Source organism: Zingiber officinale, chromosome 8B (assembly GCF_018446385.1).
Source record: "Zingiber officinale cultivar Zhangliang chromosome 8B, Zo_v1.1, whole genome shotgun sequence".
Lineage (NCBI taxonomy): Eukaryota > Viridiplantae > Streptophyta > Magnoliopsida > Zingiberales > Zingiberaceae > Zingiber > Zingiber officinale.
The window spans coordinates 35,763,090-35,835,178 of NC_056001.1; the positions used below are offsets into that span (position 1 = coordinate 35,763,090).

A 72,089-nucleotide genomic window follows, 5' to 3' on the forward strand; every position below is an offset into this window, starting at 1 on the left:
TTATTAGAACTGTTCAGATTCATGCAATCAGTAGAAGGTAAGAAACAGTTTCAGTTATGAGCTTGTATATTGTCTTCTTTTGTTCAGATGATATTATCACTTACCTATCTACTTCCATTACAATTCTGTTTGATACATATGCTACCCGTTTTGTGTTTTTCGCCGTACGATTTTCTGTATTAAGTCTAAGGTGAGGTGGTTGGTATGAAGAGAAGTGGCTCCAAGTTCCCAACCTACAGGAGAAGATTCAAACAAGTCGTCAAGGTTATTTTAGCTTACTCTCTTGAGCAAGAAGGAACTACCAAGAGAGGAAGGTTTTACGGAGCACATCCAAGTAGATCTTCAGTTTCTGTAAGTACTCTGTGATAGTTTTGATGTTATCAATCAAATCAAGTTAGGTCCTATTATATTTACGAAAAATGATATGCACAAGGAAAAAAACTCAATGAAAACCTCAAGGATAGACACATAAAGTGATAGAGCCCACAAAAAGTGAAATGGTGGGTCATGACTTTATGTGTCTATCCTTGAGGTTTCATTGAGTTTTTTTCCTTGTGCATATCATTGCTTTTTTTAACCCTTGTATCTAAGTGTGCAGGAACTTAAGAGCACATGAAGTCGAGCGAAAAACGTAGCTAGCGAGAAAGACGGCACAAGAGAGAGTCGACGGGCTCGGTACGTTCGAGGGACGAGGTGTTGTGGAAGAGTACGCTGACGGACGAGAAGGAGTCGCATGATGTTTTTGAGAGACAAGAAGTCGGAGCGGAAGGTTTCTGGTCAGGGCGCTCGGATCACCTGGGCGCCTCACCCAAAGGGCTATGTCAACCCAGTCCGGGCACCTGTACCAGAAACTTTATCGAAACGCGTGCTGTCGCGACCCGGTACGACGAAGATAAAATTTCATCCCCTCCAGGTGTCTCAATCAGGGATATAAATACAGTCCTAATCCAAAAAACTAAAAAAAACACTTGTAATCGATTCTAATTCAGTTTAGCTTTGTAGTTGTGAGATTTGACTACTGTAAGAGGTTTCTCCGCCCATAGGAGATTTTAGTGAGCTTTGATTTCTTTGGATTTGTAATTCGCTGATTGCAAATCAAGTAATTCTTTGTGTGCCTCTTCTTTCTTTAATTAGTTTGTATTACTTTTTATGCAAGTGTGAATAAAGTTGTAAAGTTCGAGAAAGGTTCATTTTTATTTTCAGGCTATTTACCCCCTCTAGCCGGTCGTCAAGGGTCCAACAAGTGACATCAGAGCCAAGTTCGCTTCAGAAGGGGGGACCGCTAATCAAAGTACAAAAGATGGTCGGACCAAGCATCTATCCACCTAAGTTTGAGGGGGAATTCGCGATTTGAAAAAGAAAAATAGAGATATTTAACAAAACGGAATTTGAAATATGATTTTGTAGCACCAAAGGACAAAGAAGAGTATCAATAGATCGAGAAGGAGCAAGCAGACTTTGTAGCAGATGGATGAGTTGAATTCCATCTACTGAGTATACTATCTCCGCAAGAAGTCAACAGAATCGGCGCCTACGAATCAGCAAAGGAGCTTTGGGAGAAGTTCCTTGAGCTACATAAAGGTACGCCCGAAGCTAAACTCGCGAAACGGGACCTGCTCTGGAACTAGATCAATAACCTCCGATTAGAAGAAGGCGAAACCGTTGTCTCCTTCACTAGGGATCAAGGAGTTCATTACCGAATTCACAAATCTCGAAGAAAAAGTAAACAATCAAGATTTGCTAAGGTACGCGCTTAACGCCTTTCCTATGATTTCTGAATGAGTATCTTTAGTAGATGTTTATTACATTATGAAACAAGATGCGTAGATCTGAAGAATGAGCCCAAGCACAAACATTGCCTTAAAGACAAAAATAGATGAACAGGAATCCAAAATGACAAAACAACGTTCATAATAAGGAAATTTAAAAAGTTATTTAAAACTAATAAATCTAATCAAGTGCAGGATAAAAGAAAAATAAGATGCTACTACTGCAATGAAAAAAGACACGTAAAAGATAACTGCCCTAAATTGAATAGCAAGGATAAAAGATCAGTCCAGAAAATCATCGAAATCTAAAGTCAACGTGGGACGAAATGTCATCCGAATCAGAGATCGAATCCCTCGTCGGACTTACGATAGTGGCAAGTCACTAAGAAGATGAAGATGAAGCAAGATTGTCCGAAATGAACATCGAGAGCATCAATGAAGGGGGAGTGATATCAGAAGAAAGCAACACTTCATGGAGAGCTTCAGATTATGGGATCGACAAGGTAAGTCAGATATGATCACCCAAACCTGGTCCGGGCATCCGGACCAAAAACTTTATCGAAACGCGCACTACCGATCATGTGCGACGGAGATAAAACTTCATCTCCTACAAGTGCTTGAAACCTTTTCAGACATTCCGATCAGGGCTATAAATACAACCATGATCCAAGAAGTTAAAAAAAACACTTGTAATCGATTCTAATTCTGCTTAGTTTTGTAGTTGTGAGATTTGATTGTTGTAAGAAGCTTCTCCACCCAAAGAAGATTTTAATGAGTTTTTATTTTGGATTAGCAATCTACTGATTGTAAACTAAGTAACTTTTTTTACCTTTTTTTTTTAAAAAAATTAGTTTGTATTACTTTTGATGCGAGTGTTAATAAAGTTGTAAAGTTCACAGACATTTTAATTTATTTTCAGATTATTCATCCCTTTAGCCGGCTACCCAGGTCCAATGAGAGCTTCTTCAATTGAGATTGCCCAAACTGAACTTTAGTGATTTTTTTTCATCTCCTTTTTTTTAAAAGTTCTTTTTGTGATTATTTGTAGTGGTAAAGTTATTCGTTCATAGGGTCGGTCATTGAACAAATTCGATAACGCCTGAATCAAAATCTATTGACCTAGGTTTGAAAATTTATCAGATTCTTTATCTTGCATTTTTAAGTAAACAATGCACTTGATTGTGATCATCATGGTGTTACTTCGGTGTGTTAGTAAATGGTCCCTAAACATGTACGATGGAATACATGACTCCTATTTATAAAATAGGTGGAAATCATTCATCTTCACCAATGCATATTTAGGAACCATCCTCTAGACCGCAAAAAATAGTCCAGAGGATCTATCCTCTTTCCTTCTCTCTTTTCTCTCCCTCTCTTGCGCCTCTCTCCGCAAGAATAAGCATACCTTGGAATTTAGATGAAAATAGAAGGAAAAGAAATAATATTACTTAATTTTTTTACATGGTTAAACTGTTGCTATCTTCATAGGATGTCCATTCGAATAGATCGGATGAATTCACATCAAATTAAAACAAAGATATCAAAAAATTTTAATTCAAATCTGATTTGAATCCGAACCAACTTAAAAATTATTAATGAATTTCGATAACTGGACCAATTTCAATAATTTGATCAATCTAAATAATCTGACTAACTTGATCGGTTTAAATATTTAAATTTAAAATTTTAATTTTGTAAACTATGTCAAAAATGAATATGATTCGACAACCGAGTCAACGTGAAAAATAGCAAGCCAATCTTAAATTTTAAAATTTTAAATTCTAAATCCTAGAATCCTATGTTAAGTCAATTCAGGTTAACTCAGGTTAATCCGAATTCAATCCGGATCTGAATTTTTTTTCCAAATTAGATTTGGGTCCCATCCGATTTAATTCGAACCTTAAAATCCTCACTCCTAGTCTGAAAAATTTTAAATCGACACGTTGGATTGACAAGTTAGATTTATTTTTAACACTCTTAATTTCTGACATCTAATCTCTTCTCCTTCCAAAATAAAATAAAACAAGAAAGACTTCCATTTCTCCTTCTTCGGCTGTTCCAAAATAAACATGAAAGACTTCATTAATGAGCTGATACATTGTAGAAGCTTAACTCCTTCTCACTTTGCCCCGATTAAGTTTTAACATTGTGAGAGTATTTTTTTCTTTTTTTAAAAATCTAAATTCTTTTTTTTATAGAAGAAAAATATTATACATGATAAAATGAGATATACAATAGAACTATTCATAACATATCCAATCTAATTAGATGTGAGCTGAAAATAATATTTTGATGAATATTAAAAAAAATTCAGATTAGTATTTATTTATTTATATTTGGTTGCTTGTCCCATACAGCTAGTCCGCGTTTTCGAGTTGGCACTGGCATTCAATAATTTTATGGGCCGAAATTTCGGGTCAAAGAAGCGTTAATTAGGCCGCGATTGCCTGCAGTTAGTCAAAAAAAAAAAAAAAAAAAAAAAAATCTAATCCTTAATTACAATCCCGTGAATCCAACTCATTGCCCATCAAAGAGTATGCATTGGTTCTAACATTAATATATATCATCTCTTTAAATATATATATATCCATTATATTAATATCTCTTTTTTATTAACACACTCAAATTCATTTTAATATTAACCTTCATTATATTAAATAAATAAATATATTAATTATGTTCAAAGAATATAACTCTCATCCATATTAAAATACCTAGACATTAACTCTAATGTGTGTGATAAAGGCGTGTATAGTTTGTTGGCTAAAACTGTTATATATATATATATATATATATATATATAAAGAGAAAGTAGGGGTGTCCACGGAATAAAATAAAAACCAGGGGTTCCTAAAAAATATTTCTTCATATACCGGAGAGAACAATACCCGACGTGGACGTGAGGCAAATGGCGCCGAAGCGTAGCTGGGCCCACACGGACTTCAGCATATCTACCCAATAATTAACAAGGTATGCTTTTTAGTATTAGCGAAACATTTCCTACAAAAGGAATTCGGACAGGTCGCTCGCTTCGTACCACTACGCGGAAAGCCAGCGAAGGGTTCGCGTTGGTGGGGAAGAAGTGTAAGAAGCGGCTGCTTCCACTTCGATTTACTCCCTTTCGATTCCTTGATTCCTCAAGCAATCCTTCTCGTTTTGCTTCTTTCTCCTTCCCTCTCTTGATCTAATCGAGATTTTCGTGGATTCGAGCTGTTTAAGGTAATGCGGCTCGCGTTTTGAGGTTTGTTTGAAGCCGCGATCTTGAGCAGGTGGAGTCGTGACTCGTCTTGGAGGCGGCTGCGGAACGGACGGAGATGGTGCCTCTGGCAGTTCTGTTGAGGAGGGAGACTTCGAGCGAGAAGATGGAGAGGCCGGACGTGTTGCATGGTCAGGCCAGCCAGAGTAAGAAAGGGGAGGACTTTACCCTCATTAAGACAGCTCTCCAACGCGATCCGGGTGATTCTGACGCCACATTCTCGGTCTTTGCGGTACGAGATCGTTTTTACTTACTTTTGTTTCGGATTCTGAACTATTCCATTGGAGGCTACTGTGAGCTTGTCGGTTCTTTGAAATTGTTCTTGACTTAAAGGGTTTGCTTGTATAAAAAATGGCATTTTGCAATATATATGCCGGATAAAATTATGTATTTTTTGTAAAATATTTTAAAGCTTTTGTTCGTATCTCAAATGAGAATTTGTTAGTGTTTGGTTGGAGACTTGTTTTTTTGTTTTTGATCCCAAATTTTGTGTTCATTTGAGGCCTCTCGATCTCTTAATTTCCTTTTCAACTGTCAGTTCTTCTTGTGCATAGATAAATGAAATGAAGTTTCTCTCAGGATATGTTCCCTAGTGTTTTGACGCCTTCTCATCTTCCTTGGATATATATCTATATGTATTTTTAAGAAAATAAACACAGAAGGAATTATTTCCATTGAATGGAATACTTCTAGGATACGTTTAAAATGCTCTTATTTGGTAGCTTCAGGACAATTCAGCTTGAATTTTCAGAATTGACCCAAATACCATTGTGTGTCTTCATCGACTGATTATACGGTAGGAGAGTCTGCCAACTGCTGATCATGTGTGGTCAAGTGGCAGTCTGATAATCTACTAATCAGTGCTAAGTCATCCAAAGAAAATAAGTCAAAGAGAAAAAAAACAATTGGATGCCTTAATTAGTTAAGGATTGACATCGAAGGTGTATATAGTGTGGAAGCATATTGCTGAATTGTAGGTTAGTGTATTACAAACAATATTTTCTGTCAGGTCCAAATTTGGTAACTAGTATTAGTTCATTGTCCGTTATTTTTCCAATTGGTTTTGGGACAATTCAATCTGTTTATTCTTTTATGGAAAATCTTTTTTTGACAGTGTTACAATTTCTGTATCCTGAAGCATTCGTTGCTTTGTTCCAAGTGTTTAGATATTAGTTTAATGTCTCCTACTAGTGAGGCCCATAGGATAGTAAGGTGAGAAACTTTGACAAACAAGATAATTGTAATCTGAATGCCACTTGGTCAGGAGACTCAAGGTAGTACTTGGACAACAGTCATCTTCAATTCCTTATATCCTCTTGTTGGAATCAAGAAGAGTTACTTCTGTGCAAATTATCTGCCAGAAGCAACTCTTCAAATCCTTTCTGCACTGATTGGAATCAAGAAGAGTTACTTCTGTGCAATTTACCTTCCAGAAGCAACTTTTAGTTGGTTATGCAGGTAAGTAAACTTGTTCAAAGGGAACAAAACTGTCCCTGCAGATATTCCAAATTTTGGAGCAACAATGCTAATCTATAAAATCCAGATCCATAATGCAAGCTACACAAAACTGAATACTATTAGTTATCACATCTTGGCAGGTTTCGACAGCATTGTTGCAATGTAAAGAACTTAATCAAGTCATTTATGTGATCTACTGATGATCTATGACAATGAGATAATAAAGACCGCTTGAGTTTATTAACTACATATGATCTGAAGACAGTCAGATCAATACGTACATGTAGCATTACTATTTTATATGAAATATTTAACAATGTTGATAAAGAGGTTCCAATAAAAACTACTAAAATAGTAGCTTTGTCATTATGTGGCTTTGCAAAGATCTACTGTTTGCTAGCACATTCAATTGCTCTGTTTTAGCAAACACATTTTCTAACTCCAATATTCTGTGATCTTGCAGAATATTTATTAACATGATAATTCTGTTTACTTTTCAGCTATTTGACGGTCATAATGGTTCTGGAGCTGCTATATACACAAAAGAAAAACTTTTGGATAATATATTGGGTGCAATTCCTTCAGATCTTAATAGGGATGAGTGGTTAGCTGCTCTACCACGAGCTTTGGTCGCAGGATTTGTAAAAACAGATAAACAATTTCAAAATATAGGTACGAATGCACTGTTGCATGCCAACAATTTGGCTTGCAGGGACATGATTTGAGTTCTGACATTCTTTTCTTGCATGACAATTGTTTTTTCATTTATCCTGAAACTTATGAAAGTAGTTGACTCTTACTTTCTTTTCTTGCACTTTGCTGACACATATTTCTCGTTGACTCATGCTTTTTGGCCGATACTGCATTTGTAATTAATAACCATGGCATTCAATTGTGTTCTAGTTACTCACAGATCTGATTGTTCATTATGCTTGATTTATCCTCACTTTGCTATTTTGCATAGCCTAATTTAGCAAGTAGTTGCAATTATTTGAAGTTTCTATGCTACTACATCAGTGACTGGAATCATTCAATTATTAGAAGAAGATATATCAGACTACCGATGATCATTTTCAGAATTTTATGCTTCTCATTGTATTAGTATTTCAATGATTTTCAAGCTTGGTGCAGTGAAAATAGTATTTATAGTCAGTTACATACATTATATTGCCTATGTACAAATGCTAGCCTCAGATCACATTAAGAAGTATCATGCATGGTGCATTTCTGAAACATTAAAGTTTGTTCATCGTTGTTGCAAAGTTTGCTACTTATATCCAGAATTTCAACAGATCATTCCAGAACATTAAACTATTAGATTACTTTAATCTTAATTTACTTTGAGCCTGCTTTTTCTGTTTTCTTTTGAATCCTTGTGATATTCTATTTTCTGTATAAATCTCAATTTCAGTAAACTGTCTTTTGGTTGTTTTTCAGCTCTTACTTCAGGAACTACTGTCACATTTGTCATAATAGACGGATGGGTAGTAACTGTAGCATCAGTTGGTGATTCAAGATGCATTCTTGAATCTGCCGAAGGTTCTGTGCTTTATTTATCAGCAGATCACCGTCTAGAAGTCAATGCAGAGGAGTATGTTTCTTCTCTTGATGATCTTGTTGCTAAAAAATCCACCTTGTGCTGAATGTGTGATAGTTGATTCTTTTGAAGGGTTGATCGCATAATAGCAAGTGGAGGCGAGGTTGGGAGATTGAATATAGTTGGAGGCGCAGAGGTTTGTTTATTCCAGACCATTTTGCCTTTTTTATTTATTTATTTATTTTCATGTTCAAAGTTGACAAAAGTAATGTATACTGATTTTTAATAGAAAAAAGGTTTAGATATTTGTATCATGTAGCTTTATGCTTGTTCATCAATTAAAAGTGAACTTTACTCTGGCAGCAAGATACCCCTTACCTATTCTTTCTCGATTTGTTATAATAAAATTAGCATTTTTGGTGGTCTCAATTAAAAGGAAAACAAGAAAAAGCTCTGTTAACAAGAATATGCTGCCAGACCTAAATTTGGCTCCATAGGGTTTAAATTTGTCTTGGTAGATACAAGGAAAGCAATATTTGTACTGCTTGGTGTGGGTGATACACGGAGTTGGCATGGATAGGACCGGTAAAACATGTAACTTGTGCTCGTGCTTAGAAACTTAATTTTCTTTATAAAGCAATAGTTGGTTTCAGTTTTGGTAGATGAGTAGAAGTGGTATGTAAGCCCATGCTGACTGGCTCCAAGTGAAATTCTAAACTATGGAAGGAACATTAAACATATCCTCCTCATTTCTTGTTTCTGCATTATCAAATAACAGGAGAATAATCAAATTATCATGTTGTCACATTGAATTATAATTCTAATAGCTGCATGAGTACTCCAATTAAAGACCTATTTTTAGTTTCTCTATAGTCATGCTTTATTCTGGTTTGCTGCAACTTTTGAAACTATGATGTTCTTTTTATCTTAGTTATGACATTATACTCACATATTTCCTTTTCTTTTCTAGATCGGTCCTCTCAGGTGTTGGCCAGGTGGTTTATGTTTATCGAGATCGATTGGTGATAAGGATGTAGGTGAACTTATTGTTCCTGTACCTCATGTTAAGCAAGTGAAGGTATGCAATGATTTAAAGGGGATTATCTATGCTAGCATTATGGTCATTTGAAGCTAATTATACAAATAACATCGTCTTTTCTTTGAGTTGTTGCTTATTAAGTATCAGACTGTTGGTGGCTTAGATCAAAAAGGAAGGGATTGTTTAATCTCAACCCAAATCTAACATATTTAATAAATGAGTCAAAATGTATGATTCACATAAACGGCTGATCCGTTTACAATGGTTTAATTAAACAGCTTAGACCGCTTATAAATGACTCATGTGACATGACCTCTATAATTAAACAGGTCATAAATGGATTGAATGACACAACCCATTTAAAAAATTTAAATTACAAATAGCATGCGAACTATTTTTAATTATATAAAAAATTAAAATATAATACATACGATTGCTATACTATATATTCTATTATATTATATATTTACACACTTGTATAGATTCCTATTAAATAACTAATGAACTATATATATATTTATAAATGAGTCACAAATGAGATGAACCATTTATGATCTTACCTGATCAGTTTTTTGGTGGGTCATAAATGGTTTAACCAATTTAAGACCCAAAACTCACAAAATTGTGGGCCAGGTTGAGTCATGTAAATGGCTCCGGCCAACTTTTATTTTCTCTAGCTGAACCTGTTTGGAAATGGATCTTGTAACTAAGGATGGAATTGATGATTTGCAGTTGTATCTTTTTGCATTTTACATGGTGAAATGTTGGAAAAGTAAATTGCATAACTTTAACAGGATACTCAATGTTTGAATGACCAAGTGTAACTTGGCTCTTTGTATTCTGGAGAAATCCACCATGAACAAATGGTTTCATGATTGCTGCAGCTCTCAAATGCTGGAGATCGACTTATTATCGCAAGTGATGGTGTTTGGGATGCTTTGACTCCTCAAATGGCATTGAATTGCTCGCGTGGCCTGCCGGCAGATGTCGCAGCCCATCAAATTGTCAAGGTACTTAGTGGCTTGCCTATTTTTTAGTTGTGGCACAAGCATACCCTTGACTCCTTTTGTCAATATTTGATATCCTCTTTTGCAGGAAGCCGTGCAAGTGGAAGGACTCAAAGATGATACTACTTGCATTGTGATCGATATATTACCACCAGAGAAAATAACTCCTACTGCACCACCAACCAAGAAACAAGGAATGCGTGTACTCAAACAAATGTTCAGGCGGAAGTCTTCCGAGTTATCATCTAATTCTGATAGGAACTTTGTGGAGCCAGATGTTGTGGAGGAAATATTCGAAGGAGAGTCTGCACTGCTCTCCCAAAGGTCAAAAATTTTGGCTAAATTTCAATAACTCTTTTGCGAACAATTCTTCAGTTACTATGGCAACTTATCAAATCTTATAAGAAAAAAAATTTTAATCAAGCAAATTAGCTTGTCATGAGTCCCATGAGATTTAGCGTTTCTTGTGACACAATGAATACTTTTCAAATGAAATGCAGGTTGAACGCAGCGTATCCAATCCACAACCTGTTCAAGCTTTACATATGTGCAATATGCCAGATCAAGATGAAACCTGATGAGAGCTTTTCTGTCAATGGAAATTCACATCAGTCTGGAAGACTGCAACCCTGGGATGGTCCATTTATTTGCCGAAGTTGTCAAGAGAAAAAGGAAGCAATGGAAGGAAGACGACCTTCAAGAGGTAAATGAAACCAATGGATCAATTTGTTCACAAAGTTCACATAGTTCCAAATACTAAACACTAACATTTTTATATACAATTCCCTTGACTATCCAGATTCTTCTTTTCGAAAAAGTTCAGGAAGTGAGTAGGCCTGTGAAATATCATTAGTTTAGAACTGAAGAATTCATGCACATGAAGCGACAGTGAGGATATATTTCCTGCATTCACTGGCCATCATCAAGCTATGCTCTTGCAGAGATAAGAATGGAAGGTTTTTAATCCTTGAACTAAAAAACTGTATTTAGTTGAGCATCTCCTCACAAATTATAGAAGACTTAAACAAACTGATCTTTCTGCTTAAAATCTCTTCAAAGTTCCTGACCCAATTATTTCTAGATTTGTACATAACATTAAGAGAAAATTAGAGTGATCACTCGCATTTCTACCAATTTATATATACACTGGGCGATTGTAGAACTTCCCTCCTAATTGCTTATTGTCACATAAGATTATGCTCTCATCAAATGATTGGAGAAATTGATTAATTGGGTGTATTACTGTTTAATGTGATACTAATCTATGATATGTTCTTGGAATACTATCAGCTTCAATTTATTACTGTTCTGGTCTCTTTTTTTAGGAATATTTTTTTATCACTATTTACTCAAGTGGATTGTTTATTTTAATTCCGACTTTTAATGAAATGTTATTTCCCGGCATTTTGTGGCCGATGCAAATGATTAACGTGTTCTTCATGCCACCCAATTGGTTTCATTTTTGTTAAAAAAAAATCGATGAAAATTCATTGACAGTAAATCTCAATGTTTTCTTGAATGATTTACCATTTGATTTTGGTTTGAAATCTTAATACATAGTTAAATATCTGCTTAGTCTAAGTCATAGGTCAATGTGTTGTTTGATTTATGTAAAATTTGTTAATTATATACTGCTTGTTTCTTCTCGCTCTTGTTGTACTTCAATCACGTTTGCATGTAAGAGCAGCTTGTCATTGAAGTCGTGGGGTCGAAGGTCGTCAATTATACTCGGGGATAAAATTCTGGTCTGTTGCGTTAAAAATTTTTTCAACTCCCAGTCATCTATCCTGCCCAACATTAGTCGTGATTTACTCCCTCTGAAATCTTGTGAGACCGAGATTAGAGAGTCGCTAGGATGACAGTTACACCTTTTATCACGTTTGCATGTAAGAACAAGTTCCACAGACTTGTTTTATAATTATAAACACAGGCATGCCCCTCGGGGCTAAAGGACAGGGCAGTTAACTCATACAGCAAGAATTTGATTCTCACGTTGGGCACATCATAACGTCCGCGGTACTCAGAACTACTTATAGATCTACTTCACTTTTTAAATTTATCTTGGGGCCAATATATGAGACTCAATCGTCCACTTTTAGAATTAATTATCTTGGGGCCAATATATGAGACTCAATCGTCCACTTTTAGAATTAATTATCTTGGGGCCAATATATGAGACTCAATCGTCCACTTTTAGAATTAATTGAGCGAAGACTCATATACCTAAATTAACCAAAAAAAAAAAAAAAAAATTATAAACACGGTCTTTCTTGTTTGAGCCTTTCATTCAGTCTATAGAAGCTTAAAAGTTAGGGATGAGCCCAGGACATAGTGCAAGTAGCGGGTGTATGATATTTTTAATGTAATGGACAAGGATCGATTTTCAGAAACTGACGACTTGAGTTTTATCTCACCATGTACCTAATGTCTGTGTACCTATATTTATCTCCCTCTATATCCGTAGAGTTGCCGTTAATAGACTTAGGGTATAGCGCAGGCTAGGGGTGTAATCGAGTCGAGCCGAGCGGAACTCTTGGATGTTTGAGTTTGGTTCGTTTATAATCGAGCCGAGCTCGAGCTTTATTTAACGAATATATTCATGGCTCACAAGCTTATTCGAGCTTTTATCGAACCTAAACGAACTTAATAAATATAAATTATAAATTTAAATATTTATTAAAAATTAAATTATATATTTTAAAAAAATTATAATATTCTTGTTAAAATTTATAATTTTATTCTAATAAATAAATTTAATATATTTATCTATATTTTTTATAAGTAGAGTATAAAATCTATAAATTCAATATCAAAACTATTATTTTTTTATTTAAAAGTTGATTTATGAGCTTAACGAACATGTTCACGAGCTAACGAGTCGAATATTGTGAAGCTTGAGCTTGGTTTGTTTATCTTAACGAGCCTCATTAAACGAGCTCAAACAAACTTTTATCGAATCGAGTTTCGAATAACTCATGAGTGGCTTGGCTCATTTACATCCTTAGCGCAGGCGATGGGTGTATAATATCTATGGCGTAATGGACAGGAATCGATTCTCAGAAATTGATGACATGGAGTTTACCTCACTATGTATCTAATACTTGTGTACTTATATTTATCTCTCTCCATATCCATAGAGTTGACATTTGAAAATCGTTATAACAGATTTATCTTTAAAAGTTAAGGGACACTTCTATATTCCTGGGGATACTGGGGCTGTTAAGATAGATCTTTCAAAGTAGCATAAATCTCTGTCGAGTGGCATCAGAGAAGTACTTGTTTCCTTCCTCTTCCAAGTCCCAGTATTGGTTGGGGTTTGGCGCCACGTAGCCGAACTCGGTGGTAGAATTGTCACACAGTTCGAATCCTCCAGGATTTGTTTCCTAGGAATTAAATTCCTCCCAACTAAGAGACTGTTTGATATCATGGTTTATCATCCTCCCGTGGCCCTTGACAGAAACCGTGGAAAGATAAAGGGTTATCACTTTTTACCCCGACAATATTAATATTGATTGGGGTTCATGATAATAGACATTTCTGAAGCCCAGGAGGAAATGGTCAGACTCTATCGTCTAGTACAATCAGTCTAATGAAAATTATGTAAGACTTTATGTTTTACAATGACATTTAACATTAAAATGAGAAATAATTTATAAAATTATATATACACACACAATTTTATATATAAAAAAAAACTATCTAAGTTTTCAGCTTCCCTCCTCACTCTTTCCCTACAACAGCATTCACATCTTGAACATCAAGTTAGAAGTCACTGTATCATCATATTTATCAGGATTGACAAAAAAGAAAAAAAAACTTGGTGTGAATGAATGAATAAGTTGTCTATGAACATATGCAAGTTTCTGTTGCTGCATTACAATGTGATTCCTCTCCATCAACTAGTCTTAGAAGATGCTAATTTGATACCAATTTATATTATTCCCTCTAATTTTTCACATTATACAAGCTGCTGGAGTCCTATGAACTCCTACTACCACCCTGACAACTATATGAAAAATGAGAACTCCCATCAGATTTTTTTTTCCCGAGACAATCGATCTGCAAACACTAGATTCTTACCCGGTCATGGTAACATGATCAGTGGAATCCTTTGCTATCTTTTCCGAGCAAACAATGAATACACAGCCACTAAGTCTACATAGCATATTCATACAAAATACGAAGCAGCTCAACTTGAAACTTCTGTCCAACACTAAAATTCATGGTGCGGTGAATAAGATACCATCTTTGTTGCCTTCGGAATGCACAGTCAAACCTCAACCGAGGTGGCAATTGGGTCTCAACTGATCCTGCACAATTCTAGAACCTGAAACCTATTGTACACCTTGGGATTTAGGTTGCTAACTTCCACTGTGATTCGAGGAAATGGCACCGTCTTTGAGTTGCTGTAGCAAACCTTGCAACGTCCTCTGCAGTGCATCAGCAACTAGCCTCAACCTACCTTGGCTGGTGTCGGCTGCTGAATTGCCATTAGCATATTCCGCTGCTTTGGCCATCCTATGCTGGCAATTTTCCCAGTCCTCGAGTCGCAACCAGCATGCTCTACCCCCGTGGCTTCCTTCCATTCCACGGAAGGAAAAATGGGCATTCTCACCAAATGAGTATCGTAGTCTAACAGAGACACAATACGGTAGCCAAGCAGCTCCACCAGCAGCATTCATGTGAGGTATATTAGTGGGGTCAAGTACGAAAGTAAGAGCAAAATCTACCAGATTACGCATGCGGTCGTGATGTATGTTACTTTTTGCACAAGAGGACTCCACATTGTTGTCTGAAATAGACCCCGAATGATTCTCCAAGCATAACTCTATGCGCGACCTTTGGGCAGTAGCTATGTCTCCACCATGGGCTTGTGATAGTCCTTTCTTCCAAGAAATTAGCTTTAGGAATTCTTTAAGAACTGAAATAGGCAGCGTAAGGAGTGTGATGAAGGAAGCAACTCTAGAAGCATCATACGGCTCAGATGCAACCCTCCTGCTGAAGTAGTCACATATCTCGTTGATTTCTCCTTGAGCCAGTTCTTCTTGAGCATTACTTTGATTCTGCTGCTGCTGATGATGGTGAAATCGTTTCACACTCAGAACTTGCAGAAGTAGTTGAACTCTGTGCACACTGACAGCAAAGACGTAGCCTCTACATGGAAAGAAATAAATCCATTAAGTTAATGAAGTCAACTTGGAATGCCAGCTTAAATTGCAAAACGATTCAAACAAATAAGTTCGATCAATGTTTGCTACTTGATTGAATTTCTCAAAATATTTTCCTACTTAGATGTATGATGCAGTTAACCTACCAATCTTTTGGTCTCAAACCCATGAGGAGGACCGAGGGCTACATTAGCCCTCACAAACAATGTAACCTATAAAAAAAACTTGTCACTGAACCCAAATCGTTGGGAAACACAGACTTGTTTTTATTATCATGGAAACAAATAGCAAACAGAAATAACATTCACAACAGCCTAAAAGTTGTAGCATATGTCAAAGGAACTAGATTTCTTACCCGACAAAAAAACGCAAGGCAGGCTGCTCTTGATCTAAATTCAGAAGAGCCCCTTCATTGTCCTTTAAAATTGAGCCTAGAATTTCTTTCAAGAGATCAGGCAACTGTGCAAACAACCACAAAACACCAAGATATTTGAGGATGCCACGTAACACCTTCTTTAAAGCCGCAAGAGGAACCCAACCACCACCATAGCCTCCATCATCACCAAGCCCAATAAAAGCTGTGTTAAGCTCTCCTTTCACATGAACTGGGAAACCAGTACCTGGAGGTATTCTCAAAGGTACCCCAGATATACCAGGAGCCAAACCTGAAGAGGCTAGCATGGCGCTGCTGACTCTAGTAATGCTACCCCCTACTTGATTTCCAACAGCAGAACTTGGTCTTGAAATACCAGCACCAGTTGCAATAGTAGCACGGTTAGCATTAGGTGTTAGCTGTTGCAAAACTAAATTTGCATTTGAATTGCTTGAACCCAGCTGCATACCACCCTGTGATGCACCGGAAAAATTGGGCTCCAAAGCATTCAAGCCTTGAGCAACATGTTCCATAATGAATGGTCGAAACTGTGGGCATGGTAATGATCCACCGACTGCAGGTCCTCCTTTAGGAGGTGTTGCTGGCTGTAGCCAAACCTGATCACCAGCAAAGCAGCGCATATCCACAGCAAACTTCTTCCGATATATTATCCGAATCCAATATGGACCTCTCAATACAACTGAAACATCAAAAGGCAATAAAGAACTAGGAACAAGTCCTGGCCCTCCTCTCCCTGCAGCAGATAAAACTGCAGCAGTTTGGAGACTGTGATTGCTAAGCTGGGCCATCAGTGTAGTAGTTGCAGGAGCACCAGAAGAATGTTGGATTGGAGTTGAAGGATTGGCTATTGAACCATGAGGTGAGAGAAAATGGCCCTGCCTCTGACCAAAAGAGTGGGAAGCAGTAACCACCGGAATACGAGCAGGACGTATTGCACCATAAAGAGCAAGTAAAGGACCAGCAGTAAGTCGAATGCAGTCCAAAAAAGATGCAACTTCACCTCCATTTATAAAATCTTCTAGAAACTGCATGTATAGAGTTAATTGCATCATATATCTCATTAAACTTTATCATGCTATAACAAATAAAAGGTAATCACCTTACCGGTGTGAAATGAAATACTTCAAAGGGGAAAAAAATCATCATACGTATGAAAGAGGTATACACTTGATGGTGAGAACGCTTCTAGTGCATCATCATTTATTTGTTATAGGAAAAAACAATGGAAGAACCAAATGGTGCATATAAGTCCTCATGAAAAAAGGCTATGTAAATTTGATTCAAATGCAGAAAATTTAACCGAGTATTTTCATGGCAAATAGCAGTTTAAACCTTGAAATGAAATAGAAAAAAATGAGGCTTTATTGCTCTATATTTAAATGCCATTATCACATGCAGATATCTATATATTGTCATTTTTAATTAGAAAATATGTAATTGCAGCGATGTTATTTTGAAAACTATGTACATACCTTTGTATGTGTCCAAAGTTGATCAGGGGAAACATGCATAGTACAACCTTCCTTGCCAGCTTCCCACTCAACAACAAAGTGAACTATAACAGGCATTGAACCATAGCTAAACCATAGACTCATCAAACCAACTGCTTCAATTTTGAAGGTTTTCCTCATCTGTTCGGATAACTTATCTACTGCTTCACTGACAACTTTAGTTTGTGTCTTTGAGTCAGTAACTGTGTTATCATCTGGTTGATCATCAGTTCCCAAACCAATGAGATTTCGCATTCCACAAGCAAATAATCGGGCATTTGAAAGCCGACGTAGATCTGATACAAGCTTCTGAATGCTATCATCTTCAACACTCTTATAACTTAACACAACACCATCTGGGTCATAGTGGATGTGTGAGTCAATGTCAGATATATTGGCGATACGTACACCTGAGCCCCATGAAGTTGTGGTATTTCCTCTGTGAAGTTCCCATAATTCCCCAAAGTAAGAATCATTGATTTTCACATCCCAGCACATGGTTCCAGGTTTACCAAGGCGCAAGCATATGTGCTGCCAAGAATCATCCCTGGCAAATGGCAATTTCAACCACAAGGTTGATGATGGAATTCTTAGGCCTACTTCTTCTACATAAGGAATATCTAGTGAACCCATTTGGCTAGTTAGCTGAGCATGCTTAATGCATAGTGAGCAGTGCCTGACAACATGTAGGAGGACAGAAACATACAACTTTGAAGGAGCAATGCCATTAATTGCTTCAGAAAGAAGATCCCCATATATATGTCCACTCGTTCTACGAGATATTTGTGAAGAAATTAGTGCAGTAGATGGATTATGAGCATCAGAGAGTTCTGATATTTTCCTCCTTTTATTCTGCAAACAACTTGCTTGTGTTCCAGAAAAGGATGGAATAAAATCAACCAGGGTGCGCTTTCTCCCCTTCTGTTTGTGGGTGGCATTGTAATCTGAGGTGTATGCTCCAGATTCTGGTGTAGGATCTATAAAATGTGGATTAGCAATGAAAAAGGTTATAGAACCAAACAGTTTAAATAAAAGGCTACTGTTACATAAGAAAAGAATCAGTCTGAAATATAAAACTTACAAGGATTAATCCAACCCGCTGAGTTATGCCCAGTAACTTTTGAAGATGCAAGCAAGTTGCCAGTTGATGAGTTTTTTAAAATATTTGGAGACTGGCTATGGTTAGGGAGTGGAGAGCCAGCTATCCGAATGGAAGGCATTGGTTGACCTGGCACATTCCCTTCAAGCATACTGGACTCTTTTGGTGGTTCATCCACAGAAGGGTACTGACCAACCTCAGCAGAATATGGAGTCTTAGAATTCATGTCTTGATCAGACCTGAAGGTTGGCAATTTGTGAATGGATGGGAACTTAATTGAGCTGGAAGAGGAAAAGGAACCAGTAACATCATTCTGAATTGAGCCTTTTATGCTGTGTATCACATGCAGTGAATTAGATGAGCCAGGAACTTTTGCAAGTTTATGAACATGAGGCTGTTGTAACTCTCCTTCCAAATTAAGTGATGTAACATTAGCACTAATACCATGATAACTATTTACATTTACTGTATTAGATAAAGGACTTTTATGAGACAAGGCCAACTGATTTGTTGAGGGCAAAGGTTTGTCAAACTCAAACACTTCATCAACAACAGATGAAAAGCTTGTTTGTGAAAATCCAGGAAGTTGGAGAGTTGCTTCTGCTCTAAAAAGATGTTCTCCAGCCTGATTAAATGCGCTATTACTGGGTAAAGAATGAAGCTTCTCCCAGTCAAAAAGGCTCATATTCAGTTCATCATCAACTACTTGCATTTGACCAATATCAATTTTGTTAACGCGTATTACATTATCCGAATCATGGAATGAGTTCAAATTTCCATCTGAATCAGATCTAGATTCTAGTAAAAGAAAAATTGGCTTAAAATCCTTGTCAACTTGCATCAACAAATAATAAGAATTTGCACACTGAGGAAAACCCATTAAAAGCGAATCTGATCCATGCAATATGGACTTGGGAATCTTTAAAGTAGTCGATGAATGATCACAAGCCTGCAATGCAGACAGCATTATTTAGCAGAACATACAAGTTATAGAAGTCCACTATATCTCTAGAAAAGATCAACAATCTTAATGCAACATAAACTAGGCAGGCATATTTATGAAATAACTAGTGAGGAACATAATTTCAGTTCAGTTCTTCACTTCCATTTTTTCACAGCACACAGTTTTGACTTGATATTAGTTAGTATATAACTTCTTTCTTGCAATTGCTTCAGTTCCAACCATGGTTTAAAATTTCGACCCGTGCCGATATAGTTTCGGTATTTTTTATTTATCTATAATAATGATAAGATAAATATGTTTATTGTGTATATAAAAATAAGTTGTATATTGATTTATTATAAGTTCTCAATTATTGAATAATTTAATATTGTTAGAAAAAATAATTAAAATAATTTTATTTAAATAGAATTGATATATCAATAATTCAAATTAAAATGGAAGTATCTATAATAATAATAATAATAATACAAGATATTATTTTATATTAATAATAATTATATAAATTAACTATTTATTCATTTAATTAATTATTAATTAAATAATATATATTTTAAATAGTAAAAAATATCAAGTAAAAAATAAATAAAAAAAAAAGAATACAAATATAATTTATTAGAATTTTTAAATTTTTTTTACATTTTTTTTACATTTTTTTTAAAATTTAAATGAAATTTAAAATAATAAAAATATATTAGAATATAAATAAGAATTATTATATATTTTTTAAAATTTTTAAATGAAATTTAAAATATTATTTTTTCAGTATATTAATTAATAAAATTTATTTAATTTATTTTACTTTTAAATATATTTTTTATATATTTTATTAGGATAATTTAACTAGGTTTATAAAAGCCTCTTTTAAATATCACACATCCTCCTTAGGAATTGTTTAAATTAATAAAATAAAATAAATAATTATTAAAAACAGAAAAAAAGAAAAAAAAAAAAAAAAATGCATTGAAAGAGTAAACATGGTGAACAACTCTACTTAAAAATTGAAATGAGTTACACTCACTTCAAAAGAACCCAAACCTAAAATGAAGACTAATGTTATGGTTTGGCTTGAGGCCTTACTCCACCTAATCCAGAAAGAAACAAATGATATCTTCATTCTTTTCTTAGCACTTGTGTATTATTTATGTTACTCAGTCCTCTTTTAGCAAGGTTTAAATAGCATGCAAGTGTTTCAAATAGTTTAGAAACTAGCCATTTGGTTGGGAATCTAGGCAGGCACGCCCGCTTATTCAACCCAAATTTCATACACACACACCATCACGATAATATAAGCAAATCTGAACTTCATGAGCCACTCTTCCTAAAAATTACGAGCATGAGAAAGTAATTCTAAGTCTCTCATCACCAATTAATCATTTAGAAGCAAGCTAAAGGCAAAGCTCAGCTATAAAGGGGTAGCCCGGTGCACGAAGCTCCCGCCAATGCGGGATCCTGGGAAAGGGTATATTGTACGCAGTCTTATCCTACTTTGCAAGATGTTGTTTCCGTAACTCAAACCCGTAACCTCTCAAATTGTTTACTGAAAAATGATACATAGTTTCCTATCATTAAAATAACATAGGATGAGACTTAGTCCAGCTTCCAACAAACTTAGCCAGATTCCTAGGAAAATTTATCTCAAATCTCTCTCAAACATGTTGTGAAAAATGAAGGATCACATTAATAACTATAAAAAAATGTTCAAGCAAACAGCATTACACAGATGCATATTAGGTTCGTTAGATGCAAGAAGGATCCTAGGCACCATGGCCTTCATCTCTTGAGGATCAAGGTGCTCACACAAGGGATGCAGGGACATTAGTTCCTAATAAGTCATGGAGAAATATACAGACATACATATTACATATACACTCACCAAATCTTACCATTACACAGGAAATGATTACTTCACATTAGGGAAAGTGATTTAGCATGTGTGAATGTTTCATAAACGGGCAGTCCGGTGCACAAAACTCCGGCCAATGCGGAGTCCTAGGGAAGGGTATATTGTATGCAATGTGTGAAAGTTTCATATCTAGTGTAATTTAAGCTACTAACTTGTGAAGGGATCACAATTATAGCTAAATTGTAATTCAGAACACAAGTCCCATCCTGCGTGCAACAACAGGAGGGGTGAAGTTAAAAGATGAAAATAAGTCCTGGTGGTCTGATCAATGTGCTATTATAAAATAGAGGACGTCCAAGGTTATGTGCAAAGTGTAGCAGTTATATTAAAAGAGCAAGTAGAACTTGAAAAATTGAGTTTAAAAGCAAGGTAAGGGCTTGCACCCTCAAGCACATCAACCTTAGCAAGCGTCCAAGCAAGGATGGCATAAATTGCCCTTCAAGTGATAACTAAGACATTTGGGATTTTAGTAATACTGATGCAAGTAAACAGGTAGAATTAATAAAGAAAAGATAATCCTTGAAAGTTTGCCAAACACCACAAAAATATATTGATCTTACCACTAGATATGCTTAATGCAGTCCAACCATTAGGTATAGATCAAAACCAACAATACGCTTAAGCGAGGGACAGAAAAACAAATTTACCGGAGGAGAGAACCCTAAATTAATAATTTGGAAGCTTGTGTATTCATGTAGGCCATACATGAGGACTGACTCCTCACATTCAAGCCATACATCCAAAAGCCTAACTGCTTGGGATGACAAATGCTAGTGAATACCTACTGCTTTGAAGTCTCAAATAATAACATAATACATACAATCTTTTATATTCAATGCAGTAATATAGTTGTTTTATCTGAAGAGCCATGTAAGTTTTAATGTGCATTTTCTTTCTGATGTCACATTTATAAAAAGAATTGAAAGAATACCTGTAGGCCCAGAAATCTCCCAGCTGATGCAAACAAATTGAGAATACTTTTGCTTTTTAAACTTGTGAATACCTCCACCGCACTAAGGCTTCCTTGGTTTAAAGCCCCTTCAAAATCAACAAGGGTAGATGGCGAAAGGGCATTCTTGGAAGAACGTAGAAGGAACCTGCCACTCCTGTATCACAATACAAGATTAATACAACCAAACAACAGTATGCTTTCAAAGATAATCTAAGTTAAATCAGACTCAAAAGCAAGGTTTAAAATCTTTATTCATGCCATGCCAAAGTTTCGGTCTCTAACCAAAAGGATACAATTTCAGGTTGTGTCAATACAATTTTGGTGTGTGTATATATTTATATATATATGGGTTTGATACCCTGAGCAATGCGCGTGCATGACGCCCAGGATATCAAGATGATCTGATATTTGTTGGCATATTACTGCAAATGCAAATCACAACAGGCTAAAAGCATGCACCTAAGTTTTGACTGAAAAAGATAGATATTAGGAGCTGAGTTATCATTGGCAAAGAGAATTCCCATGATCAAAGCTCACATAGGAATTGGTGTCTCTGCTAAACCTATGAATTGACGTATATGATCATTTAATTATCACATTCAATATGATAAAGGAAAGACAAATAAAAAGATGCATGTTGCTAGATGTACCTTAATTTTTATTATTCTCCAGATATGACAAGCAGTGAATTCCAATTATGTAGATTGCAGCTACATAGATCTTCTCCTGCCATTAAGCCCCAAGTAGCAATAATTTTTGCTAATAAATAATAATTATCCATATCATTAATTATGCTAAGTAGGGTTTTATGCCCTCTTCTATCTCTCATTCAACTCTTATTAATTCAATTAATCTATGGAATGCATATCATCCTAACTGAGTTTTTCCTTTTCTATATCATCCACTTACTTTGAATATAAACCAGATTCTGAGGGCCACTCGATTCTGTGCCAAATCCATGTTTTATAAATACCACAACAACAAAGTCAACACAGAATCAAAAGTTATATGATTTGCATTTAAATCCATTTAAATCACCTCCCCACTTGCACCAAATTCCCATGCTTCATCAAGTAGGACAATCCAGTGATAGCCTAAATTCAAGCTGCCCATCCAAGCACTCACCCAATCATCTTCAGGCATGTATCGTGCATTAGGCATCACCTAAGCACCTAATCATCTACAGTCGTGTATCCTGAATTTGGCATCACCTAAGCACTCAGCTTGGCTTAGGCAAGGCGAAAGGCATTTACTTGGTTTGAAATAGACAAGAGAAAGAAAAAAGAAAGTACACACGCACATCAGGCACGGCATTGCCTCTCTGACCTCAGGTCCCAGCAAGAACGTACAGCTCTTGGCAACACCAGTAAGGTCACCAAGGCACTTAATTTCCTACATGCATCAGCCCATATTTATGCATTCTCCTACAAAGCTATGTACATTATAAAATAGCCAAACTAACTGATCTACGAATGGCAAGATTACTATATCCTTTGACATGCACTCATGAAGTACTACTGAATCACGGGTGTTATGCCTGATACAGTCAGTGGCATCATAATCATTTGTCATACATGAGGATATATTTTTCAGAAAATATTCCTTGCTGCTCCACTTTATACCTAGTAGACCTGCAGGATCGAGTCACAGGTCGAGATCCGAATCCGTACTTGGTCATGCAACACGTAAAGGGGAAGAGAGGAGGAAAGACTCGTCCTAGACAGAGTTCAAATTACTCAAGTTTTTCTTCCCTTCTTCATTGATAATAACACTCTTATATAAGGAGTCAATTACATGGACTATTCAAGGAAAAAAGGAAAAGACCAATCGCTAAAGGAAACAAGGAATCAAAAATAGAAAGACCCTTTATTTATTTCTACTTATAGCAGTAGCAAATTTGGGCAGTAGCAAATTTATTCTAGTAGCTAATTAGGTAGTAGCAGATTTATTCCAAACTGACAATTTAGGCAGTAGCTAATTAGGTAATAGCAGATTTATTCCAAGCTGGTAATTTGCTTTCGATTATAGTGGCATCCAACAAGCGTCCACCTTGGAGTCCACATCATCACTCCCCTCCTCGATGTTGAGCTTGTCCTTAAGCTCGAAAGCGGGGTATAATGTCACGAATAGCATAGAGGGAAATTTTCGAATCCACTTCCCCCTCTTTCTCACCTTCCCTGTCATCATCAGACACTTCAATCCAAAACAAACGTTTACACTTGTGACCCGAGGAGTAGGATTCATCATAGTTAAAACAGAGGCCCTTGGAAATTCGTTCTGCCATCTCGGCGGGGGTCTAATGATGCAGGTGGAGTCTCCTTGTTGATGTCCCCCATTGTCTTGGTCTTCGCCAAAGGTGGGCCTCCACTACTTGTGTTGAGCTTCGTTGTGGTCCCACCCCAATTCGTGTGCAATAGCCCCCCACCTTGATGGAAGCATTGCTTTCGTTCTAATGCCCTGGCCATATTCATTGCAATGCTTAGATTTTCAGGCTTCTACAATTCGATGTCGATATGGAGATCTTCGACTAGCCCTGAACAAGTCAACCTGTTGTTGTGGTCGGAGGTCCGAGGTTCGGGCGAGGTGGGACTGGAATTGCTGCTAGTAGTCTTCTATCGAGCCCGTCTGCTTCAAATTTGCTAGCTCTCCCAAAGGGTCGTTGCTCATAGGCGGCCCAAAGCGAATATGACAATGGTTTTTAAATTGCTTCCAAATCATATCTGGCTCTTCTGTTCCATTTGATCAAACTAAAGTTGGACTTCCCCAACCAATTGGAAGGTAGCAAGGCCAACCTTGTCGGTTTCTATGGTCCTTTGGTTGGTAAAGAATTTTTCGCACCTTTTAATCCAACCTAGTGGATCCCCTTCTCAAGAATAGGTGGGGAACTCCATCTTCGAGTACCGGAGAACCAAGGTCCCACAAATTAGTGATTCAGGTCTGACCTCCGAGGCTTTGGTCACACTCCACACTAGTAGGGTATTTGCGGTGGGCACCGGCTGTCGTCTTGTCTCTTGAACAGTACGAGATAACTCGGTCATCTGCTCCTCTAGTCCTCGCTGGCAGAAGGTGATCTACTCCATGAAAACTTATTGTTGCGAGATCAATCTTTTTATGAAGGTATCGAGTTTAGATGTGATAGGATCCGTGTCACCCATGATCGGCTCTGATTCCAAGTTGTTATGGTCCCGAGTGCAGGATCGAGCCATAGGTCGAGATCCAGATCTGTACTTGATCATGCAACACGCAAAGAGGAAGAGAGAGAGGGAAAGACTCATCCTAGACAGAGTCTAAATTACTCAATTTTTCTTCCCTTCTTCATTGATAATAACACTCCTTGTATAAGGAGTCAATTACATGGACTATTCAAGAAAAAAAGGAAAAGACCAATTGCTAAAGGAAACAAGGAATTAAAAGTAAAAAGACCCTTTATTCATTTCTACTTATAGCAGTAGTAAATTTGGGCCGTAGCAGAATTTGGGCAGTAGCAAATTCAGTAGCTAATTAGGTAGTAGTAGATTTATTCCAAACGGACAATTTAGACCGTAGCAGACTTATTCCGGTAGCTAATTAGGTAGTAGCAGATTTATTCCACGCTGGTAATTTGCTTTCAATTATAGTGGCGTCCAACAAAGGCGTTCACCTCGACGTTCACCTCGGCGTCCACATCAACCTCATGTCGAATCCTAACCTATAATGGTTGTTCATGAATGTTCTACTAGCGGCGAGATTACTAAACCTATGACAAGCACTCCATGCGGTATTATGAACCAGTGGAGTTATGTTTGATACAGTGATATCATAATCATTTGTCATACACGATGATATATTTCTATGAGAATTAACTCTCGACCTCGTATTCCCTATGTAGAAACCAAACCTGTCAATGGTTGCTCTGGCAAATGATTCTTAATAAAGTTGATAGTCTGGACGTGAAATTGAAACAGGAAAAAAAACATAAAGTATCATTCCGTGAAATCTTGGGGGGGAAAAGTTAAATAACCTGATATTTATTCCAAGGCTAATATATGACATCCCACAGGTTCGCACTTTTAGTACTTCATCCCCACAATAGTCCCCGATACTAGAGTTTTCCCTCTGCAAAACAAATTGGGAAAATAAGAATGTAATTATAATTATATTTTTCACGACAGGAAGCATAGAACTCTCATGTGAAAGTAAGAGACCGTAATTCAGGGCATGTTCACAGCATCAATTAATTCATTGTTAACTAAATGATACTAATCGTAGTCACACAGGTCACATGAATGATTTTTATCTCTAGCAAAATAAAATAACATTAAAAGAGTATCCAAAATTTTTGACATGGTAATCATATTGGTTGGATAGTTAGTCAAAAGTTTCACTTTTTAGCTTAATCAATGTACGAATAAGTTGAAAACGTGTACGATCAAGCATTGATATAATAATCAAACTAGCAAACTAAACTATTGAGTAAAACAATCTCATTAGGAGTACCATCATGAATGAATGTGGGATAGATATTTGAATGTTCGCTCAAGTTAGCTAGAGATCCGTTAAAAAGACATTATAGAATAGCATCTTTTGATGAGAGATATTAGCAAGAGGCTTCGAGAAAGCTAGTGTTTTCTAAATTATATGTAGCCAATAGGCAAACATAAATCCATGGGTATTTGAACCGGAATATCTGGGAAAAAATAGTATATTTATGGAAGAACAGGAAATCCTTTTGAACCTGTCTTAATTTCAAATATATTGGAACAATTGATTATGAAGTTTTTATATGTTTATTAGTTAATGGTCAAACTCCTAGTTTTCAAATATAGATTATAAAAAAAAAGGCGGCCCGGTGCATGAAGCTCCCGCCAATACAAAGTGCCGGGAAAAGATCTATTATACGCAACCTTACCCTGCTTTGCAAGAATTGTTTCCGAGACTTGAATCTGTGACCTCTAGGTCACACGGCAACAATTTTACCATTGCGGCAAGGCTCCCCTTCGTTTTCAAATATAGATTATAAAAGATAAAAACTTGAAAAGGTTCAATATACACAATCTAATAAAGAAACCATCTAGACAACAATACTTAAATTATCGTGCTACATACCTCTGTCAAATTTGCATCTATATTTTCATCTTGCTTCAACACAACATCACTTGAACTTCGACAAATGTTAACACTTGTGTTCAACTCTCTCAGGATTTCTAGTAGACGAGTGTGCCTATTGCATGAAATAGCTCTAAGGAGGAGTTTCTCTACATCAATACAACTTTGATCAAGAGAAAATGCAGCTTCCTTGCCACTACAAGGGTCCAATACAAAAGAACTATGTAAACACTTAATTTGTGTATCTTGCCCTGGTTCAATTTTGAGAAAGGGAGATGAACCAAAATCAGATCCCCCGGAACCTTTGTCAGCTTCTAACCAATAAATGATTTTTAAGCCAGGAGTTTTGAGGCTAGTTGAATCGAGTTCACCATCTTGAGTTAGTTGTGAAGTACCAACATTCCCTCCTTGTCCTGTACTACCATCTGAAATAAGCTCAAAGCGTATTGCATCCTTCCACCTACCTTGACGTAGTATCTGAACTTGTCTCACTAAAGTGTCCATAACAAGAGCAACACATAGTTCATGTAGGACTGTGTATAAGGTTGAGAAAGGGTTTTCAGAAACAGCCATTCTGCGCTCAAGATAATCTCCAAGAGCACATCTCCGTGATTCTTCAAGTTTAACATATCCATTTTTCTCCCCAACAAGCAGCTCTATGTTTAGTATCTTCCATAATGATAGATGACCATAGTAGCCCAAGGTAAGGTAAACTTTAAACTCGCCATCCACACGGAGAACAGTAGTACCATTAGAAACAGTTACTTCATTTATTTCTTTTGGAATAACAACCTCCAAAAGTTTGGATCGGAGGATTGTGTCCAATTTCTTTAAAGTTGGTTTTTGCTCATCTTCAGAAAGCGTACTCTGAATATTCAAATCTTCTATGCATTTTGGTAGCTTTCGGTAGCTCCCAGTGAGAAGGACCTCAATAGCAGATGGAACATCAAATACAGGAGCACGGGCATGTTGCAGCCCCTCATGCATATAAAACAAAGAATCTGCTGTTTGGGTGAAACAGGTATCATGGCTGGAAAGAGTTGCTGCAAGTTGTTGGCAATGTTGGATTAAGGTCGCCTGCACAAATAGAATGAATTTATGTTATATGAGAATGTGGTTTAAATGCCAATACTCTGGAACCATATGAGAATTCAATTCTCCAGCTTGATCCTGAAAGCTGACTGTTAACTGTAACTGAATTCAATTCATCATGTTTTACCTTAAAGCTAGCACAAAAAAAAAAAAAAAAGCATTTGCATAACTGGTAGTTTATGGTTCAGTAATTCTGTAACTGCACAGGGTACATCTTGTGAAAAGGAATTTCTAAGTACAACAAAAACAAACCGCGACCTTTAACTATTTGGGAAGAAATATCAACTGATGAAGTGCGAAAAAAAACGAAGGAACCCAAAATCAATTTTGTAAGTGGAACACAAAAGACTTATTAGAGGCAAAAAAAAAAAAAAATCATTAGATTGGTAATCAAAGAGAATTTTGTTTAGCTAAGTTTAAATTCATCACTATAAGTCGGTATAGGATGAATCAGAACCTTCTAAAAATCACATGCCAACCTGTACCACTGATCACTGCAATAGTTAGTTCACTAGGAGAAAATTGGAAGATGAAATAAACAATTATAAGATTAACCACAAAAGATGTAACCTTGAATAATTAAAACTTTCGTCACTAAACTAAAAAATTAAAGATTCCTCTGAAATTACTAAAAATTGCAACTATATCATCAAATGAAAGCAATAAGATTGACTTAAGCATTATCGTTCATGACAAAGTTTGAGATTGCAAACATAAAAGCATCATATGATTTACATCCTAACCTATCATGTAACAGTACCTCAGTCTTCAACATCATCAAGAGTTGAAATATAGAATTTCACCCCATCTAAGGTATTTAAAAATCACAATTATAAATGATCAGTTGTATAAATTTTAAAAAAAAAACACCTACTGATAAGATTGGTAATCATACTTCATCATCACACCATAATTGGCAGATGCATATGACAAACATACAGCATTCACAAAAAAACATAAAAACCAGTTCACGATACATTAAAAATCCATTTTTATACACACAAGATTTCCAGTTATCCATATAGGTAATTATTTTTCCATCTTATATCGAGCTTGTATTTACAATGTGATTGCCAATGCTAAATTCAGGCTACAGTTATCTCTATCACTTGAAACTTCACATGCTATCAATTGATCAACTCTAAGAGCTAATACAAATTCTAATTGCACAAAATAATGAAGGATTACTTTTATTATGTAAGCAAAATAAAGCTACTCATCTCTTACCTCCTACATTGACCAGAATCACATGTCTCTTACATTCTTGTGGAATAATTAAGATCCAAAATGATTTCACCTAAGACAGTTCATATGTGGCATGCATGCTCAAAGAAAATAACTAGCTTTAACTTTAACTTACAAATCAGATAACCAAAACATGCAAAATCTAACATCACCATGTTAAGGCTAGGAGTGAAATGAAATCACAAGCTCTCCTTCATACAACCTGGTGGTGATCCACCCAAGAAGTTAGCATGTAGGACTGTAAGAAAGGTGTATGGAGTATGCATAACAGCTAAGATGGTCTGATTCAGAACTCCATTTGGTCAAGCTTAACTCAGACTATCCAGGTGCAGAATACCAACCATTGCAAACTTTGACATGAGAACTATTTGATACAAGTAGCAAAAAAATAAAGCATGCACATATCTTGGGAAACATGTTTTGGAGTTGCACCATAAAAGTTGAAGTTTTCACTTGTTCCCTATACAAGCTCAAGGTCCAATAAATCTCAAGCTAACAAACACAAACACGAACACAAAATGTGCATGTGCGTGTGTGAGAGAGAGAGAGAGAGAAGGGTAAAGAAGATTAGCACATTGTAGGGGGATAGTAAACAGTTGCAACAACTATGCAGTGCCCAATTAAGCTATTATGATTCTCAGAGGCATTTTTTGATGGCATCAAAAGTCATTTGCTTCAGACTTTTTTCTTTTAGTGTTGCTGGGAAATGTGTTGGGAGTGTTGTGGATTAAATTATATCATAAAGCTTTAAGTACCGATTAAAATATGTTCACAAAGGGAAAACACTCCATAAAATGGTGTATCGTTCTTCTAGTGAATCGTAGTGGGAGTTGCACCATAAAAGTTGAAGTTTTCACTTGTTCCCTATACAAGCTCAAGGTCCAATAAATCTCAAGCTAACAAACACAAACACAAACACAAACACAAACACGAACACGAACACGAACACGAACACAAAATGTGCATGTGCGTGTGAGAGAGAGAAAGAAGGGTAAAGAAGATTAGCACATTGTAGGGGGATAGTAAACAGTTGAAACAACTATGCAGTGCCCAATTAAGCTATTATGATTCTCAGAGGCACTTTTTGATGGCATCAAAAGTCAATTGCTTCAGACTTGGCTTCTAGCGCAAAAAAAATTTAACCTTTTTTCTTTTAGTGTTGCTGGGAAATGTGTTGGGAGTGTTGTGGATTAAATTATATCATAAAGCTTTAAGTACTGATTAAAATATGTTAACAAAGGGAAAGCACTCCATAAAATGGTGTATCGTTCTTCTACTGAATCGTAGTGCATTCTGAGACCACCAAATTCCCATGACAGGCGGCAAATTAGTTAGGGTTTCATTTATCATGTGCTAATAATTTTATCAGATAACCCTTGGACATCAAATCTTGAGCCTAAGAGCTGTAAAATTACAACTAGATGCAACGTACAAGTAATTAAGAAATAGAACTGCTTTAAATCTCGAAAATTTTCATCCTAAACCCTAAGCCAAAATCCAGATTTTAGCAATCGGTAAAAGGAGTGGCACCTGCTGGCACCACTTGGCGAGCACGTGGATCCGCAGAATCCGCTGTTGCGTCTTCGCAATGAACTTAAGAATGTCGATCTTCTTCTCAGAATCAGATCGCTGGTCCTCCCCCTGCCGGTACCTGTCCACCAGCTCCTTGAGCGCGAGGTAGGAGGCATCCGTGGCCCTCTGCACGAGGGTGGAGAACTCCACAGTCTGCTGCCCAAGCTCTGCCGCCATCGCCCTCCCCGCGCCGCCGCCGTCTCCCTCGCAACCTGCGCCGGGGGCGGGGGCACCACTAGGGTTTCGATTGCGCGCCCCGAATCCCGTCGATTGGATTCAAACGCCGGTCCTGAAAGGCCCAACCTCGGTGGCCCTCCGCTAATTCTGCAAATCCCAAATCGAAGCCCGTTGTAGGGCCGCGGAAGCCGACCGGAGCGGAGAAATCGCAGGCGAAAAAGCGAGGGAGAAAGGAGGCAGGAAAGCAAGCAATCGCGAAGAGAAGAAATAAAAGAGGTAGTTTTAATTTATAAATTGGCGAAAAGAATCGGTCCACGTTGGATTTCCTGCCTTGCGGGGGTCTTCTAATCCTCAAGTTCACCGTGCGTTTGATTGGCTGACACGTAGGGCCCACCGATAAATTTGAGATAGAAAATGGATGTCGGAGTATCATACATTGTGCTTTTCGTGCTTATCACCAGCAATTTTTGCTGTCGAAATCTTCGATTTTAGTTGAGTTATTGAGTGGATTCAAAATTTTAGTTTAAAATTTTTAAATAGAGTATCTGATGCGGATGCTCCAATGATATTGCATTATTATTAAATGAATTTTGTTATGTAAATATTGAGCACTTAATAGTTAATAGTGATAATTTTTTTAAAATACTCATTCGATGATGTAGAGTAACATTTTTCATTGTTAAATATGATAAAAAAAAAAATAAAGAGAATATAGATTTTAAATTATCACTTAAATGAAAAGTATGAAATTGCATTATTATTTACTATTTTTAAAAACATTTCCTTGTGTGTTATTTTTTTTTTATTGTGAAAGGCTTAAACAACATGTTATTTTCTATCAATTTATTTGACGTCTAATACTATCTAAATTTCTACATAGCATGAGGTTGAAAAAAATCTCTACCTATTGGAAATGGACCTCAGATTTATTGGAAACAACAACACCCTAGTATAAAGGAATTGTATCAATCTATGGAAGCATGTTTAGCACAGTCATGACCATATTGAGTATAACTCAAATCACATTAGATTCTCTCTTAATTGGTCTAATTTTGTGGGTTGTGCTTTCTCAAACAAAAAGGAAACTCTTGATGTTAGAATTTTATCATTGCAAACTATGATAAATTTTTGTTGTCAATAGTTTATCCAGCAACGACTGTTTGGGACGATGAGAAAAAAAATTGATGTCGCTCTTGATAAACTTGTAAATCTCACCTTTAATATAGTGATAGTTTGGTTCGTGTAGTTGAATTTAAAAGATAATATCCTAGACTATTACTCCATATCTAACTAATATTTGTTATGTTTGATAAGTAAAAATTTTTAAAATTTTATTTTCTTTATTTATTTCTCTTATCTTACTTATTTAATTAAGAATCTAGACATTTTAACAACTAATTTTAATAAATCCTAAAAATTAAATTACATTAATAAGGCCTCTTACTGATAGGGGTAATTATACATACAATTTATAGCAAATGATCTCAATTAATATTAGTAGTAAAAAAAATAATAAAAAAAATCAATTAAAATTGTACAATTCACAATAAAGAATCAATGAAATTTTCTTCGCATAAACAATCAATTCATTAAAAAATATATGCATCTTATAATTTTCTTTAGTTTCACATCTTAGCATTGACAACATCACGAATAAAGAAATTTCTATAAATACTTTGATCGGTGACATTAGAAAGTATATATTTCTCGTCCTTTTAGTTAAGATAAAATATAATATCATTTTTTATCATCTTAATATATAATATAAATAATTAAATTAATTTTTTATAAAAAAAAAATCCATTACAAATAACTATGAAATTCTCAAGTGTCGCCCTTTGTTGCACCTTTATCCCGTCGATATGATATTATATTATACATGTAATAAGTGTGCAGGATGACTAGTTTGTAGAAAGATTAGTTAAGTCTGCATGATGACTAGTTTGTAGAAAGATTAGTGTACGTGATGACTAGTTTGTAGAAAGATTAGTGTACGTGATGACTAGTTTGTAGAAAGATTAAGCGTAGTGGTTTAATGTAAATGCCCCCTCTTGAAAGTTTGGAAACCATTAAAAATCACTAGGGCTGAGGAAAATATTTGTCAAATCGAATTAACCAAACAGGGAGTTCGAAAATATAATTTTTTTAATATTCATTTATTCAATTTAGACCTTTAATAATTAATTTTAGTAAAATTTAAAATTAAATTATGTTAATATTTTTTTCTAAATTTAAGACTTATTAATAATTTTCTTTAATTGTTTTTATATAAAATATGTACATCATAATTCTCTTGATTTAGTCCGATCCAATTTAAGGAATTTTGTAGGTTTATTAATGAGAGCTTGACGGAAAATTTTCATAAGTTTCCAAAAATTGAAGATACATATCAAAAAAAATTGAATTTAAATTATTTGTAGAAAGATATATCAATACTTGGATCTATTAAAAATTATATCTTTCATAGCTAAAACTACTATCGATACCTTGGATCTATTAGAAATTATATCTTTCATAGTTTTTAACTAAGACCAAGTATCATATATATTCTTATTAATTTAATATTTTATATAAAAAATTAAATTAAAATTTTATAAGTAATGTTGGGGTCGATGGCCCAGACCAAAACAGCCACTACGCTAAAGTAAAATTTACCGTGGGACCGACATTCACCGTGGGACCGATACCACTGTACACTTGGAACGAATAATATCACTTTTTTGCTCCGATTACGAATCGAATAACTTCATAACTGCAGCCATATTACGCAGCCAACAGAGACCGCTTATTTCGGCCCAGTACTCAAAAGCGAGCACAGATTAAGGTAGTATTTGACCGTCCGCCCTGATGCCGGCCGAATAAGTACATTGGGTTAAAAAAATTGACCTGTTTACAAGCAATCTTTTGTCCAATCATGACCCAGTAAGCAAACACGTGTCCGATAGTTAGACGTCACTTCTTGTTCCATCATAATGTTGCCAATTAACTATAGGCGAAATTTCGAGTCTGTAAAACCTCCCAATGTTAATTTTCAAAGCATGGGTCAAATAGAGCAACAACTCAGTACGTACAGTCAACATTGTCGCTTAATCAGCGCATGTCCCCACATGCCCCGTTTGTCAACAAGGTTCCAGGCATCCGTATCAATAGTCAGCTTGGACCCGGCTGTCTGACCATTAAGTGGCAGACACTATCCATATTAATACATTTACACAGAGGCATACATGTATAACAATGATCGTGGCGAAATGGCTCCTGAACAAATCCGACGGTGCGGACGAAATAGCAGGCCTTGCCAAACAAAATAATCATAAAGCATGATATTTGCTATGACTACAACTTACGCCAAAAATAAGTTACATTGCATACCTTTTACCATAATCCTATTCTTTGCTCGGGGATGATGATGATGTTGGTTGATCTACCTTAACTGTAGGCTCTCCGGTAATCTCACTGGGTAAAGTAGAATCCACACTGAGCTCTTCCGTTTCTTTGGTACTTTGATTTTCAATTTCAACCAAGGAATGCGGGACCCCGAGTTCCACAGTGACACTTTCAACCATAACTTTACTAGCTTCAGTTGCTTCATGTTCAACATTAGCTGCTCCATCTGTTAGAACAAAAGGAAAAAAGTTAGTCCCAGTACAGGTTTGTCAATTTATGGTAGACATTTAGAGGCCAATCTCACCGACACCGGTTTCAGTTGAAGCTGTTTTTGCTTCAGTTAATTCATTAGTGCAAAGTGAATCCAAGTTGTGAGCACTGTCATATGTAAGTTGAACATTTTCTATGTAACTGGTATCGCCTTGTAGTTTGACACCAGAAATCAACTCCATAGCTGGTATATCTGTAGCTTTGGCAATTTGCCTTCCATTTTTGCCCACTAGATTACCAGTGAAAAACTCTGATGCAACCACCGTACAACCAGGATGAGCATCGCCTGCTTCATTACATTCGCTATAACATGTTACAGATTGTTGCTCTGAGTTGATCGGTATATCATCTACAGGATGAACATCTTCACCAACTATTGCTGGTTGATGAGCATCTTCAGCAACTATCACTGGTTCTACTTGTTCAGTATCCTCCACACTAATACACAAGTCTGTTTTCATTTCAGCACGAACATGCTCATCAGTGCTAGACTCATTGTGGCACATACCAATACTATCGTGAAAGAAATCAGAATCTTTCATATTGCCATTTATCACTTTAGAATCAATTTCTGTTTCTTCAGTATTACCATATGGTTCAATCACTTTAGGATCAGTTTCTGTCTCTTCAGTGCTACCATATAGTTCAGGAGCTTTTTGATCCATACCAACAGAAGAGTCAGCGAGAGACGCATCATTGCCCATGTCAGTAGCATTTTTATTGGAATCAAGTGTTTCTGTAACATCATCCATCATTTTAGAATCTGTTTCTGTATTTTCAATATCATGTAGTCGAGAAGATTGCATAATAGCAGGTACTTTTCGTTCAATGCCAACACAAGCATCATTCATGTTACGGTTTGGGTTTGTCACTTCAGAGTTGCCATATGATTTGGAAGTTTGCACATTATCAAGTGAATCTGCATTTAGTTCACCATCATGTGTCCGAAGAAGAGGCTCATCATTCCTTGTGCTGGTAACATTTTCACTGGATTCAGGAAGTTTTGCTTCATTATCCATCCTATCTGATCGGGTTTCTGATTCGACAGCAGTATCCTCATCTTGCTGAACAACATATTCAGATTGTGAAGGACTATTAGAAGTAACTAATTGTGTTTGCTGCTCATCATACTTAATATCCAAGTCAGAAGCTAAAGAATTTTCAATGGTGCCATGAGGTTTCCAATCGCCATTCTTTTGATTAGAAATACCATCCAATTCGATACTATCACCCATGGTGCCATCAGGATTTTCATTCACTTGGCTATGAGTGTGCCTGCTGCTACTGTCAACACCAGAAATTTGATCCTCTTGGCATATTGCTTCAGTAAGATCTTCACCGCCAGGATTGTCAAATGGCACATCATGAATATTTTTCTTCAAAGTAAAATTGTGAGGCACCATATCCATGCTACAACAGCCAACAATAGGGTCATCATTTTTTTCTAGCAAAGCAACAGATGAATTTTGAGGATTTTCGAAAGTTACTAACTTATCATTGACATCAGCTGAACATGAAGGCATTTCATCTATGACCATAGCAGCAGTCTCTGAGTGGGATGGACCTTTTGCTGCTTTTCCAGTTATGTTACAATGCAATTTATCAGGGAGAACAATTTTAGAACAAATATTTGTCTCCATGCAGCAATCAGAATAGTTTTCCTCGTGGTTCTTTATACTAGCTTGTGTGGAGATATCGACAACCTGAGCAGAAATGAATGTACCTTCACAGATTTTCACGACTTCTTTCTCTTTGATTTTGCCTTCGGCGCCATCTTGGTTCACATGGTGGTCCATAGCCTGCTCCAAAAGTTCAACATTATAAGGAAGATGATCAACATTTGCACCAACTTCAATGACCATCTTTTTCTCTTTTAACAGAGCATTGCAATTATCATGAGACGAAGCATCCAGAATACTTACTTCTTTCTCCTTGGTTTTGCCTTCACAATGATCGTGGTGCTCATGATGGTCCATAGCCTGCTCCTCAAAAAGCTCAACATTAGAGGATAGGTGATCAACATTTGTATCAACTTCAATGTCCGTTCCTTTCTCTTTTAACTGAACATTGCAATTGTCAATGGATGATGCACCCAAAAAATTTACTTCGGCCTCTCTAGCCTCGACAGTGGACATTTCAATAGCACCAACAGGTTGATCAAGTTCAACCAAGTTAGCTCCCCTAGTTTTTGACTCAGGTAGCTCCTCCAATCTAACTTCTTTGCATGGTTCAGAGATATTATCCTCAAGTTCTTTCTTCAACGGAGACTCTTCTGGTACAGCATCAAGCTTTTCATGATGACAGATAATCACAGAAGAATCTATTTTTGAAAAAAAGGCAGTAGAGCCCTGATGTCCTAGTGACTCTGGTAAACTAGTCTTTGCAGATCTTTCATTGTTGCAATGTTCGATATGTATAGTTGTCTCCACAATTTCTGGAATTTGCATCACACTCATAGCTTCACTAGAGGGCCCCACGATAGGAGATAGAGAAGCATCATTCAAAACAAGCATTGCATCCTTATTGCTTGATGAAGAAACAGCAACATCTGATAAGTTCAAGCTTGAAGATGAGCCTTTCATTGAACAGATAACCGCTTGAGTGCTACCAATGGATTTATCTGATTCTACCCATGAATTCTTGGAACTGTGATCAGAAGAACTTACATTTGTGGAAGGAGGAATAAATTCCATGTTGCATTTGCCAAAATCTGACATTTCACAACCTATCCCCGGCCCTGAAGATTGTGCTGAAGCAGATTGAGTCTCATCTTCTTTCTCTGCCTTTTCAGAACACACCCGTATTTCTGAAGATTGTGGCAAAGCAGTCCAATTCTCATTTACTTTGTCACCTGATGCAGAAAGTGCCCCAAGTGATACAGGACCTCCAGCACTTTCACTATCCTGTTTCTCTTTATTAATAACTGCATGTGGAGCTTTTCCTTTGTTATCTGCTCGTTTAGCTCCTTCTGCCTGCTTTAATCCGGCAAGACGAGCACGTCGCTCACAAGCTGCTGTTGCAGAACCACTTCGAGCAGCTGCTTTTTTCCTAGTCACTGAAGATTTATCCAGCCCTTTTTGAACTGCAGGAGGCACAACACCATAGTCTTTTGTTGGAAGATATTGCACTTGAACCAAGGGAACTGCAACTACAGAGGGTGAAACTTTCGAATTATCCATTACTGCTTCTGTTGCTTTAGATGGATTAATCATTTCCTGATATTTGATGGCTTCAATAGACCCAGCAGGGCCATCCACTTGGGTAACTGCTTCAACACTTTTCTGAATCATAGATCTAGTATTTTGGGAACCATGGATAGATACAGCAACTTTAGAGTTCATCAATGAATCACCTGTTTGTTCTGGCATTACCTTCCCACTGCTTAAAGTGGAGATATTGCTATCTGTAAAGTTCTGCTGCTCTGTTAATCCAACACCACCAGATACTGTTTTCTGAGTGCTAACACTAGATAAATCACCTAAATTCTCATGTACTTTCTGTTTTTCACTTGATTTAGCCTCGGTAGAGCTCATGTTATCAATAGTGGCAGGTAATTTTGCCTTGCGAGGCACTGCTTTAATCATTGCTGCATCAGGAACCGCCCCAGATTCACTCATTTCAGCAGATGAAATTCCCTTATCAGATTCTTGAGACAAATTTGAAGTCTTAACTGATTCTAAGTCAACCCTACATAATTGTGTAGAAGGACTAAGATCATTATCAACAGCAGAAAGATTTGGAATCACTGTGCATTTGTCAACACTTATCTTCTCTTGCGGTATTGCAGGAACCTTAGGTGCATCTGATACTACTACAGTCTGAGTTGGAAGTTCAGTAGAAGCTGGTGGACATTTAGGTTTTCTGCCCCGTCCACGAAGTGCTCCAGTTTGACTTTTGTGAGCCTTGGTTTGAGCCAATGTGACCGGACTGGATGAAGGTAGTAAAGCAGGAGTTCCCACACCCACACTATCAGTAGTAGGAACCAGTCCCGAAACTGTAGGGGTTGCAGAAACCATTTCACTTTGGGACTTCACATCCTGCACCAACACTTCCCCTGCTGCTGTTCTCTTTGGCCTACCCCTACCCCGCTTAACTGGCGTAGACTCTTTGACTGACTGAGAAGGCTCTTTGACTGGCTGCTCTTTGACTGGCTGTACCAGCTCTTTAGATATAGTTGGTAATTCAGTTTGTAATGGTAATGGTAGATGTGTCTCCTTGTTTAGAAGTTCATCTGAATCCTTGGAGGGACATGGTTCTCTCAGTACCTTGATTGGTAATGTTTCAGGAGAATCAGCTTGACAAAGTTTCTCAAACTCTTCTTCGGTCCACTGATCTCCATAGGATCGTACCTGCAAAAGAAAATTTAAAGTGATGTACTAATATGTACATACACTACAGACATGATGTTCACTTGTTAGAGTTAGGTAGATGACTCAACCTCGCGAGCTCGTTTGCCCCTTCCATAGTGCTGTGTATCAAGGCCGCCAACATGTTCACCTTTTCTTTTAATGCCAGCGGTAGAAGGTTGTGATTCATATATCGACATTGCTTTATAGAAGGATTTCAAATCCTCATCTGTCACAAGACGAGAAGGCATAACAACAGAATCTGACCCATCTGGATAACCTTGAGCCAATCTTTGCCATGCTATCTGAAAGATACTCGGGTAAAATTAAGTGTTATAATGATATGAACTTCATGAATCAATCATTAACAAAATAACTGAAATAAATGTGAGGAGAAACACCATTTCTTCATCACGCCTTTGCTTGTCGATAGATTCAAATATATCAATCTCAGCTTCACTGCAAAGAGTAAGAGCACTATTTTTAGCATCAAAAAGGAAGAGTGCATTATTCACCATAAGATGCACTGTGATAAGACAGCTAATACTATCCACCATAAAAACAAAAATAATATATAAAAAACAGAAAATACCTTCGGGCAAGGATATCATTGAGAGAATCATCGTCCAAAACAGGCGCAGCTGCTTCCTTCTTAGATTCCCGAAGAAGATTTTCCAAATATTCCCTTCTGTCCTCAGCACTGTATGAAGTAGAACAAAAACAAATTCATTAAAAGATCATAGTTGGCTGGAGTTTACAATTTGGTGCATAGGAGAATACCAAAGTACCTTGTGTTATTGTCAAAGAATCCTGCAGTGATGCTCTGATTAGCAACACCGAGTTTGTGTTCTGCAGCAGCCCTTACTTGTTCTTCGACAGTATGTACCTGCACACATCGAGCCCAGAACAAGAACAAAAATTATACATAAAATGGAAAAGACAATTGTTACAAAAATAAGATCAAAGAATGCATTTTGGGATATCCATCGACAGAAAAATCAAGGGAAAAAAAGACAATTGCTAAAAAAAATTTTATAAAGTGACAAGTATGATATCAACATCCTTTATGTAAGCTTTACTAATGAATATACAACATACTGTCTCCAACCGTAGAACAAGTACATCCCTCTTTTGTCCAATCCGGTGGGCCCTTGCTTGAGCTTGCAAATCAACCTTCATCCTCAGGGAAAATGTTAGATGACAATCTTAAACTAACAATAGTTATAAATATAGGATCCCAAGAAGTGAATATTGCCTGTGGATTCCAGTCAGTGTCAAATAGGATGACAGTATCTGCAGCTTGAAGATTTACACCAACCCCTCCAGCTCGAATGCTAAAAAAAGCATCAGTGATACAGCAATATCAGACAACGAATCACCAAGAGTATACTGAAGATGGAAAATACTTAGTTTTCCATTTGATGTGAAAAAATATAAAACCTTAGGAGAAATATGAATGCTTGTGAGTCAGAACGGTTGAATTCGTCAACTAAAGCTCCACGGTCAAGCCCAGAGGTGTGTCCATCCAAACGAAGGTACCTATATCGTTTCCAACAGAGATAATCCTCCATGACATCCAGCAACCTCGTCATTGTTGAGAAAAAAAGAACCTGACACCATTCAGTGAGGAAACGTCTAATATAACAGGCATTGATTTTGGATGAAACAAAAAACAAATTCTCCAACTAAAAAAATGAAGTGTAGCAAAATTAGGCCAAACATCACAAAGCTTTCTTCCCATGCAAGTATAGTCTAAGATCATGAGTTACACGTACAAAAAAGATGCAACAGTTATTGTTCATGATATATATATATATATATATATATAGACATGCATACACAGGCACACAAAAATACATACAACCCATAGAAGATGATGAAAGTGATTGAACATAAGAGAAACCAGGTTACAAACACCAACATTGAAATATGGATCTCTAGGATTATAAAATATAAGTTTTGAACAATAAAATGACCATAAAGATATAGCTAAACACACTGACCAGAAGAAGAAAAAAAAGATGTTGATAAAAAAACTGTAAAGTTTACATACTCGATGACCAGTTGCTTTGAGCTTGGGAAGCAATCTGTCCAACATCTCAAGTTTTCCACAAAGTCTAATAATAGGAGGCAGAAAATGTTTAGGCAGAAAACTGTCAACCTGCATCAACAATTCAATCATGAAATAGGGGCAAAGTTTTCAAGTGAAATGACATATATAACTAAACATGCCTCTTCAACATGAAGTTGACTAAGATATGGGTGATTGCATATATTACGCATTTCCATCACAGTATTGTGTATTGAGCGTGCCTGGTCAAAAAAGGAAATGTAACTCAAGAGCTATTTAAAGAGCAATATTGTAAATGAAAGAGGTGAAATGATAAAGTTGGCACCTTAACACTTCCTAATGAACCAAGATTCTCCTCGACTCTTTTCATTAAGAGTTTCTGATAAGCAGAAGCCTCACATCTTACAAGTCTTTCAATTTTCTCAGGCAATTGATTCTCAACCTACCAATCAGAAAATCAAAGACAAATTATTTGGTATTTGAAAATAAAAGATGCATAGCTTATAAGTAAAGCGTGCATACAACAAGACAAAAACTCCAATTTCAACATACATTTGAATATACATTATACAGACAAACACATACACGATTTTCAAGATCCAAGTATAAAATTATAGATAAGTAAAAAAGAGATGACACAAGAATGTCTACCATACTCTTTTTGTTACATAAAAGAAAACAAACCAAAAAAATTTCCAGCCTGACTTAAGCAGCACATAAACAAAAATATAAACATGTTTGAACTATAAGCATAACAAACTTTTAGTCTTGACAGACTGCATTTTCGACAGTGAAGAGCAAAAAACTATAAACAACAATATAATTCAAAGAAATTTACAAGAAACTTAACTTCCAATTTTATCACATATTTTTTAGATAATAGACTATTTCAAGTTCATTTTTTGTTCCGCAAAACTAATGCATCTCCAGTTCTTTTGCATGGACTAGGACTAAAAGGAAATAACAAATAGGGAAATAAATCAAGTAGCGTGATAAAATGAGAGGGGGAATTTTAACAGCCTTCCATCCATAACTTACCACCATCAAGAAAATATTATTTAAAAATCATATATAACTCCGTCCGTGACAAACTAGTTATGGCCGGTCCCAAGCCTGGATAAAGGAGAGTTACGTTAGGTTGCCAACCAGCATTAAAACTAGGACAAATATTCAATGAATGGATTTATTAAACTATTAGGCTAATGCTAAGTTGTTTCCTAGAAGAAACGCGTTGCAAGATCCGATTGTAACATCTTGACAAGGACTGCTACATCTCCAAAACTCGGATGTTGTGCTAAATATGCAAGAGTTCGCGTTACAGGATCCAACTGTAACGTATCGGTAAAGACCGATACATCTCCATAAGAACTTGAGTGTAGTATTAAATAGGTAAGAATTCTCACATCATACCTTGGATAAGAATAAATATGATAGGAAAACTAATAATATAAGATTTGGAACATGGAACATAAGAACCCTCACTGCTAAATCAATAAAGGTAGTAGATACGATGATTTAGAGAAAAATTAGTATTTTGGGTACAAGAGACAAAATGGATAGGCAAGAAGGCAAAACCAATAGAGAACTTGGGTTTTAAGTTAAAGTACACAGGAAAGAGTAAAGCAAGAAATGGAGTGAGTATTGTTGTAAATAGTTCGTTAAAGGATGAAGTTGTAGTAGTTAGAAAAGGGATAGAATTATAACCCTTAAGATAATAATAACAAAAGAAACTATGAACATAATTAGCGTATATGCACCGCAAGTAGGATTAGATGAAGCTACTAAATCAAGGTTTTAGGACGACTTAGATGAAATATTACAAAACATTCCGTCAAATGAAATGATTTTAATAGGAGGTGATCTAAATGGGTATGTCGAAGTGAAAAATGAGGAATATGAGAGGATCCATGGGGCTATGGATTTGGAACAAGAAATGAGGAAAAGAAAACTATATTAGATTTTGCGATAGCATATGACTTTATATTAGCTAATACCTTTTTTAAGAAAAGAGAAGAACGCTTAGTAACGTTCAAAAGTAGAAATAATAAATCACAAATTGATTTTCTTATGGTTACAAAAAAAATAGATAGAAAGATTTGTAAAAATTGCAAGATCATCCCTAAAGAAAGCTTAACTATCCAACATAGTATCAATAGAAAGAAAATATATGAAGTCAAAGGACAGGATGCAAAATATACTTAAACAGAAGATAGGAGTACAAGCATTAGGTGAAATCTACGATGATTTTGATACGACATGGGATAAGATGGTATCAAAATTGAAAATAATAGCTAAGAATATACACGGTGAGTCAAAGAAACATGCACCACTAAAGAATCTTAGTGGTGGAATGAGAAAATACAAAAGAAAGTGAAGGAAAAACGAATAACTTATAAGGAATTCTATATTGAAAACTTAAAAAAAATATACAATAGCAAAGAAAGAAACTAAGAGAGTAGTGAATGAAGTAAAGAATTAAACTTTTGAACGATTATATTAAAAATTGAATATAAAAGAAAGGAAAAGAGACATTTATAAAATAGCTAAAATGATAGAAAAGAAGACGAGATCTTATCCAAATAAAATACATTAAAGATGAATGAAATAGGGTACCAGTAAACGATGAATAAATAAAAGAGCGGTGGAAAAAGTATTTTCATCAATTTTTTAATGAAGATTTAGGTAGCCAACTTAACTTAAGTAATTAAGTAGGTCAAATGAACATAAAAATTTAAATTTTTATCGTAGAATTCAAACTTCAGAAGTGGAACAAGCTTTAAATGGGATACACAATGGAAAAGTCATTGGACCAGATGATATTTCAATAGAGGTATGGAAGTTCCTAGGGAAATAAGGTATTGAATGACTTATAAATTATATAACATGATATTGAAAATGAAAAAAAATACATAATCAAAAGGAGAATAAGTACTCTAGTTCCCTTATATAAAAACAAGGGCGTTAAACTAATGAATCATACTATGAAACTCTGAAAAAAAAATAATAGAAAAAAAGATTAAGGAAGGAGACTGCGATAACTGAAAATCAATTTGAGTTCATGCCTGGAAGGTAAACAATAGAAGTTATACATCTTCTTAGACAATTAATTGAAATATATCAGGAGAAAAATAAGATCTACACGTGATATTCATTGACTTAGAAAAACCTTATGATAAAGTCTCAAATAAATTATATGGAAAATTTCAGAAAAGAGAGGTATTAGCATAACTTATATTGAACTAATTAAAGATATGTACAAGAATGTAACGACTAGAGTAAAGACTTCAGGTGGAGTAACTGAAGCATTTCCAATAAAGATAAAGTTACATCAAGGATCAGTTCTAAGTCTCTATCTTTTTACACTAATTATAAACCATGCCATTCAAAGTACAATAGCGTGTTTATAAATAATATTGTTTTGGTAGATGAAACATGTGAAGGAGTAAATGCTAAACTAGAATCTTAGCGGGAAACACTAGAAGGGAAAGGTTTTAGGCTTAGTAGAATAAAAGCAGAATCTAGGAAATTTAAGTTTAGCAATATAAGACATAATGAGATAATTGTTAAGATAGGAGATGACGAGTTACCTCGAACCGAAAGCTTTAGATATTTAGGATCATTTTATAAAATAATGGAGGGATTGAGAGAGATGTCTTACATAGAATATAAGCAGAATAATTGAAATGGAGAAGAGCGTCAGGTTGTTTATGTGATCATAAAGTACCTCTAAAAGTTAAAGGAAAATTCTATAAAACCACAGTTAGACCTGCTATGTTATATGTAGCTGAATGTTTGGACTATGACTCGAGCACATGTGCAAAAAATGAGAGTTGCCAAGATGAGGATGTTAAGATAGATGTGTGAATATATAAGAATGGACATAAAAAGAAATGAGAGTATTAGAGAGAAAGTCGGAGTGACATCTATTGAGAAAAAGTTAGACGACCAATAAATGCTCCTATTAGGCAATGTGAAACTATGATAAACTTGTATATCAAATGAGGAAGACCAAAAAAAGACTTAGTTAGCAACAATAAAATAAAATAAAATTTATTTAAATATAGATGATAATATCGTAGGAGATAGAGCTCAATGACGTAAAAGGATCAATATAGCCGACCTCACCTAGTGGGATAAGGCTTGGTTGTCGTTGTAGTAGTATAGATAAATCAGCAATTTTGACCGCTGAAATTTCAGTTCATGTTCTGATGCCTTTATCTTTAAGAACCTAGGTCTAAGTTGTCCACTAGTTAATAGCTCAATTCTAAGGTTTCTTGCAGTCAGGAGTCTCAAATGTCTTGCTTAAATATCAGTAGAGCATAGAAACAGAGGCGAACAACACTACCACTCAAATTTAATTATTATCAATAGAAGTTTTTCTTTAAAAAAAACACTCATCATAACATGTTTTATCATTTATCAAGTCATAGTTAAGGCATATTGCACAATAATCCATCTAAACTGTAACCAGTTTACCTTCGGACAAGCTCTTCAAATAAGTAATCATTGAATTACACCACAATAGAAACACAGGACAATCAAAATTTAACAATTTCAGAGTTTCAGTAGGATTGAGAAGCTAATCACCAACCTTATGTTTAAGTCTTCGAAGAACAAAAGGTCGAAGAACTTGGTGAAGACGGTTTATAATTAAAAGATTTTCCTCTTCAGAGAGTAATGCCTAAAAACATATTGAAGTCTCAATGTGGCATTGGTGATGCCATTTACATTAATTAAAGAGTCCCAGAACAACCAAAAAATAATACTTACTTCATCAGGATTATTATCTCCATTGGTTTCAAATGGTTTGTTGAACCATTGAGAAAAATCCTCTGATGAGTTAAAAATATTAGGCAACAAGAAATTAAGAAGGGCCCACAGCTCTTCAAGATTGTTCTGTAAAAATGACAAGTAAAATATCATGTAGCTAATACCACTAGAAAACAAATGCTACTACACTACAAGAGAATGAACCAGCTAATCTTATAATTTATAAAACTATTATTGTGAAAGTCATATTCAGAAGATATCCTAAATTTGGCACATGAATCCGAATTTTCATATAGCAATGTGTTAATGGCCTAGAGGCAAAAAATAAATCATAATAATGACAGAAAGGGTAACCTGTAGTGGGGTTCCAGTCAATAACAACCGATGAGAACTCTGATAATTCCTCAAGTCTCCATTGAGTTTACAGGAGGCATTCTTTATGCGATGACCTTCATCAATAATTATGTAGTGCCAATGAATTTTACTTAACTTTGGTCTATCATGTTTGTTCATCAAGTACTCATATGTTGTCAGCAAAACGTTAAACTTCTGATGAATAATCAATTCCCTGCAAAATGGAAAATATTGTCGCTGGTTGAAAAATAATGGAAAGTAGATTCTTTGGAATTATGTTCTATTACTTAAATAGTCTACGCCTTTCTTCAGGAGGACCACAATATGATATTTTGTTTATGCCAGGTGCCCAGAAACTCATTTCAGTCACCCAACCTGGTAGAACAGATGATGGCACAACCACAAGAAAAGGACCTTTGTCGTTCTTTGTTTCCATCAAGTAACAAATTAGAGAAATTACCTAGAAAGTAGAAGATTGTCAACACAATGACAATGAGACAATAATTTACATAAGTAAAAATCGAAGTTCATAAAAATTCAGCGAAAATCATAAGCAAAAAAAAGTAGACCTACTTGAACAGTTTTACCAAGACCCATTTCATCTGCAAGAATCCCGTTTAAGTGATTGTTATACAAAGAAACCAACCAACGTAAACCATTCATCTGATACCTGAAACATTTACCAGTACAAATTTGCAAGTATGGTTGAAAGTTAATAACATAGGTAAGTTTACTTGAAGGATCAAGAATAAAGGGCAATGATTTGTGATTGAAAGGAAGACAGAACATTGAGCATACTTACTCCCGCAATTTTCCTCCATGAAGAGATATTGGTTGCTCACTTATACTCTCTTTTACACTGGATCAGATAAAATTTCAAAGCAAAAGATCAGTATAATCTAACAACTCTATTTTTGCCCAGTTTACAAAAAAAAAAAAAAAAAAGATCTCAAAGCATCTTTCATCAAAAGACATACTGCCTGAATTTTAAAGCATCAGAAAACAAAATTAGGAATTTGAATCAAATAGCATTCACACCTATGAGCCAATTTGTAATATTTTTCATTGCTCTCCAAATAATGCTGCACCACAGAAAGAGTAAGCCAGAGAGGATAAGTAAAGAATGCTTAAAAAAACACATTCTAGCATACTTGAGCCTGGTCACTCTCATCATCGTTCTCATTAGCAGTCTCATTGTTTTCAACCATAGTTTGGTCTCGACTTTCATCCATTTCAAATTGCTTTGCCACAGACTTGGCATCATTTATCTTTGAACCCAGCTTCTGAAGATACTTTTCAGTCTCCTTAAGAAGCTGCTTAACACGATCTGATTTTGTATCCTAGATTGAAAACATAGTTCATCAATAAAAGAAAAGAAGCTAGCAAATAAAATAAAATAGATGAATACAGAATATTGATGAACACCTGAACCATTCTCAGATATCCCTCTACATCATTATTCTTCAATAGATTAATCTTCTCACGTTGGATCCTGTCAATCTTCTCCCGGTATGCCCTCTCTTTTCTTTTATGAAATTCCTTCACGTATTTATTAAAACCCTTCCAACGCTCTCTCTTAATCTTGAATGACTCCTCAAGTTTCTCTCTGAAAAATTCGGATTTAGAAAAACAAAGTAATTCAGCATACTGCCACTACATAACTGATATACATTCCACATGACAACAACAACAAACAGTGCATCCCAATTGCTTGAGTCAAAACAAAAACAGCATGAAACACCTATTACAATAAAATGAACAATGCTACTGTAGCAAAAAGATGAACCCAAACACACAAATTTCAGAAAGATATATAAATGGGATGGATAAATGAAACATACTTGTGATTTTCTATTTCACCAAAGAATTCTTTTTGTCTTTCACGAATTCGCTTTTGCCTTTCTTCCTTCATTTTCTGTTCAAACTTTTCAAGCTGCTTAATTCGTCGTCCATGTCTGTGTTTCTTGAATGACTTTAGTCGATCCATCTCAGGTGTTACAGGCTTGAAAAAATCATTAAGAAAGTCACTGAGACCCAGTGAAAAAAAGTACCACCAATTAGAACAAATGATGAAAAGAAATGTGTTCACAAATATAATTAAACAAGGAATTCAATGCTGGTAAGACTAGCCTATGTTAGCATGAGTATCCCAGAAGGAAAAGGAAAACGAAAAACCATCAAACCTTCTTAACCGGCGCTGTAGCGGAAGAAGTTGGAGTTTTTTCAGTTCTATAACACTCTTTGTCTTAGAAGAAATATCTTCAGATGAACTCACCTTTTCCTGAGTCAACAAAGAAAATAAAAATAGATACCTTGTTGAAAATTAACACCCCGAACTGTAACTCAGCATGTAATAGTTATGAAAGGTCATTCAGTTTTTTTTTAAAAAAAAAAGAAAGGTCATTCAGTTTTGCTAGTATTGACAATTAGAATAGAATTGTCCTTCCAAACACCTCAGGTTTAGTGAAGGATTAAAAACTAAAAAAAAACAGTGGAGAATCATATCCGAACACATACAGAAGCATATGACACTAGAAGTTAAAAATTATGCAACAAATCATCATTATTTTAGTTATTTAAAGCATACCATAGTTGCAGTTAGAGGAATGAGATAATGGAAGAGTTCGAAATTCTCTTTTGGTGGAAAGTTTAAAGTGGATGCAAATCACTCAATAGGAAAGTTTACACCGCACTTGACTAAAGCTATATAGGAGTGGCTTTATTTCTTGAAAGATTGTTGAATTGATGATTCCTCTTGGTAAAGTAAATAGTGAATTCAGTGAATCTTTTTTTTCTCTGTTATTCCTTTGAGGTTCTGTCTTCTATCAACTCAAGACACACCAATGCACATATCCTATCAACAGTACACAGGAAACTGGGCATTCATATATTTACTATATACATCACTCTAAATAAAGTAATGGTCATATATATCAATTTTCATCATCCAACAACAGACTCAATTTAATTATTCATACTTGAGCATGCTACTTTTCTTAAATTATATCATAAGGATAATCTATATTTTAGCAAAGGCATTACTTTTTAAGTTTAACAACTAAAAGGAACAAGGAAAAATATTAACAAAGATTAATGGATAGTGAGATTAGTATAGGCTTAAAACACGAGTATAGCAATGAATTAAGCAGAATGGTGTATCACCTGTTTAACAATAGAATAAACAGTGTTGGCCCTTTCAGATGTAGCTGCGATCAATGGAAACTCTATATGATTCTACTAGCCATTAAATAATTACCACAATAAATGATGTATCCTTTCTTTAGAGAGAGAGAGGAACAAAGTTAGCCCAAGAGATAATTTTTCCCGCATTGTTGATAAACATTTTCTCTTAATTAACAAGGAGTTTCCATGTCAAATACTTAAAACCCATATATCAGAATGAAAATTGTAAAGGATGACATAAAAAGGTCTTCTGTTTTTAGTAATTATTTTTTTATATGAGAAAAACAAAACAAAAGAAAACATAAAGCACCAAATCATTAATATCCCATATGATGCAAACCTACTTAGACACATAGTTCTCACACATTAACCAGAAGAGAGGAGATCTAAAATATTCAAGTGTACTTTCTTTTCTTGCCAACATAGTATATGATCATTCAGAGAGGTTATAAGTCTGACAAAAGGAAAAAAAATAATCAAGGGACAGATATCTGGTACCTTCAATTTCTCATAGCATGCAGCTATTTTTTCCTCAGACTTTTTAAGCTTTGAAGCCCATTTTTGTTCTTCAACTAGTTTCCTCTTTTGATAATCCATAATACACTTCTCAGAAGTTGTGTACTTTGGATGAGATGCAAGCATCTCATTCAAATTTGATTGATTTCCAATGTCTTGATCAAAAGATTTCTCCAAGACCACCTCATTCATGATCCCTGTCATGTATGCATCAGGATGTTGTTTGTGAATGGCAGACATAGCTACACCATTTGAAGTCAAGGCATCTGGATAGGAAGACATTTTCTCAGGAATGAATCGATTTAAGGAGTTGACATCCTTTAATGGATGAAATGCATTTTCAACACTTTCACATCTGTTTCCTACAGCATGCGGATTCTGCTCTTTTACAGGTAAAAGGGACTGATGCTTATCAGGATGGACATTGACTCCAGACAAGTTAGGATCTGGCAAATGTAAAGAGCCTGCATTGTTATTTTGACTGAAGTTATGAGACTGATTCAGATAAGCTTCCCGATGCAGCATAGCAGCAGCTGGAGTTTCGTTACTAGCAGTGTCCTTAATTTTGGCTCTTGGAGCAAATGGCATATCAAAACTCTTAGATTTACCAAATCCTACAGAAGGTGAGACTTGATTTGGCCAAACAGATTGGTGGTTAGAATTAGATGGAACCTCACTCTCGAACTGATTGCTGAAAATACCTGCAAAGGATGTGAAAAAAATCAGACTGCTGCAGCAAGAAGAGAAAGAAATGATTCTGCAGTCATGGATAAAAGTCTATAAATTAATATTTGTCTGAGGAAGAAAACATATAGTTTCTTCTTCTTAGTGCTATTTTTTTAAACAAACGTGGCATTTCCTACCTTTTTTCTTTGCATTAGCTATGTCCTTTGAGGACAATTCTGGCTCGACTATACTGCCACTAGATGAGGAAGCTGGAGGTCCTCTAGCCATATTGCTTGGACCAACAAACGAATTCTCCTGACTATTACTCGGTTCCCTTTCAGTTCCTCTGCTATCATTCAAGCGAGGTTGTGTTTCGTCTGTGTTAACCAACAATGGTACAGCATTCTCAGATTAAGAAGCAACACAAGTAGAAACTATTTCTGAATAAAATTGCAAAAAATGCACAAAAAGTGAGGCTACCTTCTTTTGCCAAACTAGCTCCAAGTGCTATTTCAAGGTGCAATTTCCTAGGCACTAAATTATTTCTGGATTCAATAGACAGGAAAAGTCAACATAAATAATAATCTAGGTTCTGCTATCATTAAGGCATTTACTTGGATGCATAAAAATAAAATAAAGAATTGTTTGTTATTCATACCTGAACGCAAGAAATACAAGGCATTGAGCCCTAAGTTGTTTCAGTTGTTGTTCCCTAAAAGGATGAGAAGGACTTGTGCCAAGTTTTATAACTGAGGAACTTGTTGGAGCACCTGTTTCCATGCTAATTGGTATACCACTTGATCTACTGTCTGATTTTGATCTAGAAAAGAGATCTTGGCTCACTTGACGCATCATGTCCATTTTTGCTCCACCTCCCTGCAGTTATTCTCTTGGTATTGAGAGACAAAATAAAAGGACACATTTAATCATAAAAAACAAGCTCGTTCTAGGTATTGCTTGACTGCCAGTGGAATCATTTGTAATTTTGTGATATGAGCTTACTTTATGATATTAGCAAATTATATGCCAATGTCGCAAATCTGAAGTTAGTATCCTTGCTCCTAGCAAAACACTTTATCCAAGAAAAAACATAATGCTAAGCATACAGGATAACCAATAATTTACATACTATGTTGAAGTTGAGACTTCAAATTAAAATTCAAGTTATGATTGGAGAATTAAACCGGTCCTGATAAGCATAGTTGTACTGGGATTGGCTGCAGATTTTTCAGCTAGGTCTTGAAGGGTCATCCAGATTGGGGCGAAAATAACAGAGATAGTTAAGCTCTGGCGAAAGATTGATAGTATCATATTGAAGAAGGAAGGGATCAGAAATTTTGTTCAAAATCAGTTGATTTCATGCAGACCCTAAGGATTCAACTAAGGAATCCTGCCAGAAGACGAGGAAAACCTGATTTACGGAGAATCTAGCCTCTGCTTCTACCGCTGACGAGATCAATTACATGAGCAGATCATTGTGATCCTACAACCTGCAGAGGGGGGAAGAAATCAGAGAAACCAGATTGCTGAAGCCTTCAAGGACATCGAAGGTTGATTTGGGAGGAGGAAGAGGACAGACACATTGGATGAGGATCATCCATCCTCTGGCCAATATTCTTAGTTATCAAGGAGAAGGGAGTCTCAGGATGGAGCAGTGTGAGTGTGAAGGAGAGTCTAGGGATGGAGGAGCATCCTCTGGCCAATATTTTTAGTTATCAAGGAGAAGAGAGTCTCAGGATGGAGTTGTGTGAGTGTGTCTAGGGATGGAGGAGCGTGAGTAAAAGGAAGGTAACTAATATGGAATATTTATTAATTTTATTATATCAATGGGCAATACATATAATTATGATAACTAGGTAGCTCCCGAGGCAACGGTGCAATGGCAGGAAGCCTCCTTAGTTTCCCAAACATCTAAGGATCGAATCTCAGTTTTGGCGAATTAACGGATGAATTTCCCTTAATGGACGATTAACCTAAGAATGTTGGGCTGATGGGCCACAACCCACTGCGAGCGCTTCCCGATTTAACTTAGTGGCCGATGAAAAGTCTCCGTGGAAACAGGTCGATCAAGCCAAGATTAGTCGGCATAAGCTATCCCTGGTGCCAACTAAAATAAATAAATAAACTATGATAACTAGGTAAGGTTGTGTGGTAGCAATTTAATTAAGGATATGCTAGTTTAAATTAATATATTTTGATTCATAATGTTAATTACGTCAATGTTTAATGAAGTCATTGATATATATATATCAAATGGTCTTCTCCCTGCTTCGCCTACCAAGTAAATCCAAAGCACAGCTTATGCAAACTCAGAATTTGACCTCCAAGATATTCATCCCATTTGGGATTCCTCCTTTTCCTCTTATCGTTCCTCTAAGTGTTTTACCACTACACTACACTTGCGAGAGTGAATAGTTAATTTATTATAATATAGACTATAAAATGATATGGTAAAGATTAAAAATATTATACATTAGGTGATTGATTTAGCTATACGGATATTAATAATATTGAACCATTATAAACCACAATAAATTAAATCAATTGTTTCATGATTGATATCAAAACTCTAATTTAATTGGTTAGCAACATCTTTTAATAACAGATTACTCTTCTTAATATGACATGCTTACTCTAGCTATTTATTTGTTACAAAAACTATTATTATTAATACTAGGAATGTTAATAAAATTAAACAACTATAAATAACAACAAAAACTAAATTATTTGCAAAATTAATATTAAAAATTAGAAAATGCTGGAAATTAGAAGAAAAAAAATAACAATAATTAGGGAACACTTGTTTAATAATTAATGACAAACTAATAGAGAAAAGCAATATTTAAACTAAATATTTGCTGATGAATCTCTAGTCAATACTTAAAAATAGATTGATTCACATACCTGACTTGCTTCTACATGGAACGAATCTCCTTCTGTTACTTTTGTCCCATGTGAAGATAAACCAACCTGCCCTTCAAAAGCTTTTACAGAAAATCTTGATGCATCCTCTCTCGCGGCAGAGGAATTCCAGGTATGTGAGTCTAGAACAGGTTTACTGGAGAGAGGAATTTCTTTGGTAGTGCTGACGGGAAGGAACTCTTTGCCCCTGTTCAACAGATGAGAACTAGAGGAAGCTTCAAAGTTTCTTTGAAAATGTAACTTGGAAGCTGAATCATGGCTCTCCAATTGAGAGTTATTATATTGTGCAGGGGCTGAAAGGGCAACATTTGCCGCTATAAAGGAATTAAAACCACCAGAAGAACATGTAGGAATACCATGCAAGCGACTGGTGGGCACATCAGCACTTGTTTCAGTATTTGTGTTAGCATTTGTTTGATTATTAGCATACAAAGATTCACCATGAATTCCAGGAGAAGGTTCTTTAAGAGAAGAAGTAGAACCCTGAGAATTATCTGATGGCATGGCAAATTTGTTCTGGTTCCAGAGATAATTTGAGCTAAAAGAGTTCATTCTCGATGCCATCAACCCTCCCTTTTGCAGAGCAAAAAATCGCTCAGCAGACAATACCTCCCGTTCTTCAGGAAGCTTAGAAATTGAATTTAGAGAAAATGTATTTGGTATTTTTGTGTTATCCATTGTCCTCTCAGTCATAACCTCACAACCTTCTTGTTTGCTTCGAAATGGAGCTCCAGAAACATTAAATAAGTGGGTGTTTTGATGAAGATTATTTGATTGTTCGAGAGCACCTGATTTTGATTCATCTTGCCTTCCACCTTTATCATTCTGTTTGCCTTTCCTAGAACTGTGGCCCATGACAGAGGTTTCAGATAACTGAGGGCTGTCAGGCAAAGAATCTTCTGCCGTTTTTGAGTTTCCTCTTTTACGCTTAGGGGCAGTCTTCTTTACTACTTTCTTGTTTGATTGATTCTCAAATCTAGTGCTATCATGCCTTTCCGAAGAGTTTGCTGACCTTGTGTCCTCCGTTGGCATGCTGGCTGGACTTCCTTGGTCAGATGACTTACTAATTTTCTGAGATAAACTTTGCTGAGCTTCAAGTCCAACCATGTCCATCTTACTCATTCCCAATTTATTTGATACATCTATTGCGCCTGATGTATTTTTCATCATATCATAGCGATTGGACGGACCAGCAAAGGCTTCATTAGCTAAATTAGTGGATGCAACTTGCCAAGTTGCAGCACCCAAACCTTTTTGAGGAACATCACTTCCACCTGCATGCAACAAATTGTTAACTGCTTCCTTTTCCCTTAACTTTGCCTGGCCAGAACTTCCTGTTTGAGGGACAGCAGTAAATGGAAGGCGGGATGATTTCAAGACCTCAATGTCAAGCCCATGCTGATTTATAACAGTTTCAAGGGCCCTGAAGAAAAAACCACCTTTAAGTGTACTTCCTGGTATGACATGGAAACGTACTTCTGATATATTAAGTACAATATGGAAACTTTGCATTCCCAAAAAAATAATAATAAATAATAATAATAATAATAATAATAAAGCAAAGCTAACTATTTAATTCAGATAAGGTTTTCCCCACTATTTAGTGGAAATTCATATTGTGCAGATAGATACACCAATTAAAGCATAATTAGTTTGCAAATTGCAATGAATTAAAAAGAACTAAGCATGACTAGAGAACCCTAACAAGCAATTGTGGCCTGTCCATCCTAATTATTTGTCATTGGCTACATGGACCCTATCTTGTCATTAAACTCAATATATGGTCATATTGTTGGCAATTGCACAATCATTGTGTTCTAGATAAAATTTTCTTTAGTTTCCCTTGGATGCTACATGTTCAACTATTGTGAAGTCAATTTTTCCACCTATAGATTCCACATGTTACCAACGTACAAGTCCGCATCATCTAACTTACTTCAATCAATTTATCATCTATCGAAGCTACAACTAATAATATTTTTATTCTCTCTCCTAATCACTAGTGTTCAAGCTAACATTCTCAATTTTATTATATTAATGTTTGTATGTTTTGCATCTTTGATACTCTCGTTTGATTGGTTATCACATGGTGTTATAAATTTTTCATTATTACATGACATACACCCAAGATTCTAGAAGCTCCTGTACACATTTTAAACATTCAAATATATCTTATGGATTCAATAATTGATCTGAGATATCTAAATGTTATGGGATTTTTATGTTCATCCCACTGAACTCTCTTTACTTTTTCCCCACTACCCAATATATTTTACCTCCGACCCACTATCCAACACAAAGTTAATAATTAAAATATTAAATGTGTGATACTTATCATTACGTCTTATTTTTTTGATATTTATATTACTGCACTTGCAAATTTTTCATTCTTGTACTAGGGCATATTCAATTTAAATATGAAGTCTGAAATGTTAATACAATACATATGCATTAGACAGCTTAAATAATGGGCTGTCCTTTGTAATCGATCAATGTTCAATCTAGTGTGAGTTGTCAATTATCTTGTCTAGCTTATCCATTAATCAAATTATAAGGTTGTCATCTGTAGTAACACTCTGGTAGCACTATAGAATTTAGTAGTGAAAAGATAACAAATGCAAAGATATTGAGCTTGTTTCTTATATTTTTATTAGAGATCCTTATTACCTTTAATGTTAACCATCGATTTAGCCCTCAGAGTCTGGGAACATTATCAATCTACATCTTTGGATGGATAACATTGAAGTTCATGTTTTGTGCAAAACAATATTTACAATAAATACCAAAACAAGAAAGCTTGTTTGCCAAATAATGAATTAACAAAAAGGAAGAAAATTGAACTCACCTAGAAATGACTTGATATGGCAATGAATGCTCCTTTCCACTTACTTTCATATGTTGACATATCTGACAAAATTAAAGAAAACAAAACGTGAAATTAGGTTTTGAGAAAAGTTTTCTACCACACTACGAAGATTGATCAATACCACATAAAGCTTTGAAGCTAATTTAGCAGGCTCATCCTTCGATTCTTGGATAAGTTTATGCAAAAGTTTGGCAGCCTCTACTTCAACATGTTGAGAAGCTGCCATATCTGTGTAAAAAGGAATTTAAGTCAATCTCTTTTATCATCACCGAAAGTAACAGTATTTTGTTCAGATAAAGTGGCACTGATCCTATAGATTGGTATCAGTAACTCATTCCTTCTTAAACTGTTCATCATGTATCTCAAACTTGATTTTTCATACTCGTAGAAGTTTGGAACATTTCTATAAATAACAGAAGAATAACAACTATCAGTGCAATCAACGCGCATCACCAATTTAGACGCAAAGGAGCAAGGTACCAAACGCCAACTTAAATATGCAACCACAATAAAATAGTAGGGTTCAATATATTTGATAAAATCTAAATTTACTAACTATCAATATCTAATAAGGTAATATTCACTTGAAAAGCTTTCGAACTGGTGATCCGCCCATTCTGATCAGAGAAATCATATTTTTGAACTATACACAACGCCCGAAAACGACCAGATCAGCTTGTTCCTAAGACTAAAAAGAGTAAGGAAAATTTAACACAGATGACTACCTCCGGTTGGCACAAATTTTGATCAGGGGCTCAGTCGACGAGAAGGAAGGAGGGAGGCAGAACGATAGACGGAAAACTTGCCTTGTGACCGACAGCGAGCCGAAGCAGCCGGATCGTTGCGTAGGATCAGAGATCGGCACCTCGGGCTAGTCGGCGGAGCCTCCCCACCGCGTTCCACCGCCTCACCATGCCCCTTGCGCTAGGTTTTTAGGTGCGAGGACTATGAGAGAGAAGGGGGGAAGTACTCTTGGAGTTATCGGGCGAAATGCGTCCCATACAAAACTCTATGCGCTCGATGACCTGGGCATAAAATCCCTGCGATCCCTCGCGCACGGTCGCAGGTACTAAGCACATAAAGTATATTTTTTTATATTTATCTAAAACCATAAGTGAATTTTTTTAAAAAAAATAAAAATAAAAGAATAATCATTATTTTTTTAATCTGATTATCTAATTGAACCGATTAATCCGGTTCGATCTAATTTATAACCAATTTTAAGGCGAAAGTGTTTTTACTAATTATGATGATTTTTTTTTTTTGCTGCTAATATCATTTCTGATTTATGATATTAAAAAGGCAAACACATTTCTTATAGATAAAGACATGAATTGGAAAAGTGATAAAAAGGTATGATTTATTTTAGCGTTGACCACTTAACTAAGTATGCTATACTTTATGGTTGACCACTTAACTCAGTGTTATAAATTTTTTCTTTATTCTGTAAATTAAAATATAAAAAAATCAATATTTATTTCAGTATAAATAAATTTAAATGTATTAAAAATCAATTTAGATAAACAATAATTCAAAGGTGAGAAACATATCCGAAATTGAAAATAAGATTTTAATCTTTTTATTTTAAAGATGATGAATCATAAATATAATAAAAGGAACACTTCAATGTGAAAAACTAAGTGACTTGCCGTGTTGTCATTAAGAAAGGTAGCGCTTCACCGTAAGAATTAAGAAAGGTTAATGATTCAGACCTGTTAATATAAGTTTGATGGTTAAATTTAAAGAATAATAAATTTGATTCATTAAAAATTCATATCAACTTGATCATTCGGCAAGAAACCTTAAAAAAAATTTGGCCCGTCCCTTGAACATATGTGCTTTTAGGATTTATCCGAGTTCTTTTGCCTCAGGACGTAGTGCAGTAGATCTATCTTTTTATTAGGATTTATCCGATAATTGATTGAAAATTTTTATAGGATTAAATCAATCATTTTCAAAACACTATAAAAAAATAATTAAATGATAAAATTTTGCGACGAAATACTTTCATCTCCAATCTATGACAAAATTGTTGGTTAGAAGTAGAAATCGTCATAAATCAGCAACTACACTAGTAAAAAAATTTGTCGCAAATTAATAACAAAAAAACTTCCGTCACAAAATTCATTGTCAATTAACGATGAAAATAAATATTCATCACATATACATGACTTATATAAGTCCATCGTAAATTTTACAACCAATTTAGAATTTGTTATAAATTTTGTGATGAATTATAATTCGTTGCAAAATTCAGTTTCACCCCTTTGCAACAAAATATAAATTTATTGCAAAATTTGTGACATATTTGATATTCGTTGCAAAATTTACAACAAATTTATAATTTGTTATAAACTTTTGCAATGGAACTAAAATTCGTTGTAAAATTTGATGACGAACTTTAAGTTGGAAAATTTGTAACGAATTTAGAATTCATCACAATACTTTAATATTTTGCTAAAATAATCTCGAAAATGTTTGCTAATTTTATTTTTTTTATTTTTTAATATTTGCAACGAATCTATTGATTCGTCGTCAATTGGCTTTACTTGGATTTCCTACAAAATTTTAATTAAAAAAGTTTTTAGATTAAATGAGTTTAATGGTCAAGTAGAGCATACTAAATAGATTTAGGGGAACGATTCTTGCCGCGACAACCCTCCGCGATCTTCCTCAGCGACCCAGTTGGCAGCCCATGTGGCCAACTCCACCTCAGCCCTCTCTCTCCGCTTCATTCGCGATTCAAGTCCCCTCACGTCAAAAGTCGCGTGCCCTAACTCTCTTCTCCTCTCCCTCGTGAAGCAGCAGCGACTGCTTCATTCCCCTCGCGTCAAAATCCTCGGCGTGCCCTAACTCTCTTCTCCTCCCCCTCGCAAAGCAACAGCGACCCCTTCTTCCCCCTTGGAATTTCTCCTCCTCCCCTCTCGCGAAGCAACAGCCTCCATCCTCATTTCTCCGCAACAACCCCCTCCTACCTCATCTCTCCACGACGACGACCTCCTTCTTCCTCTGCGATCGACCTCCCTCCGTGAAAGACGAGTGAGTTTTTGCCTAACCTAATCTTAGGTGCTGCTAATTTATGAATCTTGGCTTGTAGTTGTGCATTGCAACCCTCATCTTTGTTCTATGTTTTATTTCTGGTTTATGTTATTAACTTTTTATGGCATTAGGGCATGTTCTCTGTTTTTTTATGGTTTATGTTATTAACTTTTCTCTTAATAAATGTAGATGAAGAAACTATCATGGAAGAAGGAAAATTTGATTCAAATGAGATGAAGGATAACACCGATCATGCGGATCAAGACCTATCTCCATCTACCGTCGAAGAAGTCAAGCTACTTAAGATTGGAATGATATTTTCTTCTGAAGAAGAAATTTGTACGTTTTATAATTCCTATGCTACCAGTGTTGGTTTTGGTATTTCGAAGTTAGGTGGTAGGAATGGAGATGATGGAAAACAAAAATATTTTTCTATTGGATGTGCCAAAAATCATAAAAAAAGTATCTCAAGCAAAAAATGTTTTACACCCTCGACCTTCTAGTAAGACAAATTGCAAAGCTAAGATTAATGTAGTTGTTCGAAATGATGGAAACTTTGTGATAACTAGTGTAGACCTTGAACATAATCATCTCTTGAGCCCTGGAAAGTCACGACATTTTAGATGTAATAAAGTATTAGATTCGGCTACGAAGAGAAAATTAGAATTAAATGATCAAACTGGAATAACTTTAAGCAAAAGTTTTCACTCTTGTGTAGTTGAGGCTGGAAGTTATGAGAATTTATCATTTGATGAGAGAAAATGTAGAAATTATATTTCAGAAGCTAGAAGTTGAGGTTAGGGGAAGGAGATGTTGAAGCTTTGAGTAATTATTTTTGCCGCATGTAAAGTAGGAACCCAAATTTTTTTTATGTGCTGGATTTAGATGGTGAATCTTGAATAAAGAATATTTTTGGGCAGATGCAAGATGTAGGGTTGCGTATGATTACTTTTGTGATGTCGTGACTTTTGATACAACTTATTTAACTAATAGTTATGACATGCCTTTTGCTCTATTTGTTGGGATGAATCATCATGGGCAATCTATTTTGTTGGGATGTGGATTAATATCAAGTGAAGACTCAGCAACATTCACATGGTTGTTCAATTCGTGATTGACATGTATGCACAGATGTGCTCCAAAGGCTATAGTCATGGACCAATGTTGTGCAATGACATTCGCAATTGAAGAGGTATTTCCGAATTCTCATCATCGTCTATATCTTTGGCATATTATGAAAAAACTACCAATGAAGTTAGGTGGTCATGCTCAATACAAAATGATAAAGAAACAATTAAAGATCATTGTTTATAACTCTCTTACAGTTGATGAATGTGATGAGAATTGGTTAAAAATGATTGAGGAGTTTAAGCTGGAGAACAATGATTGGCTGAAATCTTTATATGAGGAACGAAATAGATGGATACCTGTGTATGTTAAAGATCACTTTTGGGCTGGTATATCCACAACTCAAAGAAGTGAAAGTATGAATGCATTTTTTTTATGACTATGTTTATTCTAAAACATCTTTAAAGCAATTGTTGAGTAGTATGATAGTGCATTGAAGAAGAATATTGAGAATGAAAAAAAATTGGATTTTGTTTCTTTTAATTCTATCATGCCAGTTATTCTTGGTCATTCTATTGAAAGATAATTCAAAAATGTTTACACTAACAATATATTTAAGTTGTTCCAAGATGAAATAAGAGGGTTGATGTTTTGTAATGTCTCTTTGTTGAGGGAAGAAGGGACAACTCTAATATTTGAAATAGTAGAAAATATGTTGGAAAATAATGGACTACCTGAAAGAGAAGTTTCCTTTAAGGTACATTATACCGAGTTAGATTGCCAATTGAAGTGTGTGTGCCGTCTGTTTGAGTTCCAGGGAATTTTATGTAGACATGTGATCACAGTGTTGATGAGAATGAAGGTTATTGAGGTTCCTATGAGTTATATTGTGGACTGATGGTGCAAAGATATTAAGCGTGGGTATCAAAGCATCAGTAACATATATGATGAATATGGTTGTAGTGAAAAAAGACTTCGGTATAATACTCTCACCCCATTGATGCAAGAGGTTCAACAACTTGGAGCCGAAAGTGATGAGATTTGTTCTGTTTTGGTTAAAATCATAAAAGGCACTAAGGAAAAACTTATTATTGCTATGGAGAACGGGCAATCAAGGGTTGGACTGTTGGTTGCTACTCGGAAAGCCTATAGGTTCCACTGTACAAAAATTTTGTACAAAGGTCTGAACCTTTTCCTAGCTACCATGTGTTCTTTTAAATTAAATTTTGGATCTCCTGCGGAACTTAACACGTTTGATCCAAAACTTAATCTATTTGTTCTTTTAGGTTTTGACTTGGATCTCCTGCGGAACTTAACACGTTCGACCCAAGTCTCCTTAAGTTATTAATTCCATTAAATATTAATTTCCATAAAAGGTTCCCAGTACTGACGTGGCGAGGCACATAGCCTTCTTGGATATGGGAGCAACCACCACCGACTAGACAAAACCTTTAATAGAAAGCTAATATTTAATTTCCTAAAATAACTTTAGGTTAACCAAAGAGAACAATCAAATCACAAGGAAAATAAAGAAACAAAAGAACACAACTTCGAAAAAAAACATATTCGAAATACTAGAACGTAAGCCTCTTGTATTTGGTATTATTTCCATAAATAACTAGCATGATGCGGAAATAGAAATTACTAGTTATACCTTGTAGAAAAACCTCTTGATCTTCTACCGTATTCCTCTTCTAACCTCGGACGTTGTGTGGGCAACGATCTACCAAGATGAGAAACCACCAACCACCTTCTTCTTCTCCAAGCAAGGTTCGGCCACAAAGGAAGAACTTTACCAAAGAAGAAAATCAAAATACTAACCAAGCTCCAAGAGATGCTAGCTTTCTCTCCTTCTTCTTCTTCTTCTCCAAGTAGTATCCGGCCACCACAAGAACTCCAAGAGAGATGAAGTATTCGGCCACCACAAGAGGAAGAGAGGGAGAAGGTAATGGCCGGCCACAACACCAAGGAGAAAGGGAGAGAAAACAATAGAGGTTGTGTCTCATGAAGGCACCCCTACCCCTTCTTTTATATTCCTTGGCCTAGGCAAATTAGGAAATTTATTTACAATAAAATTTCCTTAATTTCCTTGACATGATTTATTTGAGAAAAATAAAATAAAATTTCCCAAATAAACTCTAATGGCCGGCCACATCAAGAGGAAGCAATTTGGACAAGTTTCAATCAACAATTAAAACTTTCCTTATTTGTTTCCGGAAATTTTAAAAAAATAAAATTTCTCTTTAAAAATCTCTTCATGGTTAATAAAAGGAAATATCTATAATTTTAATTTTATTAACATGTGAATAATTTTAAAGAGAAAAATAAAAAACTCTCCAATCTACAAATAAGGAAAGAGATCTAATCTCTTTCTTTAATCTTTTGTAAATCTTTTACAAGAGAGATATTTTAATTTTAATTCTCTTTAAAATATATCTTCCACATAATAATAAAAATTAAAATTAAATTTCTTTTTAATTTATTTTTGGCCGGCCCTACTAGCTTGTTCCCAAGCTAGCTTGGCCGGCCCCCATTGGGTGGGTATAGAAGGTGGGTATAGGTGGGTATAGAACTCTATAAATAAGAGGCTACGATAGGGACCGAGAGGAGGAATTGGTTTTGGTCTCCCGATAAAATTAAGCATCCCGTGTTCGCCCCGAACACACAACTTAATTTTATCAATGATAATTCATTCCACTAGAGAACTATCATTGAACTACCGCACCAATCCCAAATTACATTTTTGGGCTCCTTCTTATTATGAGTGTGTTAGTCTCCCTGTGTTTAAGATATCGAATGTCCACTAATTAAGTGAGTTACTGACAACTCATTTAATTAATGTCTAAGTCCAAGAGTAATACCACTCAACCTTATCGTCATGTCGGACTAAGTCCACCTGCAGGGTTTAACATGACAATCCTTATGAGCTCCTCTTGGGACATTATCAACCTAGTATCTCTAGGACACGCTTCCTTCTATAATCAACAACACACACTATAAGTGATATCATTTCCCAATTTATCGGGCTTATTGATTCATCGAACTAAATCTCACCCATTGATAAATTAAAGAAATAAATATCAAATATATGTGCTTGTTATTATATTAGGATTAAGAGCACACACTTCCATAATAACCGAGGTCTTTGTTCCTTTATAAAGTCAGTATAAAAGAAACAACCTCAAATGATCCTACTCAATACACTCTGAGTGTACTAGTGTAATTATATAGTCAAGATAAACTAATACCTAATTACACTACGACCTTCTAATGGTTTGTTCCTTTCCATTCTGGTCGTGAGCTACTGTTTATAATTTATAAGGTACTGATAACATCATCTTCTGTATGTGACACCACATACTATGTTATCTACAATATAAATTAAATGAACAACTACAAACAAATGTAGATAATTAGACCAAATGTGATTCTTTATTCATAATGAATATTTACAAAGCTTAGGCTTTCAGTATACACTCCAACAAACTTGAAGAAGCATCTACGTCTGGGGTAAAAGTGATACACTCTTCATTGAAAGTAAGAACCAAAGGTCGTCCACCCACAAAGAGGAAACAAGCTAAGGTTGAACAAATTATGAATAAATCAATTGCAAATGACCGAAAGAAGGTATGTGATGCATATAATAGATACCTAAAGTAATTGTGTGTTATTGTTTTGTACAAGTATATTTTTATTGTTTTAGTTAGTTTAAAGTTTGTTTATAATCTATCTTGCAGCTATGAGTACAGCTTTTCTTTTTGTACTATTTTTTTGTTCAAGATGGAATGAAAATTCAGGTTAGTTAATGAAAATGCTTGATATCATTGGCTTTGTTTTCCATTTCCACGCAAGTAGAATTTTATAAGGCTTTGGTGCAGGGAGAATTTTATAAGGCAGTTTTAGCTATCATTGGCTTTGATATCATTGCTCTCTGCATGTAGTTTTCAGTGCAAGGAAGAACATGAAATTTTGTTAAGTGTTGGTTTGGAAGAACATGGATTCTGCTTCTAGAGTTGTGGCTTCTTTTTGATATTTGAATTTTTCCTATGTTAGCTGGGAGTTTTGTAGGTTTGTGAAGCAAGAAATCAATTATTGATGTACTGTTGATTTTGTATCCAAGTTATCAAAATGGACTTGATTAATATGTGTTGTCTGTAAACTGTGACACCAAAGGTTTTGATTTTGTATCCAGGCTTCTAAAGTTTTGCCCGTCCTTTTTGATTTGGGTTGTCTGTAAACTGTGACACTAAAGGTTGATTAGTTTAAGAGCTCCTTAGTCTAATATGTGTTTTCTCTGTATTTGTGTTTTTTCTGTATTCATAAACTGAACAAATAAGATCATTTTATGTCATTGTTGAATGTATATTGGATCATTAAGAAAAACTCTGTATTTTTCTGATTAAGAAAAAGATGCTTCAATCCAGGTAATTATATCTATATGACATGTGGAGTAAGTTTTGTGAATATTTAATTTAAATTTTCTTGTGAATTACTGTGTATACAAATGGTGCAATTTTACATGATGCATTTATGGTCATGAATTTATATACCCTGAGCTGAAGTGGACTTAAAGCCAATTTTTTATCATGACATATTCACAACTACATAATTGTGTGAGTTAGTGTGCAAGAGCAATAGGTTCAAAGATCCATCATGGATATATGGTTGGTTAAATCCAAATCATTTCAAAATTCAAATTAGTCAAAATGGAGGATTATTAGGATCCATCAGGTATGTGCAGCTTAACTTTGCAGTTTTACTTGATCTAAATATCCGTGACCTTCAAAGTTCGATCTCTATTGCATAACATAACACGTCTTCAGGAGTTTTTTTTGGCCTTTACTATGGTTTGTTAGATTTTTCTCTATCTCTAAAATTTGCCCCCATTGTTGTGGGTGATATCAATTTTGATCTTATCTTTTCAATGTTAATTGCATTTGCTTATTAGTGCATATGAAAAATAATAATTTTGTTCTATAAGTAAACTTTTCTGGAGGATAAACTTTAGCCAATTCTAAACTACCATAAATTACATTTTCATGTAACTGAAAATTTTTAAGAGGAACGTTCATCTGGCAAGCAGCACTCGCAGGGCTCAAAGCAGCCGAAGCAGCAGAATTCTGCATCATGGACAATGTAGTTGTGCATTCATTTCTCTTTATCTTGGCAATCCAATAATACTCGGCACTAATTAACAAGATGAATTAACAAAATGAATTCAATAATAATATTTAATCAATAATAAAATGCTCCCATAATTTCAACACTAACATTATGACTCCAAATCCAAACATACAACAGTTACATTACAACATCAACACAATTTAAAACAACCTATCTAGATAAACTAACACCAAAATCAGAATTATGGCTAAGAGAATCAAGTTCAAGCCCACTAATAGCTAGATGAATTTCGATACATTGATTATCCTCAGATTATGTCCATGAGCAGCAATGCATTCAATTTTACTTTTGTCAGCTAAACTATTATCGATCAGTACCCATTGTTGCTATCCATGTTGCACACATCTGTAATACTGTCTCCCAGGATTCTTAGTTGATTTAGAAATACACACCAATATATTTCGTCCACAGTCTCTACATGTTACAGGTTGAAATCTCGTATTGTGGATGCTACTAAAATTTGATGATGCCATGAAAAAAAACAGAAATCAGACCCTGAAAAAGACAAATAATAGAGTCTTTGAAATAAACAGAAAAAGGGACAAGAACTGAAACAATCTGAGCAAAAATAAAAACAAAAAATAGAAGAGAAAAAAAATACAAAACAAAGATAGAACAAAACAGATAACAGGGCCGAAAATTAGACAAAAAACATAGACATATTAAAAAAAATGAAAGATCCTACATTTACTAGGCAATTTGAATCAATACTTTTGTAAAGAGCTGGGAGCTAAATTATATGAATCAACACTCTTGTATGGAGCTGGGAGCTAAATTATATGAATCAACACTCTTATAACTAGGCAATTTGAAATATAAAGGAAAAAGTAGGTATCAAGAAAAGGAAAAACAAACTCCTCAATTTAATCACTTAAAGAGATCCTTCCACTAAGAAGCAACAGATTCAAAAGCAGAGACAAGATAGTAATTGTAAACAAGCATTGACCAAATGCTAATATATTGTTTTAGAACACAAACAAACAAATAGGTCAAAGAAAAAAATTCCTCCACGACATAATGTAGGCAGCAAGAGCAGTTCATAGCATGAGTGAATCTAGAATTGAGTTCCCAAAATGATAGATTTGTAAAAAGTTTCCAATGCTAGCAAAAAGTTATATCTACTATCCAATGTCATCATCTTGCAAAAAGTTTCCAATGCCATTAAAATTCAATATCTAGTATGTAATGAATTTTTCATGTCCATTCTTATATGACTTCACTCAACCCAAAGATCCTATATTCCTACTTGCCAAGAATAGAGATGAGGGTTGCAATACACAACTACAAGCCAAGATTCAGAAATTAGCAGCACCCAAGATTAGGTTAGGCAAAAACTCACTCGTCTTTCACGGAGGGAGGTCGGCCGCGGAGGAAGAAGGAGGTCGTCGTCGCAGAGAGATGAGGTAGGAGGGGGTTGTCGCGAAGAAATGAGGATGGAGGCTGCTGCTTCGCGAGAGGGGAGGAGGAGAAATTCCAAGGGGGAAGAAGGGGTCATTGCTGCTTCGCGAGGGGGAGGAGAAGAGAGTTAGGGTACGCCGAGGATTTTGACACGAGGGGAATGAAGCGGTCGCTGCTGCTTCGCGAGGGGGAGGAGAAGAGAGTTAGGGCACACAACTTTTAACGCGAGGGGACTTGAATCGCGAATGAAGCGGAGAGAGAGGGTTGAGGTGGAGTTGGCCACGTGGGCTGCCAATTGGGTCGCGGAGGAAGATTGCAGAGGGTTGTCGCGGCAAGAATCGTTTCCCATAGATTTATCGTGCTAAATAAGTCAAGTGGACAAGTGAAGCTAAATGAGTTGAATAACTAAATAAGTCAATCAATTACAATAAATAAATTGAGAATATGTTGGTCATGTTGATCCAATTAAATTAATTAGGACAATCAAACAATATATAGATCATATTGATCATACTAGTGAGAGGAGTTTTGATGAAGCAAACAAATTAGTTAATAAACTAAATGAGCTAATTTGGTTAAAGTAATCAAGTACGTTAGACAAGCTAATAAAGTCAAATATGTTCAATGATTTAGATGAGGTGGATGATTTGGATGAGTCAATCAATTTAAAATTATTGAAAATGAGTAGATTATTCCATTTAATTGTATTAGCTTATTGGGGTTTTAGTGATATCACAAATGGGGATACATTTTATATTTGTTGCAAAATTTACAACGATTTAGAATTCATTGCAAACTTTTACGGCGAAACTAAAATTCGTTGTAAAATTTGGTAATTAATTCTAAATTTGTCACAACATTCTAAAAGTTTACTAAAATAATCACGCAAATGTTCTCTAATTCTTTTTTCTAATTATTTTTAATGATTTGAGATAAATCCATAGATTCGTCGTCAAATTTGCGATGAATCCATGCGGGAGCGTAGCCAAGAATGAAAATTTTCTCGAGGTTGGCCATCGACTTTACGTGCTTCTTCCATGCTCACATCCTTCACAGCGACAACTGATAGTCAAAAGAGTACAAGAGGTGGTGACGTCATGTTCACAAACCTCTCTAGATCAACACCCTCGGTCTCTCCCATGAATCTGAATCCTTGCTAATGGTAGGGATGGCCTTGGTGTTTCGGAGACTATGGTCATGGCCAAGTCAGTACGATACGACAGAGTTGATGCCGCTTGTAGCAGGGAGAGCGGCGACAATGAAACTCTCAAAGAGTAATGAATGTGGCATGGTGGCGTTGAGGGAGGAAGGCATCGACGTCGGGTTGGGGCAGCCATTGCTGCGATGGTCATGCAAATATCGTGCGTTATTGGGGAGAAGGGAGGCCGCAATTATGCTCATTGAGTCGCAGTCGGACACCTACGAGGATGGCCTAGGAAGTTAACTCCGACGTTGGTAACTCGCACTGCAAACAAATGCGGAGCTAGCCCGGGTGATCTACCCAGGCTGATTGCAAGTTGTGAGCAACAACCGCTGACCCGACACTATCACCCTAGCCTAATTCCTCTTTCTCTCGTGTTTTCCATTTTTTTCAACTGTAAATTTGAGTTTGAAGTCGTCGACCCCTAGGCTACATCCCAAGTAAGCCATAACCTGGCTCCGCCCTTGACTGCAGATCACGAGCATTACGTTATAGCATCACACATAGGGAGGTGAAGTAACGATAATGGGAAATTTTTAAGTTAATTGAAAACGTGGGGCTGAAAAAATTTAATGTTTTTTTATATTAATGGGGTTGGAGTCCACCCTAGCCTAGGTGTGGCTCCACCCCTGATTTCATAGCAATATTCTAACTTAAACACCCTTATCTAATTATGAAAATTAAAACATGTGCCACCCTTATTTTTATTTTTTAGGTTTCTCTCTCTCATCTTCGTCGTCGGCGTCAGCTGGTTGATCCTGTCTTTGGTTGATACAACAGTCAAATCTCAAATTTGTGCATGAAAGATCTGCAGTCACCTAGCTGGGTTGCTGTGTAGATTCGGGTGTGTCGCTGCGGATCTATCCGGATCCATGCAGGCAACGTCAAATTTGTGCAGGAAACGGATTTATGCTACCAGCGCCGAATCTATGCCGGCAATTCCGGATCTGTGTTGCATGGTCTTGCTTTGTTGGCAAATCTTCGTGACAATAAATAATTTTTCATTGATCACCCTAGTGCTCAACCAATAAGTAATGCTCAATTACCTAATGGCAGCCGAGTTAGAGCATGAACTATTTACTCTATCATTTCATTCAAAAGCACTATCCAGTTTATTGATGGTAACCCTCACTTGCTTGAAGAGAGAAGAGTTGAAAAGAACTATTGAAACAGTTGCCTATATCAAGTGCAGTTCGAAGACCCAACAAGTATGTTGTATCCTCAATACCACAAACTTTTTACAGATCATAGCATCCTTTCTTATAAATTTTCACTTTATTGAAAATACAATATGCAAAATATTAAGGGTGTTTTCGATATGGCTATCAAGGTGTTCTATTCTATGAATACAAAAACAAACACTACCGCCATTCTCGTAGTCACTAGCTTAATTTAGGGAAATAGGTGTATATTAACTAACAGTTACAACAACTCATGGAAACATCGGGTGTGGTTTTCTTTTAGCAATCATGAAACATATCACTTCTTGAGTTAGGATCTTTTCGTTGACGCCCTCAACGTATAAGCATAAGGTAGTCCTCTCTAGGTAATTTTTTGGCAATCAAACTCAATTATTCAAAATAGCATCTATCACTACACTAACCAATAATATGCAAGGAAAGCATTCAATCATGTCCAATAACCTAAAATATGACTGTCAAACTTTTAAAAAAAAATTACAATTCTCAAGGTATTACTAAGAATGCATGGAGAATTTTATTCAAAGTTAAATGTTATATAAACCAAACAAAGTACAAAGTATGAAGTAAAGAAAAGTATAAAAAAACAAGAAAAGAAAAGAGCGGACCTCTCTTTATTCCTAACGGTTGCACCCAATTTAGAATCCATGCCGATAATGTAGTGGTCTGAGTGAATGAGAGAGCTATCCTAGTGTGATCGTAATGTGTCACTCTCTCCATCATCATCACCGCATTGGTCCTTCTAGGTAGTTAGAGATAGTTAAGATATAGGATCCAATCCGGAAGTGGGGTATTCTGAGCTGGAGTGTGTGTCACTTCCTCTATCATTTTCTCTTTAATTCTTAGCAGTTGGAGGCCTACAAGGCCAAGGAAAGAACGTACCTCCCACACTCATGTAGGGGTAAAGAAGAGATGAAACAATATTCATTTTACCTAAATATGTATCCAAATATGAGTTACATCCAATAAAATCAAGTACAGGCACCTCCATTTAATTTTCTAGATTATCACAAAAGATACTGACCTTGTCATGCTAAAAGATACCTGGAGGATCTAAACGAATGAATGTGACTTCCTCTTGGGGTTTTAGTTCTAGCTCAAGTGGTGCATTTAAGGGAAGTGATTCTTAGGGTTCTACCCCTACATTTTCATCATCAGGTAATTCTTGGAGCATTGCTTCCGCTGTGCAAATTCATATACTTTCATCATTAACAACATCAATTCATGTAACATCAATAATGTTAGCCAAAATTTTACATCAAAAATTTACAGCAACAATATCATCAGAATCAGAATTATCTGTAACTATAACATCACAATATAAAAAATCAGAGGAGGCCTGCAATGTAGTGGAATCAGGGTCAGATCTATCAGAAGCTCTACAATCCATCTCCTCACTGGAGCATTGTGCTTGTAGCCGGTTGATGGATGCTGCAATTTGATCCAACTATATTTGCAATTTTCAATTTATCTTAGCAGCTTCTTATTTTGCTTGAGCAACATAAGATGCTTATTTCTCTATATGTTGATCTATCATTTGTTGTATAAACTCCTTCAGATCTTAAAATTTCGATTAATTGAGGGCATGAACTTCTTCATTGAACTCTTGAGATGTTCCCTAGGGGGATGACTCAATTTGCTGGGTTGGATGTGAACATGTAGGCATATGATCATCTTGAAATCTCTGTGGATTCTAATATGCCAAATAGTGTTCAGTGAACTAACTTTACGCACTCTCATACCTATTCTGTTACTCTATAGGTGGCTAGTATTGAGGTTCAGGCTAATAATACTGAGGTTCAGGATGGTAGTATTGATGTTCATGCTAATAGAATTGAGGTGCGAGCTGATAACACTGAGGTTCAAGCTGGTAACATTGAGGTTGCATGGTCTGTTGCTATTGAAATTGATTTAATGCGTACTGTCTGGGATGGAAAGTTATTTCGTCCAATTTACTCACAATTCTATCTCAAATTGCTGAGAATATGGATCTATGGTAGAAGAAATTTCTGTTGGGGCAATTTTCCTAGGTCAAGTTTAACCAGTTTGACTAAACTTGAGTTGGGTCAAGCTTGAGTCGGGATTTGAGTTTTGATGTTTGACAATATATAGAGATTGCTGGAGCAATCGTCCGATTGTGGAGATGGTCAAGGGGTTGACCAGGTTGATGATAATACAAGTCAAGTAGGTCAGGGATGACAAGAGACTTGACTGGATAAGTCCTAACTGGAGCTTAGGCAGTGGTGAAATCTTAACTAGAGTTTAGGCAGCGGTGGAAGTCCTAACTGGAGGTTAGGCAATGATGAAGTCCTAACTAGAGGTTAGGCGTATGTAAGTCCTAATTGGAGTTTAGGCAATGGGAAAGTCCTAACTGGAGTTTAAGCATTTGGGAAAGTCCTAACTGGAGGTTGGCAAGAGTGAAAATCCAAGTAGGTCAGTGTTGAC

At 35.7% G+C, this 72,089-nt stretch overlaps 3 protein-coding genes and 1 pseudogene across 6 annotated transcripts; 2 read left to right on the plus strand and 2 right to left on the minus strand.

Moving 5' to 3' along the window:
• Window positions 1-388, plus strand: part of LOC122013675 — a 5,807-nt pseudogene extending 5,419 nt beyond the window's left edge.
• A 4,411-nt stretch (window positions 389-4,799) lies between these two features.
• Window positions 4,800-11,349, plus strand: LOC122014926 (probable protein phosphatase 2C 12). Its single transcript, XM_042571452.1, has 9 exons — window positions 4,800-5,257; window positions 6,984-7,155; window positions 7,921-8,074; window positions 8,153-8,216; window positions 8,991-9,098; window positions 9,944-10,069; window positions 10,155-10,390; window positions 10,567-10,769; window positions 10,866-11,349. The coding sequence occupies exons 1-9, from the start codon at window positions 5,084-5,086 to the stop codon at window positions 10,898-10,900; spliced, it is 1,272 nt and encodes a 423-aa protein (XP_042427386.1). The 5' UTR covers window positions 4,800-5,083; the 3' UTR covers window positions 10,901-11,349.
• Window positions 11,350-13,889: 2,540 nt separating this feature from the next.
• LOC122014925 (mediator of RNA polymerase II transcription subunit 14-like) lies at window positions 13,890-31,462 on the minus strand. The gene is made up of 8 exons (XM_042571451.1): window positions 30,989-31,462; window positions 27,122-28,198; window positions 26,037-26,131; window positions 22,016-22,190; window positions 18,200-19,166; window positions 17,101-18,095; window positions 15,590-16,653; window positions 13,890-15,220 (listed from the first exon to the last, which is right to left on the minus strand). Exons 1-8 carry the CDS (start codon window positions 31,205-31,207, stop codon window positions 14,428-14,430), a joined length of 5,385 nt encoding a protein of 1,794 aa, XP_042427385.1. The 5' UTR covers window positions 31,208-31,462; the 3' UTR covers window positions 13,890-14,427.
• Window positions 31,463-34,231: 2,769 nt separating this feature from the next.
• LOC122015365 (chromatin structure-remodeling complex protein SYD-like) lies at window positions 34,232-57,530 on the minus strand. 4 transcript variants are annotated; one of them, XM_042572223.1, is made up of 33 exons: window positions 57,362-57,529; window positions 56,677-56,783; window positions 56,535-56,596; window positions 53,672-55,112; window positions 51,426-51,643; window positions 51,248-51,312; window positions 50,965-51,144; window positions 50,084-50,802; window positions 48,586-48,683; window positions 48,244-48,429; window positions 47,828-48,008; window positions 47,554-47,742; window positions 47,441-47,484; window positions 47,205-47,261; window positions 46,976-47,072; window positions 46,690-46,862; window positions 46,403-46,616; window positions 46,049-46,174; window positions 45,870-45,959; window positions 41,604-41,720; window positions 41,440-41,520; window positions 41,261-41,368; window positions 40,648-40,817; window positions 40,463-40,541; window positions 40,306-40,380; window positions 39,996-40,093; window positions 39,800-39,907; window positions 39,609-39,666; window positions 39,300-39,512; window positions 36,784-39,210; window positions 36,353-36,660; window positions 34,896-36,271; window positions 34,232-34,817 (listed from the first exon to the last, which is right to left on the minus strand). In XM_042572223.1, exons 2-33 carry the CDS (start codon window positions 56,779-56,781, stop codon window positions 34,591-34,593), a joined length of 9,690 nt encoding a protein of 3,229 aa, XP_042428157.1. In that variant the 5' UTR covers window positions 56,782-56,783; window positions 57,362-57,529; the 3' UTR covers window positions 34,232-34,590. The 4 variants fall into 4 exon arrangements, with proteins under 4 accessions (XP_042428157.1, XP_042428156.1, XP_042428155.1 ...); XM_042572222.1 differs by having other exon boundaries at window positions 34,232-34,498; window positions 34,577-34,817; window positions 34,896-36,660; XM_042572221.1 differs by having other exon boundaries at window positions 34,896-36,660.
• Window positions 57,531-72,089: the final 14,559 nt, after the last annotated feature.

Excerpts from the sequence above, each read along its gene's own strand:
- LOC122014926 (XM_042571452.1), top strand. The coding sequence starts at position 5,084 with ATGGTGCCTCTGGCAGTTCTGTTGAGGAGGGAGACTTCGAGCGAGAAG. Across the intron at positions 7,156-7,920 it reads TAAACAATTTCAAAATATAG|CTCTTACTTCAGGAACTACT; the intron begins GTACGAATGCAC and ends GTTGTTTTTCAG. Across the intron at positions 8,075-8,152 it reads CTAGAAGTCAATGCAGAGGA|GGTTGATCGCATAATAGCAA; the intron begins GTATGTTTCTTC and ends ATTCTTTTGAAG.
- LOC122014925 (XM_042571451.1), bottom strand. The coding sequence starts at position 31,207 with ATGGCGGCAGAGCTTGGGCAGCAGACTGTGGAGTTCTCCACCCTCGTG. Across the intron at positions 26,132-27,121 it reads TAGATGCAAATTTGACAGAG|AGGGAAAACTCTAGTATCGG; the intron begins GTATGTAGCACG and ends TTTGTTTTGCAG. Across the intron at positions 22,191-26,036 it reads AGCCTTGGAATAAATATCAG|GAGTGGCAGGTTCCTTCTAC; the intron begins GTTATTTAACTT and ends ATTGTGATACAG.
- LOC122015365 (XM_042572220.1), bottom strand. The coding sequence starts at position 56,781 with ATGGCAGCTTCTCAACATGTTGAAGTAGAGGCTGCCAAACTTTTGCAT. Across the intron at positions 51,145-51,247 it reads AGCTAGTTTGGCAAAAGAAG|ACGAAACACAACCTCGCTTG; the intron begins GTAGCCTCACTT and ends TGGTTAACACAG. Across the intron at positions 41,521-41,603 it reads GTTCATTAGGAAGTGTTAAG|GCACGCTCAATACACAATAC; the intron begins GTGCCAACTTTA and ends TTTTTTGACCAG.